The sequence below is a fragment of the Schistocerca americana genome, chromosome 11 (genome assembly GCF_021461395.2).
Source record: "Schistocerca americana isolate TAMUIC-IGC-003095 chromosome 11, iqSchAmer2.1, whole genome shotgun sequence".
Classification (NCBI taxonomy): domain Eukaryota; kingdom Metazoa; phylum Arthropoda; class Insecta; order Orthoptera; family Acrididae; genus Schistocerca; species Schistocerca americana.
The window spans coordinates 104,938,832-105,010,920 of record NC_060129.1 but is presented as its reverse complement, the minus strand read 5'-3'; positions in this window follow the sequence as shown (position 1 = coordinate 105,010,920).

Genomic DNA, 72,089 nt, shown 5'->3' with positions numbered 1-72,089 from the left:
CAGCAGAGGATAAATAGTTATGGATGAACTGGAGGAAACTGAGCTGAGTACTGTGTGATAAGAAGGTTAGCTGCAGCACGAAAGGAAAGTTTTAAAAGTCTGTGGTGAGGCCTGCGATGCTGTATAGTGCAAAAACTTGCCCAATTACAAAAGTCCAAGAGAAAAAGATGGAAGTGGCTGAAATGAGAATGATAAGGTGGATGAGTGGGGTGACACGAAAGGATAGACTAAGGAAAGCGTACACCAGAGGAACAGTGAAAGTGGAGCCCATAGGGAAGAAGATCCAAGAAAGTAGTTTGAGATGGTATTTACACGTGCAGGGAGCAGAGTTGGACCTAGAAATCGAAAAATCAAGGAGAAGAGGAAGACCCAAACTGAGGTGGAAAGACAAGGTAGCAGGAGACCTACGGGAGAAAAGATAGAGAAGAAGCACTGGATAGGAATTTATGGAAGAGAAGGATCCAGCAAAACACCGCCGACCCCACACGACGCGGGAAAAGGCTGATATGACGATTATGAGGATGACGATGATGTTCCTGTTATTTCTTTGGAATGATTTGGGCAAACAGTAGCAAGCGTAAGTCACAATAGACGGATCAGGCATCCTTGTTTGACAAACAGTTCACGAGCTTTTCAAATCGCTGCTTCTAACACTCTGACCTTGTATACAGGATGATGCTGGCTGTGTAAGTCCCACGAGATGTTCTGATTATGTTACTTCGTGATCTCCCTAAATTACTTCAGGCAAATGCCCAGATGATTCCTTCCTTGACCTCACGGCCAACTGTCCGCTCATCCTCGTTAAACTAGACTTATGGGTGTCCACATGCCTCTATATACATGTTTTCAGTTGTCAACCTGCTCACGGGCAGGCGTGTCGCGGGGGAGCTGCTGGGCTCCTGCTGCACATGTCCGACGTTAATGATCTGGCAGACATAGTTAACAGTCACTGCACAGACGGTGTAGTTGTCTGCAACAAAGTGAACATGGTCAGGGAAGGAGGGGACATGTTGGATTCTGCTCGCGACGACAACGTACAGGAGGTCGCGAAGTTAGGATTTATAAGTGGGCATCCGAGGCTGCCGTCGAATGACAGTACAGGAAAATAGCTAAAATAAAGAGAATATATTTCAGTGCACACTGTGCAAGGAGCGCGCCCAGAGACGGAAGTTACCAGGTTTAGGCCATTCTAGGAGGCCAAACTACTAATTGAAGATGGCAACGGAAGGGGAGGCGATTCACATTAACTGATGTTGGTGGCCGTTCGTGGAACGTCTCCCAAGAAAGACGTCTGTTCTGCTCGAGGTCTGGATCACGAGAGAGAGAAGCAACCGTGTTCTGCATTGCAGAGTGCTCCAGTGTCCACACACGTGACCTGTATCCCACACACGCTACTGGGTAAAACCGATGGCGTGAATCCACTAGCAGTCTCAGCACAGGGCTCAAGGCGTCTCTTGTCAGCGGCTTCAACTGGACAGAACTGCCACAGGCATGGAAGGCAGGCAACTTCTGTCACGTAGGCACAGCGTAAGTTGCTCTGGGAGAAAACTTTTAAAGATTTCATTGGGCCTTTGAAGTAAATTCTTTAAACCATTTCACTAAAATATTCCTTTACTGGCACATCCAAAAGTACTACCTCAAAGCAAAAGCACCGCATGTACCTAATCACATCTGGATAAGATCTTAACCTTCGAGCTGGAGAGTGTCGTTTATCACAAATTTCTTTCTGTATGCATCTTTAACTGTCTTACGCATTTTCGAGAACTACTTGAAACTTTTCACGTGTAAGCGCTATTCTCCCATGCCTTTTGCTAAAGAAAGCTGCGGTCTGACCTGCAACTTAAGGTAGTAGAGGTGCTTTTTTTTTCTCCCGTCCACATGTCACACGCCGTCCTGTTTTCTTGGTGGCAGCCTACCCAATTGTTTCAACCCACGGATCTTTGAATTTCTCTAGGAAAGTTGCTACGTTGACAGGAAGTGAAGCAACCTTATCTGTTTTAACTAGCTGAAGCCTCGCAAGGGAAAATGCTAAGTCTTTCAAGGAAAATGTTCCTTTTCTGGATTTACCTCATTTGAGTCGAAAATGATTTGAGCTCTTATTCCAGCTATATCGATTACAGAATAGGATACGACCAGTGGCCATCTTCTTGTGACCCATGCTATGGAATACGCTCTTCCCAGTTGATCGACTATGTAGACCCCTCCATTTGTCACATTGTAATACCTGCCTTATTGCAACAAGTTTATCAGTTGCTCTCCCTTCTTGTCTTGAGCTTTTGTCGTCAAAACGGATGCAACGTAAAAGGAACCGCAGTCTTCTATTGCTCATCACATCTCCCGTAATCTCCATACTTCTGCCATCTGCTCTCCACAGTTCGACAACATTAGTGTGGCTGGCTTGCGTTATCCCAGTAATGCCATTACTTCTTCTTCTGTAGTGTTCTTAGCATCCCTTTCTCTTGAATACTGTACACTTTCTTTCTTAGACTGAGTACAGAAGAGTGTGTACTTAATATTTTGTCAATCGTTTCCAGACTAAGTACTGTCCATTTCACTTATGACCTTTCTGGATACACTTTCTGACCCAGGAATTATTTTTACAATATTCTTTCTTTTTGTTTTTATGATTACATTAGCGCATAATTGATTCCATTTTCATTTTTCCCTTTCCTAATAAAAATACAAACAGTGGAGAGCGACTGTTCGCGGTCATCGTCCGAATTGTGTTCCCGTTCGGGATCCGAACCTCGGTCACGTCGTGTGGCCAACTGTTCCTCTTCTTCCTCAGCGTCATCGCCAATTTTCTTGCCTGATTCGATGTCGAACCCTGGATCCTCGTCGAGTGGCCACGCAGCCTCCTCGTTGTCGGCCAGCTTCGTTGTGGCCTGTACAGCGTGGCAGGGCCCGCTTGTGGACAAAAAGTAACGAGATGAGACTCCAAGGAACGCCACTTACACGACTGGGCGCGTTGTGTACCTTGTATTCTAAGACGGCACACGCGTTGTTTATTTTACGTTTCTGCTGCTCACTTGGACGTGTGACAACACAACTTACCACTGACCTAGCTGAAGCTATAATGAAGGTATACGTACGGCTGGCAATTTTATAACATCAATGCAATTTTTTTATTTATTATGCAGAGAATTGGACAAGATAATGCCATTTGCGGTTGGCGCGTTTTACGCATAGTCGCGCTCAATCGAGAGTTAAACTGCAGTGAAGACTGAAAACTTCCTTTACTTGTTTGTAAACGTAAAACTGTGCACTTAAAAAATAAGCAGATAATAGTTATCCTACACCTGCCATACCAGTGAGTAATATTTGGAATCAGTCGGTTTACAGAAACACGTAGATGTACGAAACACAGAAACCTGTACTAGCATTCGCAATTATTTCCTTAAAGCCTACCTGTAAATAAAAGTTATTTGAAAACGTCCTGCCTTCAACAAAACACAGTTTCTTCTTTTTCACCCATACATGTTTCGGCGAAGCTTTACCGTCATGAGATGTTCCCTTCATTTTTCTGCCGAACAAAGAATATATTCAAACTTCCTGGCAGATTAAAACTGTGTGCCGGACCGAGACTCGAACTCGGGACATTCGCCTTTCGCAGGCAAGCGCTCTACCAACTCAGCTACCCAAGCACGACTCACGCCCTGTCCTCACTGTTTTACTTCTGTCAGTGCCTCGTCTCCTAAACTTCACAGACGCTCTCCTGCGAACCTTGCAGAACTAGCACTCCTGGAAGAAAGGATATTGCGGAGACATGGCTTACCCACAGCCAGGGGGATGTTTCTACAACGAAATTTTCACTTTACAGCGGAGCGTGCGCTGATATGAAACTTCCTGGCAGATTAAAACAGTGTGCCGGACCGAGAGTTGATCTAGGGACTTTCGCCTTTCGCGGGCAAGTGCTCTACCAACTCAGCCACCCAAGCACGACTCACGCCCCGTCCTCACAGCTTTAAATCCGCCAATACCTCGTTGAGTCGTGTTTGGGTAGCTCAGTTGGTAGAGCGCTTGCTCGCGAAAGGCGAAGGTCCCGAGTTCGAGTCTCGGTCCGGCACACTGTTTTAATCTGCCAGGAAGTTTCGTATCAGCGCACGCTCCGCTGTAAAGTGAAAATTTCGCTCTAGAAACATTCCCCTGGCTGTGGCTAAGCCATGTCTCCGCAATATCCTTTCTTGCAGGAGTGCTAGTTTCTGCAAGGTTCGCAGGAGAGCTTCTGTGAAGTTTGGAAGGTAGGAGACGAGGTACTGGCGGAATGAAAGCTGTGAGGACTGGGCGTGAGTCGTGCTTGGGTAGCTCAGTTCGCGTGGCCAGCAGTCTGGCATTAGCTGTCGCCGCGGTCGCACATTCCTCAAGTTTGCTCCGTGAATGTTCAGTGTTTACTCCAGTGTTTTCGTGCTTCGTGACTGTTTATCGGCTTTTTGCACGTGAATTAAGTGTTATAAATTGAGCTATTGGTCTTCGTTCATGTCGTCTTTCTACTTAGTGCTGTTGGGATTTCGGTGTTGTCCGGAATTTCTTCGCTGCAGAACACCATGGCAAACTCCGTGAGAAAAAACACCGTGATTTTCACCTTCGACAAGTACACCCGTCCAGTACAGCCCTCTGCACTTGAAATACACGACTAGATTACCGAGGTATTTGGGCTTCATCCTGAATCTGTTCATACCATGCAGCCAGACTGATGAATACTGCATTTTTGTAATGTTTAACGATTCCGTGAGTGTAGACCGCTTTCAGGGGAAATCTGGTTATGAAACGGAATTTATACACCGTGATATACTAAAAGTACTGTATAACTCAGGAATTCCGAGTCTGTAATTAGAAATATTAGGGTTTTGAATATTCCCATAGAAGTAGACAACTCGAAAATTAAAGATGTCCTTTCAAAGTGTGGGGTTGTCAGGCAAATAGTCAACGAAAGGTGGGCTTCGCATTTCAAGCTGCAGTGCTTTAACGGCATTCGCTCTGTGGAGATGGAAGTGAAGACAAACATACCCTCCCACATCTTTGTTGACGGGCAGAAGGCGCATGTTATTTACTCAGGGCAAACACCTACATGTCATGTATGCAACGAGTCTGGTCACCTCCGCCAGTAATACAACAGAGGCGGCCGCTGTCGTGGGTCCTGTTACTACCTCTGAAAATGTTGGACTTGATGTTAATGACTTTCCGTCTTTAAAACCTGCATTAACTGCTGAAATTCCGTCCCGTGACAGCGAGACTCCCACTAAAAAGCGTCCTCTAGAGGACACTGAAAAAAATGTTGATGAGGACTCTTCCTGTGAAACACCCGTTGCCAGGAAGCCGAAGCCAAGTCCTGTTGGAAGTGGTAAAAGGAGATGAAATGCAGGTCGATGTGGCTCCCACTTCCGCACAAGGAATTATACCGCCACGAACAGATAGTGGCGCAGCTCATAGTGACCTTTCACAGAAATGTGACCCTGAGCCTCAGGTCACAGCTGCAATAACCGCATCGAGTGCTCAGCCCATACAGTGCGAACAGTACGAGGAAGTACCAAGTAAACAACCTGCTGGCTCCGAAGCGCAACACCGCGCCGAAGGAGGAAATAAACAAGCATCACCGCCTCGCCAGCCAGACAACGCAACCGACAACACCCCGGAGCCAAACAAATACTGACGACTCGCAAGCCACAGCCGTTGCGCAAGACGGCCACCGTCGGAGGCTGCGACCGAAACCAGGTCTTACTGTCACGTGTCATCAAGCGAAAACCACACCAGAGAAGAAAGATGTCAAGAAAAAGAATATTAAATATGAAGTCATCAGGGCCAACACTGACGAGGAGAAATAGAAAGACCACAGTGACTTATAGCAATGCATTGCCAGGATTTCAGGATAATTTTCTTTTCAAGCACTTTGTTTAAAAGCAGTAAAAATTTTTCTATGAAGTCAGTGCATGTAATGGGCACACAGCTTGTAAAGATCGTGACTTGTAGAGAAGCACGTTGCTGCTATAATCATACCGATCCTCATCCCAAATAGCTTCTTCAGGTATGTCTGTGATGCAAGTTTAAAGCATTACTACTATTAACATTAATAAAATACAGTCACCCTTCAAATTGGCAGATTCGGAAGAATTCTGGTACCAGTCTGGGACAGATATGGCGCTGCTACAAGAAGTTGCGATGACGGCATTTCGGATCCCAGGCTTTTTTGAAATTGTTAACGTTTCTACGGAAGCCATATCGGTACAGCCATTCTTATAGGGGAAGGCCTTCCGGTGACTGAAATCGAACGACTAGAATCAGGAAGAGCCGTAGGCATTAAAATTTTCGATATGACCGTGCTTAACCTTTACGCCCCATCAGGAAATTCCCATAAATTGGATGGTGCGATGTTTTTTCAAGATAAACTAATTGATTTATTGAGGAAAAATCCGTGCTCTCTTATATTAGGTGGACATATTAACTGTGTTTTAAACCAGAAAGATCAACAACCCAATTTCCACTTCTCGCCACAGTTAAAAAAGTTAGTAAGTGATCTACAACTCAAAGATGTATAGGAACTTCAGCACGCGACATCAGTCGAGTTCACGTATATAACCAGCCACTCCTGCAGCAGACTAGATAGAATTTACGTGTCACCAAATTTGCAAAAATTTTTATTAAACGTTGAAACTGTTCCCGTGTATTGTAGCGATCACAGTACACTTTTAACTTGCTTTAATTTAAGTGTACTGCCAACCCGTCGATTCAGAGGCCAATGGAATTTTAATATCTCTGGTCTAACGGACGAAGAACTGGAATAGGAAATAAGAATGGCGTGGACTATGTGCCTCCGCACAGCAGACAAACACCCAACAGTCACTGACTGGTGGACTAGGAGGGCTAAACCAAGGCTGCTGAAAGTTGTCGTGCAGTATAGTGTAGCGAGGCGCAGGGAGTTGAGGAATACAATGGAGTTTTATTACACAGTTTTAAGAGACTTATATCAAGAGGCATATGATGACGTAATTCGTCTGAATGATATCAAAAAATAAAAGCCAAGTTATTAAGCATTAAACAGCAACAGATGGAGGGACTAAAAATTAAATCGAAAGCCACATCAGTAGTAGCTGATGAAACTGCTTCTCTGTATCACTTGGTGCGGCATGCTAAAAACAGACGTCAAACTTTGGTTGATGAAGTCCAGACGCATACTGGTACAAGGTTCACATGCCAGAAAGAAATATTGGGCCAAGTCCACAGGTACTATGACAAGTTATGTGCCCCTACCACAGTGGACGATGCGGCTCTCGAGGACTTTCTCACTATTTTAGGTCCACAGTTGTCGGGAACAGAAAACGCTGACATCCTGTCACCTATTACTAAAGGTGAAGTGCATGAGGCAGTGCGTAACTCACGTCTCAAAAAATCTCCGGGACTTGGTGGCCTCCCTGTGGATTTTTATGCCCGCTACTGGTCTATAATTGGGGACAAGCTCACTTCCATGGCGAATGAAGTCCTGACTGGAAAAGCGGTCCCTGCAGAGTTTAAGGAAAGTAAAATAGTACTGATTCCTAAGAGTAAAGGCAAAACCAACTTAAACAATTATCGGCCTCTTTCGCGACTAAATTCTGATTACAAAATAATTTCGCGTATTATCAACATAAGACTCCGTGCCTTTTCCAACAAAATTTTGAGTCATCATTGATCTTGTTCTCCAACCAGAACGATATTCGAAAGTCTATCTGCATACAGAGACGTCATCGCAATTACGTCAGTGGCAAGTATAAAATGTGCTTCAATCTTTATAGATTTCAACAAAGCTTTTGACCGCGTTAGTCATAGATACCTCTTTGCGACGCTGTCAAGAATGGCTTTCCACACTCAGATTGTCAACATGCTAAGAAATATTGCAACAGGTATAAAAGCGAAAATAGCAATCAATGGCCAAACATCTAAACCCATACAGATAAGGCGAGGGGTTCCACAGGGCAGTCCCTTATCTATGTTTTTATTTTCCGTATCTTTAGAGCCCTTTCTCCGCACTGTCCACGCAAGATTAACGGGCATAACATTGAGTGGTGAGAAAACCGTCATACGAGTTTATGCTGATGACGTGGGTGTTGTAATAAGGAATAAGGAGGAGACAGTTACACTGGAAAGAGAAATCCAAAAGTATTGTCTAGCGTCGGGAGCGACAACCAATGAAAACAAAAGTAAAATATTGAATCTGCAGGGCCTAGAACACCTCCGACTGGCATGGGCAAAACGAGACAACAAACAAAACTTTGGGAATAACCTTAATGGCATGTCCGATGAGGATGGCTGCTTTTAACTGGACGGAAGCTAGGAGGAAAGTTCATGGTGCTGTAATGGAGAACATCCATCGAACTGTGGACCAGGTGCAAAAAGTCAGATTCATGAACTCCTGCATTTTGTCTAAAGCGTATTTCATTGCACAGGTATTTCCAGTCCCCAAACTAGTAGCGAAAGGGATCATGTCCACTGTTACCAATTATTTATGGCGAGGAGACATATTCAGTGTTGGTGCGACTACCGTTATACTGGATGTCAGAAACGGGGGCCTTGGTTTGGTGGGCATTCGAAATAAAGAGTCTGCTCTGTTCCTCAAACGGACTTTCCATGTACTCAGAGAACTTCCACAATGTATAACCGCAATGCTCTTTGAGGCTGTGACACCCCATAGTCTGCAAGCACCGATTGATGTGAGTAGAATTAATGCCCGTCTGCAGTATGGAATATATGAAACGAACATATGTGAAGTATTACATCTTACATCCAACCTGTGGCCACTGGTGACGCCTCAGGAGTTGACTGAATGACTTCGCCGCAGCTGGGTAGGGGCTTATAATCACAGCCGGCCGCGCCGTGCCACAAGTCTCGCGTGCAGCGTGTCTGGCCCACGGGCGGCGCGGGCCCGGCCTGCCTGCCGCTCGGCTCCGCTCGGTCCTTCTCGGAGGCGCCCGGAAGAGCGCGGCGCTTCATCCGGCGTCGCGGTGCGGCGTCTTCCGGCCGGCACAAGTCTCTCGAGTCCGGCAGACTCGCGCTGTCAGCGCTGTTTACCCTTCGCTGTGTGATCTCGGCACGGTGGAGGTTCACCGGGCCAGTGGCTGTTTGCACGAAGGAGGCAGTCGAGCCATCTACCGTCGCGATTCTTTAAAATGAGTGGCAGTGACAGAAGAGAGCGAAGAGGTTTCTCAATTCATATACGTTACAGGTAGTGCATATATACTGTGAAACGACATTAGATGTACATGTACATGGATGCTCTGCAGATCACACTTAAGTGCCTGGCGGAGGGTTCATCGAATGACCTTCACAACGATTCTCGATTATTCCAATATCGAACAGTGCGAGGAAAAAACCAATGCCCATACCTTTCCCTGATAGCTTCCGTTTCCTTTATTTTATTACGACGATAGTTTCTCCCTAAGTATGTCTGTGTTAGCAAAATATTTTCGCATTCGAAGGAGAAAGTTGGTGACTGAAATTTCGTGAGATGATTCTGCTACAATGAAAAACGCCCTTTTGATGTCCACCCCAAATTCTGTATCATGTCAGTAACACTGTTTCCCCTATTTCGGGGTAATACAGAAAGTGCAGCTCTTCTTTGAACTTTCTCAATGTACTCCATTAACCCTATCTGGTGAGGATCCCACACTGTGCAGCGGTACTCCAAAAGCAGGCATACAAGCGTAGCGTAGGCAGTCTCTTTAGTAGATCTGTTACATTATTTAAATATTCTGATAATTAGTCGCAGTCTTTGGGTAGTCTCCCCCTCAACATTATGTGTTCTTCCCAATTTAAGTGGCTCATAATTATAAATCATAGGGTTTTAGTTCAATTTGCGGGCTTTAGATTTAGTGACTTATCATGTAACCGAAGTTTAACAGATTCCGTTTAGCACTCATATGAAGGACTTCCACCCCCCCCCCCCCCCATGAACCATGGACCTTGCCGTTGGTGGGAAGGCTTGCGTGCCTCAGCGATACAGATGGCCGTACCGTAGGTGCAACCACAACGGAGGGGTATCTGTTGAGAGGCCAGACAAACGTGTGGTTCCTGAAGAGGGGCAGCAGCCTTTTCAGTAGTTGCAGGGGCTACAGTCTGGATGATTGACTGATCTGGCCTTGTAACATTAACCAAAACGACCTTGCTGTGCTGGTACTCCGAACGGCTGAAAGCAAGGGGAAACTACAGCCGTAATTTTTCCCGAGGACATGCAGCTTTACTGTATGAGTAAATGATGATGGCGTCCTATTGGGTAAAATATTCTGGAGGTAAAATAGTCCCCCATTCGGATCTCCGGGCGGGGACTACTCAAGAGGACGTCGTTATCAGGAGAAAGAAAACTGGCGTTCTAAGGATCGGAGCGTGGAATGTCAGATCCCTTAATCGGGCAGGTAGGTTAGAAAATTTAAAAAGGGAAATAGATAGGTTAAAGTTAGATATAGTGGGAATTAGTGAAGTTCGGTGGCAGGAGGAACAAGACTTTTGGTCAAGTGATTACAGGGTTATAAATACAAAATCAAATAGGGGTAATGCAGGAGTAGGTTTAATAATGAATAAAAAATAGGAGTGCGGGTAAGCTACTACAAACAGCATAGTGAACGCATTATTGTGGCCAAGATAGACACAAAGCCCATGCCTACTACAGTAGTACAAGTTTATATGCCAACTAGCTCTGCAGATGATGAAAAAATTAATGAAATGTATGATGAGATAAAAGAAATTATTCAGGTAGTGAAGGGAGACGAAAATTTAATAGTCATGGGTGACTGGAATTCGTCAGTAGGAAAAGGGAGAGAAGGAAACATAGTAGGTGAATATGGATTGGGGGGAAGAATTGAAAGAGGAAGCCGCCTTGTAGAATTTTGCACAGAGCATAACTTAATCATAGCTAACACTTGGTTCAACAATCATAAAAGAAGGTTGTATACCTGGAAGAATCCTGGAGATACTAAAAGGTATCAGAAAGATTATATAATGGTAAGACAGAGATTTAGGAACCAGGTTTTAAATTGTAAGACATTTCCATGGGCAGATGGGGATTCTGACCACAATCTATTGGTGATGAACTGCAGATTGAAACTGAAGTAACTGCAAAAAGGTGGGAATTTAAAGTGATGGGACCTGGATAAACTGAAAGAACCAGAGGTTGTACAGAGTTTGAGGGAGAGCATAAGGGAAGAATTGACACGAATGGGGGAAAGAAATACAGTAGGAGAAGAATGGGTAGCTCTGAGGGATGAAGTAGTGAAGGCAGCAGACGATCAAGTAGGTTAAAAGACGAGCGCTAATGGAAATCCTTAGGTAACAGAAGAAATATCGAATTTAATTGATGAAAGGAGAAAATATAAATATGCAGTAAATGAAGCAGGCAAAAAGGAATACAAACGTCTCAAACATGAGATCGACAGGAAGTGCAAAATGGCTAAGCACGGGTGGCTAGAGGACAAATGTAAGGATGTAGAGGCTTGTCTCACTAGGGGTAAGATAGATACTGCCTACAGGAAAATTAAAGAGACCTTTGGAGAGAAGAGAACCACTTGTATGAATATCAAGAGCTCAGATGGCAACCCAGTTCTAAGCAAAGAAGGGAAGGCAGAAAGGTGGAAGGAGTATATAGAGGGTCTATACAAGGGCGATGTTCTCGAGGACAACATTATGGAAATGGAAGAGGATGTAGATGAAGATGAAGTGGGAGATACGATACTGCGTGATGAGTTTGACACAGCACTGAAAAACCTGAGTCGAAACAAGGCCCCAGGAGTAGACAACATTCCATTAGGGCTACTGACAGCCTTGGGAGAGCCAGTCTTGACAAAACTCTACCATCTGGTGAGCAAGATGTATGAGACAGGCGAAATACCGCCACACTTCAAGAAGAATATAATAATTCCAATCCCAAAGAAAGCAGGTGTTGACAGATGTGAAAATTACCGAACTATCAGTTTAATAAGTCACAGCTGCAAAATACTAACGCGAATTCTTTACAGATGAATGGAAAAACTGGTAGAAGCGGACCTCGGGGAAGATCAGTTTGGATTCCGTAGAAATGTTGGAACACGTGAGGCAATACTATCCTTACGACTTATCTTAGAAGAAAGATTAAGAAAAGGCAAACCTACGTTTCTAGCATTTGTAGACTTAGGGAAAGCTTTTGACAATGTTAACTGGAATACTCTCTTTCAAATTCTGAAGGTGGCAGGGGAAAAACACAGGGAGCGAAAGGCTATTTACAATCTGTACAGAAAAGAGTCGAGGGGCATGAAAGGGAAGCAGTGGTTGGGAAAGGAGTGAGACAGGTTTGTAGCCTGTCCCCGATGTTATTCAATCTGTATATTGAGCAAGCAGTAAAGGAAACAAAAGATAAATTCGGAGTAGGTATTAAAATTCATGGAGAAGAAGTAAAAACTTTGAGGTTCGCTGATGACATTGTAATTCTGTCAGAGACAGCAAAGGACTTGGAAGAACAGTTGAACGGAATGGACAGTGTCTTGAAAGGAGGATATAAGATGAACATCAACAAAAGCAAAACAAGGATAATGGAATGTAGTCAAATTGAATCGGGTGATACTGAGGGAATTCGATTAGGAAATGAGACACTTAAAGTAGTAAAGGAGTTTTGCTATTTAGGGAGTAAAATAAGTGATGATGGTCGAAGTAGAGAGGATATAAAATGTAGACTGGCAATGGCAAGGAAAGCGTTTCTGAAGAAGAGAAATTTGTTAACATCGAGTATAGATTTAAGTGTCAGGAAGTCGTTTCTGAAAGTATTTGTATGGAGTGTAGCCATGTATGGAAGTGAAACATGGACGATAACTAGTTTGGACAAGAGGAGAATAGAAGCCTTCGAAATGTGGTGCTACAGAAGAATGCTGAAGATAAGGTGGGTAGAATACGTAACTAATGAGGAGGTATTGAATAGGATTGGGGAGAGGAGAAGTTTGTGGCACAATTTGAATAGAAGAAGGGATCGGTTGGTAGGACATGTTTTGAGGCATCAAGGGATCACAAATTTAGCATTGGAGGGCAGCGTGGAGGATAAAAATCGTAGAGGGAGACCAAGAGATGAATACACTAAGCAGATTCAGAAGGATGTAGGTTGCAGTAGGTACTGGGAGATGAAGAAGCTTGCACAGGATAGAGTAGCATGGAGAGCTGCATCAAACCAGTCTCAGGACTGAAGACCACAGCAGCAGCAGCATGGAGGACTTCATTATCTAGGATCAACTGCCACTTTCCAAAATATACAGATATATTTTCTAAATCGTTTTGCATTTATTGATCTCAGATTGTTCCTCAGATTGTTACGAAATCATTTATATAGATAAGGAACAGCAGTGGGCCTATAACACTACGTTGGGGAACGCCAGAAATCTGTTTCACTCGATGACTGTCAGTTATAAGGAACTGTGACCCCTCTGACAGGATACCACGAATCCAGTTAGCTAACTTAGATGATATTCCATAAGCACCCAATTTCAGTACAAGCCGCTTGTGTGGTACAGTGTCAAAGGCCTTTTCGAAATCCTTGTCGATAGTACTCAACACTTCGCGCTTCACAAGAATGATGTTTTCTGAATCCGTCTTTACTGTGTGTCAATAGACCGTTTTCTTCGAGGTAATTCATAGTCCTCACACGCAATATATGTTCCAAAATCCTACAGGATATCAACGTTAATAATATGGACCTGTAATTTACTGGATTACTCCTTCCACCGTTCTTGAATGTTGGTGTAACCTGTGCAGCTTTCCAATCTTTTCATACGGATCTTTCGTCCAGCGGACGGTTGTATAAGGTTGTTATGTATGGAGCTGTTGCATCAGCATACTCTGAAGGAAACGTAATTGGTATACAGTACTGACCGGAAGACTTGCTGTTATTAAGTGATTTAAGTTGCCTCACCAATCGGACGATACCTGCCTCTAGGTCACTCATGTGGATAACTGTTCTTGATTCGGATTCTGGAATATGCAGAAAGAGTTTAAAGATTTGATTGACAATGAAACAGGATAAAATCACGAATGTCGACAGACGAGATTCCTTGTTTTGTACATCAAAAAGCACTTTGTGCTAAATTTGCAGGCCTTTGGCACATGGCGAAATTGGAAGAAAGCATAGTATAAATGCTGAAGTCACACGCATCTTCCGTTTTCAGCTGCAACGGTTTTCAGTGAAACTGAACGATTCCTATGGAGACTTCATATCGTACTGCAAAGTACGTAGGTTATGTCGAGAGGCATACCTGGAACGACTTAAAACTTGCTAGCGTTTAATTTTTTGACGGAAAATGGAATGCGGGAACGAAAATGAAAACATGTGTAATCTAGCGCAGATTTCACATTTTAACTGGACTTGACTGTACACTGCCCACAGTAATGCACTGCAAGGTAACTTTTCCTCATTTGATGGGGATGCATTTAAAAAGAAAATCGCGTTTCTGGAACGGACACATTCTGACAAAGACAGTGAATTTCCCTAAGATCACTGGTGTTAAACAAAATACGAAGTTTGAAGAATACGTTGTGGCCTAGAAAGAATTACAAGGGTAGTTTTATAAAGTTTTTGAGGTTTTTAAAAGTTTGTTTACATTAGCGCTTCATTGCATATTAATACAGGTTATGTATCATCAGTGCTCTTGTGCCAAGTTATCCTCTTCCTTTGTGAAAATTTTTCTGTCAAAACATGTCTAGCAAATGTGATGCTTGCTGTAGAAATCTGCAGGCGGGGATGTGAAGACTGTGTAGATTATGGTTTATTGGGGCGAATGTAGCGGCGAGGAAACTGGGTAGATAAGACGCTCTCCATGGCAACGTACGTTATGTAGAAAGGACAGAAAAGTCGCTGAAAAGGAGGCAAAAATTTGTGCCCTTGAGGCTGAATTAGAAAATGAGGACTTGGAATTATGTAGGCTAAGGGAAGAAACAGGGACGGGAAAGGGAGAAGCAAAAAGAGAAACTGTTGAAAAAACTTCGAAATTCAGTTAGTAAATCAGTTTGGCTTGCTATCTGAAGTAGTGGAGGAAGGGCCTCATCCAGATGTAGTTGAATGTATTTTGAAGCAGAATATTACCTTCAAGAAAAAAAGACATGTAGGGATCATATCAGAAAAGGAAAAGAAAAATATTGCTTCTAGTTAACAGTCAAGGCCAGCAGCGTCAGGAGGAATTAGGTGCAGCGTACCAGCTCACAAGTTTTGTGAAAACAAATGCTAGGAAGATGGAATTACAGTTGGAGCAGCAGGAAACAGCCTGTAGTATGAATCCAAGGTGTACTATTGCGAGAGACTTGGATGAAATAGGAACATGAACTGGCCACACAAATGTGGTGTCTGTGGAGGTCTTTCAGTGCCATGTTCGGTCCTGCGTAAACACTGCTGTAAGGCGTGATGACACTCTGGCTTGCTATCGGAAGTAGTGGAGGAAAGGGATGTTCCAGATACCCCCAAAACCTGACACACGCGATGTTCCTGTTGACACTACTGGTAGGTGAGGATACACTACGCATGGCCTGCACCTAAATAGGAAGGGGAAAGATAAGTCAGCTTCTCTATTAGCAGACACTGTAAGGGGGAGCCTCAGTCACACGAGGCTGACCCCTGTGGTTAATGGCACCTGGTAGGCAGGTTTCTTATGTTAAGGTCAAAGTCCAAACAGGCAACACTCAAGAAAAATAGAATAACAGAAGCTTCATGTACAGTAAATAGGGATGAAGCTAAGGGTAGTATCAACTGACTTCATCAGAATATCAGGGGAATAAAAAATAAAGTAGATGATCTGTTAGCATATGAAGATGACCTATTACGCTGTCTGTCAGACAAAAACAGGAAGTTGTTAATCTGTGATGACTTCTATGTAACCTTTCTAACCAGTTCAGGTGGGAAAAGTGTAAGTGTTATTAATTGCATATAACATAGAATCAGCTATCAATTTCCCTACACATATAGCTCAAGACAGTAGTGCTCTAATAGATAATGTATTTGTACAGCAAGAGGGTGTAAAACTAACTCATGCTTTTCCATTGATAAATGGATTATCAGCCCATGATGTACAATTGATTAAATTAGAAAACACAGCAAGGTGTACAGTTCAGAAACCATGAAATAAAACTGTAAGGTTGCTCAACCCAGTGTTTATTGAGCACTTCAGAGAAAATTCAATAAATGTATATAATGAGCCAAATGCCCTTGTGCCTGGGCATGGCCCGTGAGCCAATGTCTTGGCCACCCCATTTCTACACTCCTCGTTTCTTTTGTAATTCCTACAAACAATAACACCTGTATTCGTACTGATAACTAATTTAAATACAACCTACTGGTGAATTTTGCTTAATGGGTATTAGACCACTGTCCATGGCATATTTCTGAGCCTAAGACTTCGTCTCCTAAATGTGGAGGCACCACCAGAGACACCACCAGAGGCAATAAACAATGACACAACACTAACTTGTGGAAAGAGACCTATCCGAGATTTCAATTCTGATGTATTCTAGAGCTTCCAGCAGATAAGGGCAACGCTACAATGCTCATGAAATAATGAACCTACTGCAGAAAAACTTGCGTTGTATTACAACCAGGAAGGTACAGTGAGATTAAAAGCAATCTCCCAACATCAGTACTTAGGGTAACGCATCAGCTAGTAAAAGCCTCTTTGATTTCTCTCACCAACTAGAAATGTCTTACTAAATCAGAACTGGTCCCACCAAGATTGTGTGGTATACCAAAAATTCACAAACCCCTCACTCCATTAAGACCAGTTGTTAGCGCTATGGACTGTTCGACAAGCGTGATTGCCAAATACCTGGACAGTCATCTACAGACCTCTGTAGCAAAAAAAGACGTATAAAAGGTTCAGTTCATTATACAAAAAATAGAATCCTTCATGTCCATCAGATATTAGCCCATTTCGACGTTCTATTACTGCTTACTGTAGTTGCTCTTAATAAAACGATGTCACATATGGAATTTACACTCTTAGACAAAAAAATGAACACTCCGTGAAGGAAATATCCGAAAGATACAGCAAGTAGTAGTTGTGCTGTACATGAGCAGACAAACAAGTGGATGACTTATTCAAGAGGGAAGCTTAACAAGTTAAGTAAGTGAATAACGCGTCCTTATGTAAGCAATTTTTCATCTTGACATTGATTGACAGAGTTGTTGGATGTCTTCCTGAGGGACATCATGCCATATTTTGTCCAAATGCTGCGTTAGATCGTCAAAATCCCGACCTGGTAGGACGTCCCTGCCTATATTGCTCCAATTATTATCAATTGGGAAGAAGTCTGGCAACCTTGCTGGCCAAGGTAGGGTTTGGCAAGTCTAAAAACAAATAGTAGAAACTCTCCTCATATGCGAGAGGGCATTATTTTGGAAAAAAAGTTAGCCAAGAATGGCTAACCTTGAAGGCAGCAAAACGGGGTGTAGAACACCATAGACGAACTGGTGTGCTGTAAGGGTACCACAGATTACAACCAAAGAAGTCATGCTTTGAAAACAAATGACACCCCACACCATCACTCGAGGTTGTCAGACCATATGGCGGATGACAGTAAGGTTGGTATACTACGACCATCTGGGGCATCTCCAGATGCGACTTCGGCCAGGAATCTCATTGACTGGAACAGTCTTCTATGATGAGCCTCGCTTCTAATTGAGCCCCAATGTCCAGCAAAGATGTGTCTCGAAACGCCTTGGAGACTGGGGGGGGGGGTTCCAACCTGACTGTCGCCCGCCATGAAGCCATCTGTCTTCTTTTATTATTATTATTATTGAGTCATCTGTCTTCTCATTCGTTTGATGTGGTCCACTACAAATTCCTCTCCTATGCCAACCTCTTCACCTCAGAGCAGCACTTGCGACCTACGTCCTCAATTATTTGCTGGATGTATTCTCCAATTTCGTACCATGGAAGTCATTCCCTGATGTCTTAGCAGATGTCCTATCATCGTGTCCCTTCCACATATTCCTTTCCTCTTCCATTCTGCGCAGAACCTCCTCATTCCTTACTTTGTAAGTTGACCTAATTTTCAGCATTCGTCTGCAGTACATCATCTCAAATGCTCTGATTTTCTCCTGTTCCGGTTTTCCCACAGTCCATGTTTCACTACCATTCAAAGTTCTGCTCCAAACGTACATTCTCAGAAAATTCTTCCTAAAATTAAGGCCTATCTTTGATACTAATAGACTTCTCCTGGTTAGGAATACCTTTTTCGCCGGTGCTAATCTGCTTTCGATGTCCTCCTTGCTCCATCTGTCATTTGTTATTTTGCTGCCTAGGTAGTAGAATTCCTTAATTTGATATACTTCGTGACAATTAATCCTGATGTTATGTTTATCTCTGTTCTCTTTTCTGCTACTTCCAATTCCTTTCGTCTTTCTTCGATTTATTCTCAACCCATATTTTGTACTCATTAGACTGTCCATTCCATTCAGCCCATCATGTAATTCTTCTTCACTTTCACTTTCACGATAGCAATGTCATCAGCGAATCGTATCATTCATGCCCTTTCAACTTGAATTTTAATCCCACTCTTGAACCTTTCTTGTATTTCCATCATTGCTTCATCGATGTACATACTGATAATACGGGCGAGACACTACATCCCTGCCTACATCCCTTTTAATCCGAGCACTTCATTCTTGGTCATGCACTCTTATTATTCCCTCTTGGCTTTTGTACATATTGTGTATTACCTGTCTCTCTCTACAGCTTACCCCGTTTGTCTCAGAATTTCTATCACTTTGCACCATTTTACATTGCTAAACATCTTTTCCAGGTCGACAAATCCTATAAACGTAACTTTATTGTTCTTTAGTCTTGCTTCTATCACGGACAGCAACGTCGGAATTGCCTCTCTGTTGCATTTACCTTTCCTAAGGCCAAATTGATAGTCATCTAACTCATCCTCAATTTTCTTTTCCACTCTCCAATATATTATTCTTGTCAGCAATTTGGATGCATGAGCTGGTAAGCAGACTGTTCGATAATTGTCGCACTTGTCAGCTCTTGCAGTCTTAGGAATTGTGTGGATGATATTTTTCCGAAAGCTAGATGGTATGTCGGCGGACTCATACATTTTACACACCAACATGAATAGTCGCTTTGTCGCCAGTTCCCCCCAATGATTTTAGACGTCCTGATGGAAGGTTATCTACTCCTTCTGCCTTATTTGATCTTAAGTCCTCCAAAGCTCTTTTAAATTCTGATTCTATTACTGGATCTCCTATCTCTTCTAAATCGACTCTTCTTTCTTCTTCTCTCACATCAGACAAATCTTCTCTCCTCATGGAGGCCTTCAATGTACTCATTCCATATATCCACTTCCTCCTCCTTTTTTGACGGTGAAATTCCAACTGCACTCTTAATATTATCACCCTTTGCTAACAATTTCACTCAAGTTTGCTTTGACTTTCTTATGCACTGACTCAGTCCTTCCGACAAGCATTTCTTTTTCGATTTCTTCACATTTTTCAGGCAGCCATTTCGTCTTAGCTTTCCTACATATCCTGTCTATTTCATCCCTCAGTGACTAGCATTTCTGTATTCCTGAATTTCCCTGAACATTTTTGAACTTCCTTCTTTCATCATGGGTAATAAAAGAAATACTTCAGTTATTTATTTTACATCTACATCTACATCTATACTCCGCGAGCCACCTTACGGTGTGTGGCGGAGGATACTTATTGTACCACTATCTGATCCTCCCTTCCCTGTTCCATTCACGAATTGTGCGTGGGAAGAACGACTGCTTGTAAGTCTCTGTATTTGCTCTAATTTATCGGATCTTTTCGTTGTGATCATTACGCGAGATATATGTGGGCGGTAGTAATATGTTGCCCATCTCTTCCCGGAATGTGCTCTCTCGTAATTTCGATAATAAACCTCTCCGTATTGCGTAACGCCTTTCTTGAAGTTTCCGCCACTGGAGCTTGTTCAGCATCTCCGTAACGCTCTCGCGCTGACTAAATGTCCCCATGACGAATCGCGCTGCTTTTCGCTGGATCATGTCTATCTCTTCTATTAATTCAACCTGGTAAGGGTCCCATACTGATGAGCAATACTCAAGAATCGGACGAACAAGCGTTTTGTAAGCTACTTCTTTCGTCGATGAGTCACATTTTCTTAGAATTCTTCCTATGAATCTCAACCTGGCGCCCGCTTTTCCCACTATTTGTTTTATGTGATCATTCCACTTCAGATCGCTCCGGATAGTAACTCCTAAGTATTTTACGGTCGTTACCGCTTCCAATGATTTACCACCTATGGCATAATCGTACTGGAATGGATTTCTGCCCCTATGTATGCGCATTATATTACATTTATCTACGTTTAGGGAAAGCTGCCAGCTGTCGCACCATGCATTAATCCTCTGCAGGTCCTCCTGGAGTACGTACGAGTCTTCTGATGTTGCTACTTTCTTATAGACAACCGTGTCATCTGCAAATAGCCTCACGGAGCTACCGATGTTGTCAACTAAGTCATTTATGTATATTGTAAACAATAAAGGTCCTATCACGCTTCCCTGCGGTACTCCCGAAATTACCTCTACATCTGCAGATTTTGAACCGTTAAGAATGACATGTTGTGTTCCTTCTTCTAGGAAATCCTGAATCCAATCACAAACCTGGTCCGATATTCCGTAAGCTCGTATTTTTTTCACTAAACGTAAGTGCGGAACCGTATCAAATGCCTTCCTGAAGTCCAGGAATACGGCATCAATCTGCTCGCCAGTGTCTACGGCACTGTGAATTTCTTGGGCAAATAGGGCGAGCTGAGTTTCACATGATCTCTGTTTGCGGAATCCATGTTGGTTATGATGAAGGAGATTTGTATTATCTAAGAACGTCATAATACGAGAACATTAATTCCCATGGTTTCTTTGCAGTTACTTTCTTTGTATCTATATTTTTCTTTCCAACTTCTATTATTGTCCTTTTCAGAGATATCCATTCCTCTTCAAGTGAACTGCCTACTGGATTATTCCTTTTTGCTGTATCCATAGCCTTGCAGATCTTCAAGAGTATCTCGTCATTCCTTAGTACTTCTGTATCTGACACATTTGCGTATCGATTCTTTCTGACTTATCTCTTAACCTTCAACGTACTGTTTATCATTACTACATTGTGATATGAGTCTATATCTGCTCCTGCGTATGCCTTACAATCCACGATATCATTTCAGAATCTCTGTCGGACCATGATGTAATGTAACTGTAGTTCCCCATATCACCCAGCCTTTTCCAATTATACATCCTCCTCTTGTGATTAAGAGTATTACGCTATTACTAGCCGAAATTTATATCAGGACTGAGTTAGTCTTTCTTCTCTCTCATTCCCTATCCCAACCCCATATTCTCCAGTAACCATTTCTTCCACGTTTTCCCCTACAACTGCATTCCAGTCGCCCATGAGTATTGGAGTTCCATCTCCCTTTACGTACTGTATTACCCTTTCAGTACCTTCATATACTTTTTCTGTCTCTTCATCTTAAGCTTCTGACGTCGGCATGTACTATCTGAACTATCGTTGTCGGGATTGGTTTGCTGTCGATTGTGATAAGCATAACTGTATCACTGAACTGTTCACTGTAACACACTCTCTGCTCTACCTTCCTAAAGAATCCTACTCCCGTTATACTGCTTTCTGCTACTGTTGATATTACCATAATAGCAGCCCAAAATACGACAGTCCCGCCCCGCAGCAGAGCCCATGGATAGAGACCTGAACCGGTGCCTGGTCACCTACACAGCCTTGTACGACGATCCCCAGTCGACATTCGAAACCTGTACTCGCCAGTGAACACAAGCCCACTCCACTGATCCGGGTTCCGTTACACGTGTCCCCTTAGGCAAATTCTTCGCACTCCAAGGTCCCAGGTAGTTTTTTATTGTTGTTCGTAGTGGTCGCCTAGTGACCAAATTCATCGTGTGAAACTGACTACTTACTGATTGTGTCGAAGAGCCTCCGAGTTGACACCAAACTGAGGGAGTACTTTTACAGATAGAGACTCCAGCAAAACACAAGCGGAACTGAGCCCACAGAGTTCTACCTCCATGATACAGAGGCACACAGGCAGTCATATGTGTCCCTGGATAGGACCAAAATTTCCTGCAGCTACTTCCTTAATTACCTTGGTGTCTCCCTCTTTCTGTCACTGTGATTTATGCAGCACTGCGCGGACCTGTGAAAGTCGTTTGGTTCTATTCTAAATCAACTGCACTACATTCCTGCAAAAAAACTGGGGAGCAAATGTAGACAAACAAAACAACGCTGCAATTTCTCTTGGTTATTGAGCTGTCGCATATTGTGCTAAAGCGTGGGAGAATGGCAGTTAAGACGTAAGGAGCCATGTTGACTATTAATGACATTGCTACAACAGCTCCCACTTAGCGGTTGCATGTTCTGTCAAATTTTGTCCCTGCTAATCTCACAATCAAGGATGCCAAGGTGCTAATTCCTAAGACAGAGTGCAATAAGTATTCAGTCCAAATGAGTAAGGTAGCACAGTATGGTCTTTCTTGTCACGAAAGACCAAGATTCAACATCATCCAAAAGGCACAAGAGAGACATGGCAACGTCTTGAAAACGTTGTATTATAGTGGAAGTGCTGCTCGTGATTATGGCGCCAAGGAGCAGACGGTGAGCCATGTTGTGGGGGAGCGCCCACTCCATGCCTTTGAAGGCGGTCTGCTGTGCTTGTCCAATCATACTTCTGGCTGCATGTTTGTATGTGAATTCTTGTACTTCATCAGAAACGATCAGTTCGCCAGAATATGTTATCAGACTCGCATACCAGCCGTAATGTACGCCATAATTCCTGACACCTCGATTCGTCTCTAATGGGTTGGCAACCTCTATCAATGGCAAACGTAAAAGCTGGAGAAGGGCAAGTTGAGTTTAGTTTTCACTATTCTATTCTACAAAGTAGAGTCAAGTTTCATAATATCATCTGTCACATAAGCTGACTCCATTTTATTTTGAAAGGTTGAACAACATGGAATGGAACATGACAACACTGCAAACGGATGATCTGAGGCATCATATCCTGTCCCAGTCCGTGCATGCTGTTCGGCGCATCACAAGAGCCACGTTCAGCAGGGTGAATTGTGAGTGGTGGCGTCATGTTAGGTTTGAGTGGATGGATGAACCTGGTGAGTATATTATTTGGAAGTTCGTTATTGTTAAATAAAGTGTAATGTGCTCATTTAGGTATTCTATAAAAACTAAAAGTAATGTGCTCATTTAGGTATTCTATAAAAACTCTCGTCGATGCTTATGAACACATGATGATGGAGTTGCACCACATTTGAAAATTCAGTCCTAATAACAGTGCATAGAAATAAAAGCATAAGAACTAAATAATAATCACACTGGAGAAAAGAAACTGTTATCTAATCACAACCGATTGCATCCAACAAGAGAAGATCACCAACCTGGTCTCATATATGAGACGCACACTTGCCAGGTGTGAGCCCCAGCTGTCTATGTCGCGCGGAGATTTGGGCCACGATTATGACTGTACGCAGTTAAGACCTTTTGAACACATAGCATTTCAACGCTCGTGTACCACTTGTTTCTGGAACGCTCCGCTGCATTCGCCCATTGTCGGAGCTCGAACTACTGTGCGGTACGGTGAGTAAGAGGTACGCGATTATAGTGCCGGTGAACCGACAAGCGACAGTGTGGCAACTCCAGCAGCAGTATACAGTGACGGTCAAATTGCCACGTTTAAACGTCAAAGCTCGCGACAGTTGTGACCGGTAAGCGTCTTTACATGTGGCTATTCGACTAACTCTTACACGAGGCAAAAGAAACTCTATGAGCGTTTCTTTGTGCTACTATTTGTACCTTGCGATTTAGTTGCGGCAGAAGACCCTTTAAATGGAGAGAAGAATAGTCGATTGACGTTAGACTATTCTTTATGAGAGGATGGGGGTGAAAATGATGACGATACCCTTTCACCACGATCATTTTCGTCAAACAACTTCATTGGCACAATGCGACGGAGACGTAAAATCACGAACTGACTGTTTAGGAAGCTTGCTTTGAAGAAGTAATATTGTCAGATTTCACCTTGCCTCTGTCCGTAACAGAGATCTGTGTGTGTGTGTGTGTGTGTGTGTGTGTGTGTGTGTGTGTGTGTGTGTGTGTGCGTGTGTTTTATAAAAAACTGCTGCAGAATATGTCCTAAAATATTGCTAAACAGTGTTGACCATATATGCACATGGCATTGAAATACTATCTGCTCATATTGCTTACCCGTTTTTCATGTTAAATAACATGTGTTCTACTTGAAGAACAAAGTTTCGAAACACATGGGGCAGACGTGACCGGCTCCACACACGTCTTCCCACACTTGCGACATGAAGCGGGTCTGAGGGCTCAGGACGTCACCTCGCTGCACAGTACTCTGCACTCGTGCATCAGGCAGCTGCAGTGGGGCGGAGCCAGTGGCAGGCAACCTGCACCAACAGAACTTTAAAAACTCTGCATTCAAGACGTGTGAAATGAGTTATATCTTAAGTATGGTCATTTATTTTAAGAGAGGGCGGGTGTTTGGTATCTAGGGTTGAGATCTTGCAAGTGTGCGTTTTTCTCCTTACAAAACAAGATCGAGTTAGTTACGTTTGGGTGGAAGGTTACAAGTAATAAACATGAAGGGTGAGGACAGATTTCATTCGATGTCAGATAAAGAGAGATCATTCTGATACATCAGTAGAGCACACCACCTTTATCCTCGACAAGGGCCTGAGTTGGCCGACAAAGAGTGTCCACGAGTCTCTCCAGTTGTATCGTGTTCAGCTGACGTCACTCAACTGGTCCCGTAGAGCCGCCAGATCGCAGCGACGTTGAGACCGCCGCTGTCGACACGCTGGAGCCAGACATTTCCTGTGAGGCTGAGACTGGATGGCTTAGCGGGCATGTCGGGATGCGGCAGGACGGCTGAGTGTTCGGTCGTCCAGCCGGGAGCGTGTCCACGCGGTCTGAGAACACGGCTGCTGTCTTGGGAGCGTCCCCAGGATACTCAGCATGAAGGTAGCGCACAGGTCCGGATTAAAAAATCACTATGCGTTGTGATGCGATATAGACTGCTCTCTCACTAAACTTCAGCACAGATCTCTGACACGTGACATTTTAAGACTCCCGTTCATTGTCGTTGCGATAAAGGTGACAATGCAGGAAGATACTGTAACTTTTACGAAATTTTTAGACCTTTAATGACATACGCTGCAGAGCGTACGGGGATCCACTACGCGATGCCAACCCCAGCAGAACAGACACTAAGAGTCGCAAGAAACGACAGAGTCCGTGTCCTTAGAAATAGTTTAAAGTGGGTTATAAAAAGTAGCGGAATTTGGCACATTGTGTACATTTATTTACTTCTTTATGCGTTTATTCCACCTGATAAAATTAAGGCATTCGTGCACTCTCTTACATATAACCTGACATCTCAATGAGTCAACATTACGACATGCGAAGTACACGGGCAGCAGACGGTAGTGATAATTATACTACTTCTGCTAATAACAACAACAACAACAATGGAGACGCATAAGAACACACGTTTCTCTTGATGGGACATGCACAACTGCTGATACACATCCCAGTGATAAAATCAACTGCTGATGTACAATTTTGCAACTGTAGCACGTATTATCACTGATGACAGAAATTAATGTATGGGGTTTTATAAATTCCACATGCTATGTTTTATATCAGAATGCACATACTACAAAAATTGTAGCTCTGCATCTTTAAGTTGACTTAGATGTAAAACAGTGTAACTGTTTCAAACTGTGGATGCATTACTTTTACATGTTTGTTCGCCTTTCTTTTAACAAATTACATAATGATAAAAATATCAAAACTTTACATACTGCAATTACATAACATTATTGCTTCAGTACAAACAGTCATGATTGCACACGAGGTTTGGCCTTGGAGCGGAGTGGAAGACAAGGGAGTCCCTTTCTCTCTCCCTCTGTCGCTCTTTGTTTTAACTCGCAACCGTCGGTAGCTATAGAAAACTTTCGTTCCCCACGGGAGGTATGCTTCGAAAAGGATCGAGGCACAGGAAAGTTCCAACTGAGGTTACGTCCTGGTGAAATTCTTGTTAATACTCGTACATCTGTATTTATGGGAAGAATTTTCCGATTATCTATGTCTAGAAGTCGAAATCTATCGTTTTGTGAATCCTGTTCGTAGATTGTGTGGCACGCGTAGGGCCAGATATAAGCTCAGATCTCAATTGAATTGCGATGAAGAGTGGATAGGAGTTTAAGAGAATTGTCTGGCAGAATAAATGCGGAAAGGAGTGGGACACTGAAGTAGAGGGCATTCAGGAAATGCCTCTGAATTTCTCTTGGGCTGTAGATACTACGTTGATGAATACCACACAGGCAGTTCATTTGGACAGGAATGGACATCTATGAAAAGGGCATCACAGAAGTTGGACAAACAAATAACTGGCAACCAATGCTGTACAATCGCAATAAAGTCATGAGATGTTCAATTGAATCATTTATTAGCACATGTTACGCGCTTCGGGTTTAACACCCATCTTCAGACATATGTTACAAACAAGTACAAAACATAAGCGAACAGCATACTCAACACGTCTCAACGTTACAGAAAGTGAGATGTAGTCATATGAGTTACATACCACAAACTTCAACTCCTTCCTACCCAACCAGGCGTACAGCCTTGACAACTCAAAGAAAGTGTCGAATAACATATGACTGCGGCTCGAGCAGTCTTGAAGCAGAGCGTATACTGACGCTGAACAAGTCAACCAGCAGCGAAGTGCCCTCGGTAGGAGGTGCTGTATGGTCATGTGCTCCATGTGTTTGCATGTAATTTAAGGATAATATACTCATCATATAAATCTAACAGGGTGTAATTACGACTGGCAGTCGGAATAGTACTTCTGTACACGTTAACACTAAAAGTTTTTTAAATTTTTTTTTTAAACTCCAAATTTTATTACATTGCCATACTATACCTATAGCCAGTAGTGACACTAAACACTACTCAAAACATATGTCAATATAAAATAAATAATAGGGAGAGGGGGGAGTTTCTTGGTGAATAAACGTTTCAACCTCTCAAATCTGTAAAAGAATACCACCAAATTAAATACACTCCTGGAAATGGAAAAAAGGACACATTGACACCGGTGTGTCAGACCCACCATACTTGCTCCGGACACTGCGAGAGGGCTGTACAGGCAATGATCACACGCACGGCACAGCGGACACACCAGGAACCGCGGTGTTGGCCGTCGAATGGCGCTAGCTGCGCAGCATTTGTGCACCGCCGCCGTCAGTGTCAGCCAGTTTGCCGTGGCATACGGAGCTCCATCGCAGTCTTTAACACTGGTAGCATGCCGCGACAGCGTGGACGTGAACCGTATGTGCAGTTGACGGATTTTGAGCGAGGGCGTATAGTGGGCATGCGGGAGGCCGCGTGGACGTACCGCCGAATTGCTCAACACGTGGGGCGTGAGGTCTCCACAGTACATCGATGTTGTCGCCAGTGGTCGGCGGAAGGTGCACGTGCCCGTCGACCTGGGACCGGACCGCAGCGACGCACGGATGCACGCCAAGACCGTAGGATCCTACGCAGTGCCGTAGGGGACCGCACCGCCACTTCCCAGCAAATTAGGGACACTGTTGCTCCTGGGGTATCGGCGAGGACCATTCGCAACCGTCTCCATGAAGCTGGGCTACGGTCCCGCACACCGTTAGGCCGTCTTCCGCTCACGCCCCAACATCGTGCAGCCCGCCTCCAGTGGTGTCGCGACAGGCGTGAATGGAGGGACGAATGGAGACGTGTCGTCTTCAGCGATGAGAGTCGCTTCTGCCTTGGTGCCAATGATGGTCGTATGCGTGTTTGGCGCCGTGCAGGTGAGCGCCACAATCAGGACTGCATACGACCGAGGCACACAGGGCCAACACCCGGCATCATGGTGTGGGGAGCGATCTCCTACACTGGCCGTACACCACTGGTGATCGTCGAGGGGACACTGAATAGTGCACGGTACATCCAAACCGTCATCGAACCCATCGTTCTACCATTCCTAGACCGGCAAGGAAACGTGCTGTTCCAACAGGACAATGCACGTCCGCATGTATCCCGTGCCACCCAACGTGCTCTAGAAGGTGTAAGTCAACTACCCTGGCCAGCAAGATCTCCGGATCTGTCCCCCATTTGAGCATGTTTGGGACTGGATGAAGCGTCGTCTCACGCGGTCTGCACGTCCAGCACGAACGCTGGTCCAACTGAGGCGCCAGGTGGAAATGGCATGGCAAGCCGTTCCACAGGACTACATCCAGCATCTCTACGATCGTCTCCATGGGAGAATAGCAGCCTGCATTGCTGCGAAAGGTGGATATAGACTGTACTAGTGCCGACATTGTGCATGATCTGTTGCCTGTGTCTATGTGCCTGTGGTTCTGTCAGTGTGATCATGTGATGTATCTGACCCCAGGAATGTGTCAATAAAGTTTCCCCTTCCTGGGACAATGAATTCACGGTGTTCTTATTTCAATTTCCAGGAGTGTATAACCAACGTTATCCATCATAAACTAAAACCCGGTTATCAGCTAGCGTACACAAACGTCTTAGGCGCCATCTGTTATAGCCAACGGCAACCACATCGGTGGAAGCCATCCGTCTATCGAGTTACAGCCAAGTGATACTCATGAGCCATGATTGCCCAGACAGAAGCCTTCAAACACCAACTTACACTCTTCTACCACATCGAAAAAGTTTAATGGTGAGAGGAAGAGCATTTTCATAAAATCCCAAAAGATATGTGGGCTATACCTCATACATTCCTTATATAAACTAGTGGCACGACAATTGCTCGAGTCCTACCTATGCTATCCGGATACCAGAGAGCTATAGAGTTTTAAAAAACAAATACAGAACATTAAAAGTGTTAAAACTTTAGTCTAAAATCAATAAAATAAACCATGGTGTCACCAAAGAGCACCCATAGGGCACGGTGGTGAACAAATCTGTAAATGCCAACCTATATGCCCATCTAACTTTCCCTGTATGACGTTAAACTAGCCAACCACTCGGCAAAAAACCTAGCTTATCATAACGGTACGTGGACAGAACACCACCAGCTCCTATAAAATACATAATCATACTTCTAATGAGGGGATAATAGATACCAAGTTCAAAATGGTATCTGTTCAAATAAGCCAGAAAACCAGTTGTTCCCACCGGAAGCCTGTTTATTAAATACTGGGTGTGCAGCGTGCTGTATACGCGTGTAGATTTCCAGATCTTCAAAGTTATCTAAAATCTTCCCTTTAGGTTACAAATGCTGAATTCTTAGGCTATCTTCTATCAGGGCCCGCTTTTGGCCAGTCTCCCTCATATGGCACCCCAGCCCACTATTATTACTATAGTTATGTTCTCTAAACCTTGTGGCAAAATCCCTACCCGTCTGGCTAATGTATGTCCCAGCACATCCCCCACGCTTAAATTCGTATATACCGGATTGCTTAAACTTACCTGATTTCCCTTCGCCCTTATGTAGTAATATTCCCCCCAACTTCTTCCTTGTATGGAAGCCTACGCGAACACCAGCCTCCCTGAATGATGTAGTTATTTTTTGGCAACATGGTCCAATATATTCCACTGACACAAACCTACTATTTAAGTTTTGGCGGCCTGACTGCCGCGTCTTGTTAAGAATTTTAGCTCCAAACTCTTGTATAAATTTTTTCTAGTACCCGTTAGCCCGTCATAATTACACCATGTTAGATTTATATTCTGAGTATATTATTACTGAATAACTTGTGAATGCAACGCCCCGACACTTTCTTTGCGTTGTCAAGACTGTACGCCTGGTAGGGTAGGAAGGAGTTCAAGTTTGAGGTATGTAACTCATATGACCAGATCTCATTTTATGTAACGTTGAGACGTGTTGAGTGTGCTGTTTACTTATGTTTTGGACTTGTTTGTAACATAAGTCTGAAGATGGGTGTAATCCCGAAACGCGTAACATGTTCTAATAAAAGATTCAATTGAACATCTCATGACTTTATTGCGATTGTACAGCATTGGTGGCCAATTATTCACATAAAAAATATCGCAGGCCTCAGAAGGAATTTTATGTCCTATATATAAAACAAAGATAGATATAAGGAGCTAACGGAAAAGAAACCTTGCCAAACAGAAAAAAACACTGTAACTGACCGGTAAATGTAGAAGGTGCAAAAACGTTCAGAGGAACATAGAAATACAGGAATATAAGTCACTTGGGGACGAAGTAACTAGGGGTGGATGTGAAACCAAAGCGAAATGGATGTTGGAAAAATGTGAAGAGAAAGAGTAACACATGGGCGTCCGAAAGATTTATTCATTGTACAGGTTACTCAAAAGAACATTTGATGTAATCTTTAAGAATTCCACTGTCAAATGCAGAGGAGAGTGCAGGTAGGTGTAGAGAGTAAACTGAAGGCATCTACGAGGGGAAAGACCCGTCTGATGACTTGACAGAAGAAGAAATGAGAATCACAGTGGAAGACACTGGAGATCCCACATAAGAGTCAGGGCTTAACACAGCTTTGAAAGGCAGAAGCTATAGGTAACATACCTTCGGAGTTTCCGAAATCATTGGCGAAAGTGTCAACCAAGAAATATTGAAGTTGGCGTCTACAATATACGAGAATGGCGCTATACCATTAGATACAACCCTGAAGATGTAAGCAGATACTTGCGAGGCCTATCGCACAATGAGCTTAACACCTCATGTATGGAATTTGTCGACAGGAATAATATATACAGAGGAATGGAAAAGATAATAGAGGATATGATAGATGACGATCATTTTGACTGTCAGAAGGCTAATAGCACAAGAGAGCGGCACGTCTGTCATTGTAACTGATGAGGGAAGCAAAACTTGGAAAATAATATTCATAGGCCCTGAAAGGAAAAGCACCCGGAAATGTAAAATTCTGCAAAATGTTCGAAATATTGAGAAAAATAAGAGTAAGTTGCAAAGAAAGACGGGTAATACGTACAAGAACCGAGAGGGAACAATAAGGTTGCATGACCAAGAACAAAATTCTGTCCCATATTTGGTAAGTTCCATTCTTCACAGATTCTGCTGAGATCCTCATCATTTCTTTTCTTATCAGTCCATCTAATTTTCGACATTCTTCTCCAGCACCACATATCAAACGCTTCAGTTCTCTTCTGTCCCGGTTTTCCCACTGTCCATGATTCACTTTCATAGAATACTGTGCTCCAAACTTACACTATGAGTTACTCGTCCTCCAACTAAAACCGACATTTAATTGGTTAGATAAAAAAAAAACTACTCACCAAGCGGCAGCAGAGCACACACATAAAAGACTGTTGTGATTGACAAGCTTTGTGGCCAGTGGCTCCTTCTTCAGGTAGGAGGGTTGAAAGGGAAGGAAGAAGGGTGAAGGAAAAGGACTGGAGAGGTCTAGGAAAAGGGGTAGATTTTGGGAAAGCCACCCAGAACCGCAGGTCAGGGGAGACTTACTGTACGAGATGAGAAGGGAAGACTAATTGTTGGGGACTGCATCGGACGAGATTTGAAAACCTAAGATGGTTCAAATGGCTCTGAGCAGTATGGGACTTAACATCTATGGTCACCAGTCCCCTAGAACTTAAAACTACTTAAACCTAACTAGCCTAAGGACAGCACACAACACCCAGTTATCACGAGGCAGAGAAAATGCCTGACCCCGCCGGGAATCGAACCCGGGAACCCGGACGCGGGAAGCGAGAACGCTACCGCACGACCACGAGCTGCGGACTGAAAACCTAAGAACTTAAAGGTGGAAAACGAGGTGATATGTACGACACAGATTACTGCTAAGACATTTATCACAAGTTATAAAGAGTGAGAAACTAAGTGCATTGTACATAACAGAGGTGGGATGGGGCGGTGAAAAATAGATGGGAAAGACAATGAAAGATGCAGGAAACTGAAACGGAGTGAAGCAAAGAGTAGTTACAGTGATAAAAAGCTGGGTGGAGAGAACCAAGCACATGATGTAGAGGTAGTTCCCACCTACGGAGTTCTGGGAAACTGGTGTCTGGGGGGAGAATCCAGATGGTGAAACAGGCGCCGAGGTCACGAATGTCATGCTGTAGAGCACGCTCTGCAACAGGATATTGTGAGTTGGCAGTGTATACCCTCAGCCTATACCCATTCATCCCAACTGATAATCTGATGGTAGTCATGCCTATGTAGAAGGCTGAACAGTCTTATAATAGCTGGTATATGACTTGTGTCATTTCGCAGCTGGCTCTCCCTTTGATAGAATATGTTTTGCCAGTTACAGGGCTATTATAGGTGGTGATAGGAGGACACACTCTTATTAACATGTGATCACTGTTTTAGCAGTAATCTCTGTCTTGCATGTCACGCTGTGTTCCACCTTTCAGCTTTCAGGTTTCCAAATCCCGTCCGATGCAGTCCCCAACAATCAGTCTTTCCTTCTCATCTTGTACGGTAAGACTCCCTGACCCGCTGTTCTGGGTGACTTTCCGAAAATCTCCCCCTTTTCCTAAACCTCTTCAGTTCTTTTCCTTCACCCTTCTTCTTTTCCCTTCAACCCTTCTGCCTGAAGAAGGAGCCACTGGTTCCGAAAGCTTGCCAATCACAACAGTCTTTCATGTGTGTTCTGCCACTGCTTCGTGAGTAGATGCTTTTATCTATCCTATTAAATAATTTTATCAATAATTGTTTGTTTTCGTTGTTGCGAAACTGACATTTGATGTTAGTTGACTTCGTTTGGCCAGGAACATCCTCTTTGAATGTTCTTCTCTACTTTGTATGTTCTCTTTAACTTGTCCATTATGAGTTACTTTATTCTCAAGGTAGCAGAATTCTTTTAGTTGGTCTAGATCCTCGTCTACAGTTCTGACCTTAAGTTGAACACTGATCCCATTTCTGCTAGACATCATTAATTTAGTCTTTCTTCGGTTGAGTCTTAATTCATAGAGTGTACACATTATATTGTTCGTTCTATTCAACACCTCCTACAATTACCTCTCCCTTCCACTGAGAACAGCAATGACATCAGCTATTCCTGTCATCCTTTCAGCACGAATTTTAATTCCATTTCTGAACCCCTCGTTTATGTCTGTCATTGCTTCTTCGATGTACAGATTGAATGGTAGGGGCGATTACATGTATGTCTTTCACCTTTCCTAATCTGAGCTGTTATTGGTCTTCCTACTTTTCCCTCTTGTTTGATGTACATATTGCACGTAACCCTTCTTTTGCTAGGGGTTACACCCATTTTTATGAGTGTTTCGGAAATCCTACATCATTTTAAATTATCGTACGATTTTTATCTAACTACAAATCCTACGGACGTTTCTAGATTTTCGTTAAGTCTCGCTTTAATCATCAATCGCCAACCCAGAAGTCCTTCTCTGATGCCTTTACCTTTCCTAAAACCAAACTGATCGTAATCTAGCACTTCCTCAATCTTCTTTTTCCTCTTATACACATATTCTTGTCAGCAACTTGAGTGTGAGAGCTATTTAGGTAATTGTGCGGATGTCCTCACACTTATGTGCCCTTGCAACATACAGAACTATATGAATGATATTTCCCAGAGATACTGATTGTTTATCTCGAGAACCAATTTGAATAATAATTTGGCTTCCAAATTTCTCAAGAATTTTCGAAATTCCTAAGAACTGTTCCATTTGCCTTCCACATGATTTGATCGCAAGTCTTCCTAACCCCTGTTTGTTTCTGTGGGCTGCAGAGCTAGGCATCTCGACGGCCGCTGCTTCCCGTGACGACTCACGACGCCATCTGAGGACAGAGCAGCGTCGACCTGACCGCCACAGGCAAAAGCGACTCCCGCCGCTGAACACCACAGAACGCCGCTCAGTGCCCCAGCTGACTCTGTCCCTACACTATGCTGCTTGTGGTGTGGTGTCAGTGGTAGCCACAGATCTCAACCCAGGTTACATCAGTCTGTCTGTGATGGCTGGTGAACTTCTCAGCACTCTGTTGTCTCCACCCCAACCCGTGGCTATACATTATGCAGTCGTTGCCCTAGGAACACAATAAACATCGTGTACATACATCATTCTCCATCTTTAGCAATGTCTTTTCTGTACTGAAAATAAGCTCGCATAAGGACGAAATGCGAAAAGTAATGCAGTATTTTTCTTAAAGACGTCGTTTCTGCCATTAACTGTAACATTATTTGTTTTGATGACTACAGTTTCGATCCTATGCCCTTTATACAGGTATACAGCAATAACCGAAAAGTGAAGGGCAGATTGCATGTATAGAACGCCACTATCATCCCATACATGAGGCAGTTATATTACAACAAATGCTAAAAACTGTACGTCACTTGCATTGGGCCACTGGAGATGTCAAAATTTACGAATCTTCTGACGTGTGTATATCTCACTGTTGTCTCTGTATGTTGAGCCTCCTAACTCCGAGTGTACATCAACTTTACATGAGCGTAAGGATCATAGTTATGGCATAAGGTAAATTTATTGTTACTGATGTTAACTTCACTAACATGAATCCCCTCAAATCACTGGTCCTGTTGTTTATATGACGACTGAGGCGGTTGGTGGGGAACATATTCACAAGTCGTTTCTTCTTTGCTCTTAGCAGTGATTATACATCCAACAGTAAACGTTTTATATCAGAGTATCTTAACATTGTGTTTACATTCGTTAACAGAATTTGCCATTCTGTTTATGATACAATCATTTGATGTAAAGAAATAAGATAAGACACTTCTTTATTATGATGGGGCGTGATAGTACATATTGTATCCATCGTCAAAGGCTTACAGTAGCTTGGCTGCTCATGAAACCATGGCAGTGATAATCATATATATATATATATATATATATATATATATATATATATATATATATATCGTTTTACATATGTATTCTTTGTACCATATTAACATCACAAAGGCATAAATCGCCTTCACAACAACTTTCGCACATGAATTGATCGAGTGGACAAATAAAAAGGAAAAGGAGTACAAAAATGAGATAAAAACATGTGATGGGATACTTGTCACAAATTACAGAACATTATGTGTATCACCATGTAATTGCAAAATGTACTGTTAATATGTAAGGTACTGTATCAGTACAAATGTAGTCATACATTTCCATGGTCCATAGAACGCTTAGGCCGAGAATGGCTTTTTCAGTTACACTTGCAAAACACCTTATTCAATTTTTTACTGAATTATGAAAATATATTACTTATGTTAAAATAAATACATCCTAAATATAAAAACGTGTATGAATGGACATAATTCTTCCTCATTTCCATGCAGATCATACAACTAACGGTAAACGCCGTAAAGACTACTCATATTATAAAACCAGCATAGGCAAATCGTTACGTTCTATGCTTATCAGTAAGTGAAATTCAAATAGCCAAACTATACATCCTCATTTATATTACCTTCCATTATTAGCACATAAAACTGACTGGAATTTATCTCGAGATCTCATATTTCTTAAATCTGTCTTATTGCTGGGCAAGTCGTGTGGGTGATTTTTAAAACAGTTGTATATTTCCCCTTCTTCAGATAGGTTGATACTTCTACCCTTAGGCAATGTATCAAGAATTCTTATGCCTGGATCTACGTTAGTTGATGGTACTCCTCTCTCTTTGCTTGATGTGCTCTTTAAATTTGTCGCTGGAATATGAGCTTTGTAAAGTCCGGTCAAGGTGTCCATGCTGTAACTCATACGATTACTGACATTGTATATTGATCTAGTTTCAAAAGGTAAATGCTACCTGCATACACTTTGTGGGGGCAGAAAGTGAAAGCTGTGCTTCTACAGAAATCTGATCCACTGGCTTGTTCACCAGTCCGTCGTCTCCCGTCTTGTGCAGAACTGCAGGCCGAGGCGGCTGTTTTCCGGGAACGCCTCTCCAGCTACTGGCGGGACTTGGCGCAGCTGCTCTCACTCGGTGCGACGCACGCCTCGCAGCTGTTGGTTCCACTCACATTCGAACGAATGGTAAGTGGAGTTTTTTCCTCCTCTTATAAACTGTATTATACGTACAGGGGGTGAGATAATGACACACACCACCTGGTCAGTTCTTGGAGAGTGTTTCCCAGTTTACCTGCTTCACACTGTAGCTATCTTTGGTTCTCCAGTTCTAATGCTAACCCTCTGCAAGAATTCAGAAACCACCTCTACTTCTGTGAGTTTTGTGGGGCTTTGATACGGGGAGGATAAGCTCGGAATGGTTAAAGGTAGGGAAGAAAATCGTCTGTATCATTCTTTTTTCGTACTTGCTCGCTACTTCCGTAACAGATTTAAGAAACTTTGCATCAGATTCTGCTTTACAAGCCTAAGCCTGTTAGGTCCATATTTAGTGGAGACTGCTCTAGAGTCCATTGTCTGGCATTTCTTGTCAGCGTCAGCATTTTCACTTGCTCAGAATCTCTGCCCCTAAAGGGAGGAGAAAGGTAGGGGTCGGATATTACATAGCCAGCGAATTGCAGTGCTTAATGAGGTAGCATAGAATAAAAGCTATTTGGTCTTAACCCATGGAATGGCCACTGTGCATTATGACTGTTTGGATTCTGACAGTAGTATACATATAAAGCAAAAGGACGCAGTATGATCTGTGTCTTTGTGTAACTTTCTGTGGCGTATGTAGCAACGTGCCACTCCCTAAAGTATCACCTGAGCCTCATTTTGGATCCTTTGACAAGAGAATTAGGCGATACCTGTTTTAGTGAACTGAAAGGGTTCTGGATAGATTAAATCTTTTTCCTATAAATATTACGGATGTTTGCTGGATGGTAATTTCAACGATTGATAGTAGCGGGTTCCGTATTTAAGAATGGTTTCTGCCGACATCGTATCATGTCCTATCATTGCATCTTGTTTTCGTTACCATCATCCAAGCATTTCACTGCAGCAAAGGCAATTTACCTGATACGTATCCAAAATTTTGTAGAGTTAGTACCTCACAGCTTGCGAGAATGTTTAAAGGACGACTTCTTTATTACATTTGCGGTGCAGATACGCTTCGTTGATCATACACTGCACCTGCTTAGGAAAAGTGTAATTGCGAAAAGTTATTCGGTGAAACCAATGTTGTACAGATAGTTTCGATTTAAAGACACACTTTGCTTTCTGAATGAAACTTAAGTCTTCAGACAGCTGCAGCAGTCTTGAGGTATTCGTATTCGAGATAATTCCAGTCGTAGTTCTTCACTGCAGCCCTGCAGAGTAGTACGGCAGGGCGTGCTGTGGCCCAGGTAGCGACGCACTTCACGATTTTCGCCCTGTGCCCCTAGTAACTGGGCTCTCACATAATACTGTGTACAAATATGTATGTATGTATGTATGTAAATTTAAAAAATATTTTGATCGAAAAGGTTTTCTTTTTCTGACATCTGTCATCAATATAAAACCGATAGACTTAAAGGAGGTATTTTATTCAAAAAATATGTAGAAGAAGTACAACTATATTGTGAAAACAACTGAAATTTTTTTAATTTCCATTTTTTCTCGTATTTGAGATATGCCTAACAGTTTTGCTATTTCGTAATTGGTTCTTATTTGTTACAACGTACACATCCTTTTATGAATAAAATAATTTTTTAATTTGCAATATATATGAAACACTCATTACTAACAGAGAGAGAGAGAGAGATTTTCGGTGTATACATACTTACTACAGCAACAGCAATGGCAGCACAAAAACAATACACACACACCATAAACATATGAAATACTTTCTTTACATGAACGCATATTGTACATGTTCCACACAAAATGCACTCTCTCTCTCTCGCTCGCGCGCGCGCGTACGCACTCATATGCATGCACGCATTCTGCAATGAAACATTCATAATCTCAAACATGCAGTCAGAACTGTGACAAACAGTTCATCAAACTATTCCACACACACTCAGTCACGTGGAACACCTTTCTACTAACAAATATACCCACCCAGACACATCAGTAAATAGTCTGGGTGCAGCAGATTTTCATACCTGTACCCACAAATGAACCACTTGTGATCGTGATAGGACACCCCTGCTTCCAGCCGGAATTGCAGTATATACCTCAGTATATAACCTCAATCGAAATTCTCCTGATAAGCATTTGTGGTGCAGCGCCAATGCCCTTGAGGAGGGTTGTAGTCCCTGAACGTGAAAATCTTTCAGGCTGTGCAAATCACCGTGTTTGTCATGCAGACTTGTGGGACAGTCCAGCTCTACCTCTAGGACATATCCCTCAACAGCATAGCGGCCAGATATTTGATCTCTTTCCTCAGTCTGGTGATTTCCCCTTTGGACATCCATCAGAACCCTCCAAATGGTAGACGTTGTTGCATGGTTTGCCTGTGGAGACAGTTAACATCCAGGTAAAGGATGATACTGAAATCCTCAGACAGCCTGCACTCCCCCTCGATCATTTTCAGGTTATTTGCCTTGGCATACCTATGCACGCGTTGGCAAAGTAACTCGTGAATCGCATTTTCCAGGAAGACAAGCATGTCAACGTTGGTCAAGAATGGCTTGTGTCTTTCTTAACATGGCATCCCACGAAATCTCATCCATCTGCTACAGAACTTCTCGAAGATGTTGGCGGTCAGATGTACATTGGTGTTCATCATTTTACATGTTCTGATAAATCAGAGATGCCGTCCTGCCATTCATTCACCAAGTGCCTGTTCTTTTCATTCATTATGGAAATGCCTCTGAGTTTACTAGAGAGCAGATATTCGTATGGAAAGACCTCTTCTCCATCACAAGCTGAAACTCTACACCATCGAGATAAGTGGCTCCCTTTGCTATGAATATCTTCAGGATGCGTTGGTTCAGCAAATTTCTAAAGAGACGTGAGCATGAAGCGTTGTGAATCCCGGAAGTGGAGCTTTATTCTTGGTGTGATCCTCTTTGAAGGGGCATATATCTGTCAACGGTGTCAGCAATGACACTGATCTTATCATCCTACAACCCAGACTCGTCAAAGTGCTGAACTAGAATGTGGGCATCATGCTCACTGAAATTGTGGAAAAGAAGGCTATGTGCTGTGGCAGTTAGTATTTGAAGTTACATGGGTTGTCAGCTGCACTCTGGGACTTCCCCGTTACATGGCAACAGACTCTACAGGGAGTTTCCTCACCTCTGTCCAGTCACAGTCCCCAGGTATAACGATCAGCTGCCTGCTTGTACAGTGCATCATTCTCCTTCACATTGGTCATGAGGACGTTTTCACTACAAATGTTATAAACATCCCGTACAAGACTTTCAAGCTCAGTGAGCAACCATCTCGCACGATTCCCTTGACATAAGATTTTAATTTTAGAGTTATACGTGCACGGAACTTGATGGGTAGCCACATGTCACAATCATCATTTTGTGGCAGTGATGCGGGAGGCAGAGGCACCACGTTCACACTGTACCACAGGAGCTAGAAGGCGCTCTAAATCGACGTAAACAAGGAAGGGACAGAAGTGTTGGTGAGAGGCAGTCTTAAACTTCTAGAACCGTTTGTCCTTGATAATCATTTTCACACATATTGTTTCCTGGCTCTAGCAGTCAATCAGGTGTCTTTCAAGATACATGCTCTTGGTAAACGAGACATCTACAGCAAAAATATCTTGCACCTTTTTTGTTTTCATTTCAGAGGAACGTAGGTGGGACATGCATTTGATCCGAACGCTGTGTTGCTTACCGCCTTCAGAGATTAGCAACAGGTCTACACTTTTTGGATGTTTCTATGCTAATATGGACAAGAAGAGGGGACCACCTAATTTACGCTTGACTTCTTTGTCGATGTGCCACACAGTGTGTTAATGTTTGTCTTCTTCTTATGGCTTTCCAACATCCGGCTATAAACGAGAAATTAGATCGTCAGTGGATATCTGTTGTTTGTTGTGTAACTGTATGCCCTGTATTTTTAGGGTAATTTCTATCGCTATCGAGAAGCAACCATGGAAATCAATTTAGAAATAAAAATCCGTATTAGTATAATAATAATAATAATAAATTCTGAGTACTTACACATAAAACTGTTGTTGTGTTCATTACTGGAATACACTTCCGGCAACTCATCATCAGCGGGCATGTTTGTCATTAAGAGCATATCCAGCATGGGTACTAGAGGAGGTGTATGACGTCGGCAGGGGAATGTGCCTAAGAGAATATGAACAAACGAAAACACAGGTGCTAAAGAACTAGTAGCTGGTAGTCGTGTCAGAACACTGATATTCGCATTGAGCAGAACTACAAACAAGAGCATCTCAAAAATAACAACAAAAAATTTAATACTGTAGAAAACTCACATATCTGCCTCTGAACAATCGAAGTCGTCCCCCAGAGATCATCATCATCGCCATCATCATTATCAGCTTTTGGGTTCAGATCCCACAGCGAATAACGCCAGCTCGTACCTAGAAAAGAAGAAGTAGAACCCATAAGAATCAATTACACTACTAGCCATTAAAATTGCTACACCACAAAGAAATACAGATGATAAACGGGTATTCATTGGACAAATATATTATTCTAGAACTGACAGTGATTACATTTTCACGCAATTTGGGTGCATAGATCCTGAGAAATGAGTACCCAGAACAACCACCTCTGGCCGTAATAACGGCCTTGATACGTCTGGGCATTGAGTCAAACAGAGCTTTGATGGCGTGTACAGGTACAGCTGGCCATGCAGCCTCAACACGATACCACAGTTCATCAAGAGTAGTGACTGGCGTATTGTGACGAGCCAGTTGCTCGGCCACCACTGAGCAGACGTTTTCAATTGGTGAGAGATCTGGAGAATGTGCTGGCCAGGGCAGCAGTCGAACATTTCTGTATCCAGAAAGGCCCGTACAGGACCTGCAACATGCGGTCGTGCATTATCCTGTTGAAATGTAGGATTTCGCAGGGATCGAATGAAGGGTAGAGCCACGGGTCGTAACACATCTTAAATGTAACGTCCACTGTTCAAAGTGCCGTCAATGCGAACAAGAGGTGACCGAGACATGTAGCCAATGGCACCCAATACCATCACGCTGGGTGATACGCCAGTGTGGCGATGACGAATACAGGCTTCGAATCTGCGTTCACCGTGATGTCGCCAAACATGGATGCGACCATCATGATGCTGTAAACAGAACCTGGATTCATCCGAAAAAAATTAAGTTTGGCCATTCGTGCACCCAGGTTCGTCGTTGAGTACACCATCCCAGGCGCTCCTTTCTGTGATGCAGCGTTAAGGGTAACCCGAGCCACGGTCTCCGAGCTGATAGTCCATGCTGCTGCAAATGACGTCGAACTGTTCGTGCAGATGATAGTTCTCTTGAAAATGTTCCCATCTGTTGACTCAGGGATCGAGACGTGGTTGCACGATGCGTTACAGTCATGCGGATAAGATTCCTGTCATCTCGACTGCTAGTCATATGAGGCCGTTGGGATCCAGCACGGCGTTCCTTATTACCCTCCTAAACCCACATATTCCATATTCTGCTAACAGTCATTGGATCTCGACCTATGCGAGCAGCTATGTCGTGATACGATAAACCACAATCGCGATAGGCAACAATCCGACCTTTATCAATGCCGGAAACGTGATGGTACGCATTTCTCCTCCTTACACGAGGCATCACAACAACGTTTCACCAGGCAACGCCGGTCAACTGCTGTTTGTGTTTGAGAAATCGGTTGGATACTTTCCTCATGTCAACACGTTGTAGGTGTAGCCACTGGCGCCAACATTGTGTGAATGCTCAGAAAAGCTAATCATTTGCATATCACAGCATCTTCTTCGTGTCGGTTAAATTTCGCGCCTGTAGCACATCATCCTCGTGGTGTAGCAATTTTAATGGCCAGTAGTGTATAAACAACAACACTATAGAAAATATGTATACTTGCTTTCATCCTCAGCCAAGGTGACCATGATGAATGACATCACACCGTCGTCGGTAAACAGTGACAACAGTGCGGCGTCATCATTGTTATCCAACGTGCGTGGCCATGACTGCAGTCACCATCGTCGTCACGGATACCGCACGAGCGCTTGACTCCGATATCAGGGCTGGCTGGCAGTCGGAGAGAGAGAGAGACTCGCGTCGCCCTCCGCAGGGCTGTTTACAAAACCCTTCAGCCACGCAGCGTGCGCTGATCAGCAATTCAAGTCGCAGTCCATCACGCTTCTTCTCTCACCACTAACATTACTTACACATAGCGCATTGCGACAGTGCCCAGCGTGTTGGTACACATTTGAACATGCCTCTCTCAACTTGCAACTGCTCTCATTACTTACCAAGCGTGGACGCAAGGCAGCACAAACGGGTTTATTTCTCGTAAGAAGAAGAACTTCCACATATTAAACGACTGGGATTGTGCTGTGACAGAAATGCACGAAATGGAATATGCTGGCTGCAAGTAGCTGCTGATCGGCTACGTTTTGAGTGACACATTGCAGAAACTTGGGAAATCATTTCGACAGTTCTCCAAAAAGAGTGTAGATGTCACCTGGTAAATAAACATAGCTGACAAAAGAACTGTAGAAAATGAGCTCGGGAATATCTAAACAAGTACAAAAATTTTATTAAGAAAATAATATTTGCACATATTTGCAACACAGGTAAATCCATTTTTCTCTCCAGCACCATACACTTGCTTAAGGTGTCGGACTGACATACAGTTGAATGATTCCAAATTCAAGATGGCAGTGTTCTTGAAAATATCCCACATTCACACCACCACCTCACGACCTTTGACTGCATGACGCTCTCTCTGTGATCACAGTGTCGGTGTGATGTCAGCATATCCTCACAGGTCATTTCTGTATCGTGGCGGCTACTGCGATAGTGGAATCGAGTCAATCACGCTACTATCTTCCAAGACATGTCACATTTTATTGTTCTGAGCAGCTGGGCAGAAGTGACAACTGTGTAGAAACTTGTCGAAACACAGACTGAGTCGATGCGTGTGACAACAGCTACATCTTTAATCATCTTTAAACATGAAGCGGCCGCACTCGTCGTGGAGGCCTCGCCCGTGAGCAACAATGTTGTACCAGGAGGCGGGCAGCTTGGACCCTGGCAAGCAGGTGTTCAGCTGTATGTACAGGTGTTTCGTACACCTACATCTTGGCATAACCTCAGAGAATGAAGTCGAGGGTTGTACTATCCAGCGATCGCCATGGCCATCAGAGAGGACCCGCCCCTTCCAGTCCTACAAAGAGTGTCAGTATCCTTCAGGTGCTTGCAAACATTAACATCAAAGTGGAATGATCTTGGATAATGCCCTAAAATACCTTGACTGAGAATCTTTGCTATTGGCCGATATGGGTGGCGTGGGTGTTGTCCTCATTCTAGATCTGCCTGTTTGGCTTTTGAAAACAACATCACGGATGAATGAGGCCTCATCCACAAACAATACAAACTGTATGAAATTGGACAGTACAGCGCTGTCAACGATACTGGATTGACACAAGCAGACATAGGGCTCAAAATCCGTTCGTCCCAGTGCTTGCACATTTCACCTTTAATTACTCATTGTGCACTGTACACAGCAACACACCTCACCATGAACACGACACAAGCTATCTGATGCGATGGGCAGCTGACAGCAGGGTCAGTGGTGTGCTTGCGGCACAGGTTAATGCGCCACTGCGATGCTTGAGTGCTACGAGCCTAGTTGTGTACAGTAGGTCCGTTTGGTGGTCAGGTGTGTACACTGTTTATCACCTGTTACTGTCCGAGTGCACAACGGACACCCGAGATCTTTGCCAGTGTGAAGAACTGCAGGCATCATTGCAATACATGCACTCGTTCAGACTGACAGTCGTTGCTTTGAAGAATTGCTATGAGCTACATTGTTGTTAGGTGGTGTATGCTGTGTATGTCCGTAACACAATAAATATGCACTTTCGAGTATTGGTTCCCTATCTCAATATAATCTATTGTGGAACCACTGTCACCTGTTTCAGTGTGACCCAAAAGGATTGGGGACCCCACGTACAGAGAACAAGAGCAGTTCCGTCCCACTTCCCTCAGACACTCCCGACGGCACCCATGTCTGTGGTGAGCACTCACCTTCCAGAACAACATACTGGGTGATGCTTGGGTAGATAGAAAAAAGGAAAACAGAATGGGCAAGTGCGAGAGGGACTCACGCACTAAGGGTTCTGTACAAACTCCCCATCCTGGGAATCGAGATTGCCAATGATTTTTGCCTGTTATCGACACTTTGTAACTTTACTGGCAAGATACTGGTCCCAGGAATACCAAGATCGAATTAGAAATTCTGTGTTATTTCCTCAGCCCAAACAAACAAGAACAAGCAAGCAGAGGACTTTAGTTTATGTATGTAGGGAGAGAAGATTTGATAACACATTTTTGTTTACGTACTAAATCATGAACACAACATACATTTTATGTTTGGATGCAGTAATGTTCGTATGTTATACTTTCAACACGTCATGAATACAATGTATGTCCAAATCGAAAACGACATTTTTATGTGATATAATTAAAAGTTAACAAGTTTCAGATTTTTTGCTTTACTTGTACCGGAAAACTTAGTTGTTGCCAAATCTCACGATTCCAAGTCAATGGAGGGCACCCTATAGGTTTCTGTGAGTGAGTTTTGATTATCAAAATATGAGACATAAACGGCCGCACCTGTTGACTGGAGTCAGTTATAAGTTTACAATTTTTACGCCGCCAAGGGTCCATATACCTTTGTATGTGATATAATTTGAACATGATACTGATCCAGAGAAAAAGATTCCCAACAGATGGACAGACAAATAGACAGACTGATAAAAAATAATACGAAAAGTATTTTCTAGAGTTATATAGTTACCAATTATGGATTTTAAGATTTTTTCCTTTATTTGCACTGTGAAATCTGGCTTCTTCCAAAATGTCATGATTCTAAATCAACAGGGAGGGCCTTACAGATTTTTGTGAGTGATTTTTCAAGTATGAAAATGTGTAATTAAATGGCCATATCTTTACTGCATTGACTTAAAAGCCTACAATTTGTACAACGCCAAAGGAGCATAGACCTTAATATGTGACATAAGTGTGAACTTTGTACCCGAAAATGGTCTAGAAAAAATGATCTTAACACTCGGACAGTCAATACATTCCTCCAAATCTGCAATATTCGAGACGTGTTCAGATACAGACGACATTGTGTTGGATGACGAGCAACAAACGCAAATTTTCGGCAAAAGCGATCAGCCAGGCAACAGACAAACGCTACAAAATTTTGAGTCAAACTGACATTTCGTGGGTGCACAATTAACTGAGATAATGTTTCAGATATGGAGCGGCTGATGTCTATCGTTGCGTTTGTAGAAGGTCATAACATGTGTTCAGGTTTCTCACAGCGTTGGTAACGAGTAGGATTTTGACCGATTTGTCAACAACCTGGCCATTCTATTTTCGAAAGTTTGAATAGAATCTCAGAGCTCCTGCCACGACATGTGGCTTTACACGTAGGAACTCGACGCTGCTGGCAGCTCCAGAACATTTGAGTTGGATACATCGTCACGGGAGTATACATTCATACATTCAGACGTCTGTAATGTCAACTACCAAGAAGTATCTGCACCTCTATTATCTTATGTCACAGTTTGAGATTTGTATTTGTTTAATAAAACCCCACTAGGCATCTGCTGTGCATTAATGTTTTTATGCCTGTACAAAACTGAATGTACTATTCTCATGCGCTGGCAGTAATTTCAGTGTCATGTAATAGTGCTACATGTAACTGTATATTAAGACAGGCTGCTGCTTGTGGATGTTACGAAAGTAATTTGAACTCTTTTCTGTGTGTCTCAGGGTAACCACGCAAGTGATCAGCAACTCCACGGTAGGATGAAGGACATGGAACGTGTGAAAGACATGCTGCGCACGAAATTAACCGGATGGGTACAGGACTTGCAATTAGCCAGCAAACAGGTGGAGCACTACGAGGTGAAAGAAGACAAGGACAGGCCAGGGAACTTGACAATCAGGTATAAACCAGTGTACACTCAAATGTCTGTCGTACTCACTATGGTTTATTGGAGTTTATCTCACTTTTATCCATTAAAGTATTCATTAAAGTTATAGAAAACACAGGGATCGTTTAATGCAGAATGGAGTAAAGAACTAGCACTAATAGGCCGTAGTGAAGGACATGGTTACAGAAACTCGTGATTTACAAAGGTTTTTGGCTCCGTTTAGCCTTCGATTTTTTGATTCGTATTGTGTGTTAAAATGTGCCACGTATTACGTAACAGACCAGCGGAGAAAACTGACACAATAAACGATGTTACTGCATTTACTAGAGAAAGTATTGATGGTTACAGATACTTCCGAAGTTTTCATAATTGGTGGAAACAATGATGTGGAACCTGACACGAAATGTGAGCGTGTCCTCGTCTTATTCGGGACAAAAAAAAAAAAACACTTCGGGAAAAATTACGGTAATACCGTGTAGTTGCGACTCTAGTCCAGATACTGGCATCCAGTCGGTGAGGAAAAGAGGCCACAAGTCATGTTCATCTCAATAGATGGAGGAAAAATCTAAGCAGCGATGAGGGAAGATGGGAAGACGTCAGCAGAGGGCAGGAAGCGGATAGCCATCGTTCTGATATTTTGCCCTGTGGCTGGTATGTTTAAATCAGTCCGTAGCATAGAGCGTAAATACTGGAGGTTGTGAGCGGGAGGAAAGCGGAATAGTCTCTCGAGTGGTTGACATATGGGGCCGTGGAATGGAGTAGTGTAGGAGATATGTTGGGACTATGGAGGGTGACCAGGTGGCTTCCTATGTGGGAATGGCTAAGCTCCCAGCAGGCACCCCAGTTCTTGTGGCGGTGTTGTTGGATTCTTTCAGGTGGCTTATTGTGGGATAGCTATGGAGGTGGAGAACATGGATTACGATGGACCATTAGACTCAGTCGTGATTGCTATCAATTGGATGAAAGACTTCTACAGTTGTATCTGAAGAGGTCGATAGGGGAGTCACTTTGGGATGAGTGTGTCTGGGAAATGGACTAGGTCTTCTGAAACGAAGGTGATCAACCGACATCCACAGTTAAGTTCGTCGTGGGAACTGATGTGGATATAAAGCCGTGGTCAGTGTGAGGAACGAAATCATGTGCTATAGGATGGCTCGGACAGAGACAGGCAGTAGCACAGACCACGGTCAGGGTGGTATAATACACACTCAGGATAATGCAGGATGATTGAACATGATTTGTAGCCAACTGGAGGTGTTTTTGAGGAACGGTATTGTTACTCCACAATGTTTATTGTGTGGGGATTTTGGGTTTGCTACTCCACATCTGTCATCAGAACTGTGAGTGGGTTACTGGTTCACTGTGTATAGACACATGCAGATAGTGTGACGGGATAAAACTATCGATATTGTGTCAGGCAGTGGGAATGAAGGTAACAGTGATTTCCAGACAGGGGTGCAGTACACAAAGGAAGCAGCTAATCGGATAGCAGAGTACTTGTGGAGTGCACATGGGGGGTTTCAGGCTACCCAGTAGTTTGAGGTACTCTCATGAACACTCGCCAGTTGGTGCACATGTAGGGAAATCAGATAGCTTTCAGAGTAAAGTCAGTTCGACTCTGAAACTTTTATCAGTCAGCTGTCGAAGTATTTGTAACATAGTTCCCAAATTTACTCTCCTCCATGAACGTTCTCAGCCTCAAATTATTCTTGAATTGAGAGCTGGCTAAGACTCAAAGTAAAAAAACTCTGAGATATTCAGCGAGTCTTGGAATGTTTATCGGAAAGACATATTCGACACCGTAGGAGGGGAAGTGTTTATTGCAGTTGACAAAAAATATTCTCTTTACTGAGGTTGAATTTGACTGCAATAGTGAAGTTACGTTGTCGCACATAACAGGACAAGGTGAAACCATATCAGTTGTTGGATGTTTTTACCACCCACCCGACTCCGCTGGGACAGATGTGGAGCCATTCAAAGAAGGTAAATAGTCAGCATTGCATAAATATCCAGATCACGCGACACTAGCTGGCGGTGACCTTAACCTACCGAGTATAGACTGGGACGTCTATGGATTCACTGCAGGTCGTGCACACAGACAGTCTTGTGAAGGACTTTTGAACACGTTTTCCGAAAACTGTGTTGAGCAGCTAGTTCGGCAGCCAGCACAAACAGGCAGGACCTTATCGATGGCGTCAGCATAAAGATGGGGATTAGTGATCATGATGTCATCATAGCGACTATGGTTACGAAAGTCAGTAAATCAGTCGAGAACGCTAGGAGAGTTGATATGCAGTTGTCAGCGTCTCACTTAGACAATAAAATACAATCATTTAATTCCAGAATTATGGCCATAGAGGAATTATGGCTAAAGTTTGAAGAGACTGTAAATCGTGATCCGGAAAAGTATGCGCCTACTAAGTGGATCGAGGGCGGAAAAGACTCATCGTGCTTTAATAACAAAATTCCTAAAATGCTGAGGAACAAAATGCTGTTACATTCTCGGTTCAAAAGAGAACGCGCAAATGAGGACAGCAAGATTTGTAGAGATTCGTGCGTCTGTGAAAAGATCTGTGCGCGAAGCATACAACTACCATCGGAGAACCGGAAAAAGCTTTGCTCCTCTGCAAAATCGTTAAGCGGATATAACGCTTCCATTCAGTCACACATTGACCAGTCTGCTTTGGCGCTAGGATATTCCAAAAGGAAGGCCGAATTTAAAAATTCCTCGTTTAAGAAATCGTTCACGCAGGAGAATGGTACAAACGTGCCGTCGTTTGACTATCGCACAGAGTCCCGTATGGAAATCATAGTAATGAGTACCGCTGGCGTAGAGAAACAGCTGAAAATAAATAAGTGGCAATGCCTAGATGGAATGCCAGTTTGGTTTTACAAAGAGTAGTGTACGGCATTGGCCCCTTACCTAGCTTGCATTTACCGCGAATCTTGCGATCAGCGCTAAGAACCAAGCGAATGGAAAAAAGTGCAAGTGACTCCAGTGTATAAGAAAGGTAAAAGAACGGACCCACAAAATTGCAGACCAATATCCCTAACACCTGTTTCCTGCAGAATCCTTGAACATATTCTCAGTTCGAACATAATCAACTTTCTTCAGACTCAGGAGCTTATGTGCACAAATCAACACGGTTTTGGCAAGCATCGATTCTGTGAAACTCACCTTTTCCTTTTCTCGCATGATGCACTGAGAGCTACGGATGAAGGGGAACAGGCAGATTCCATATTTCTAGATTTCTCGAAAGCATTTGACACGGTGTCCCACTGCGGGGTGCTAACGGAAGAACGAGCACATGGAATAAGTTTAGTGACTGCAGGTTGACACAAGATGACGTCAACAAAATTTCTAGTTGGTGTGATGAATGGCAGGTGGCTCTTGCTGTAGAAGAAAGCGGATAAGTAGCAAAAACGAACCCGTAATATCCAGATACGGCATTCGAAGTGTCCTGCCTAACACAGTCTCTTCGTTTAAATATCTGGGCGTAGTGCTGCGAAGCGAGATGAAATGGATTAAACATGTGAGGATTCTGGTAGGGAAGGGGAACGGTCGACATCGGTTTATTGGGAGAGTTTTGTGAAAGTGTGGTTCGTGTGTAAGGGGGACCCCGTATAGGACGCCAGAGCGACTTCTTGTTCAGCATTGCTCGAGTGTTTGGGATCTGCACCAGGTCGGATTGAAAGAAGGCATCGAAACAATTCAGGGGGAGCAGGTAGATTTCTTACCGGAGTTTCGATCAGCATGCAAGTGTTACGTATACGCTTCTGGAGCTCAGCAGGGAAGAAGACACTCATTTCGAAGAAAACAACTGAGAAAGTGTAGAGAACCTGGCTGCAGAACGATCCTAATGACGCTATCATATATTTCTGGTAGGGACCACGAAGGCAAGATACGAGGAATAACGGCTCCTAAGGAGGCATATAGACAGGCGTCTGTCCCTCGCTCTGTCAGCGAGCGGAACAGGAAAGGAAACGACTAGCTGTGGAACAGGGTACCCTCCGCCACGCACCGCACGGTGGCTTGTGGATCATGTATGTAGATGTAGATACAAAAGACGATAGTTGAGACGAGTTATTGGTTTCATGTCCGTAAATTTAGCGAAATCATTTTTGGCTGGGTTTCATTTGGAATCGTGAGGTTTTATCTATTCTGTTTCATTTGTTTGGTCTTATGACTGCATGCATGGGGGTTGTGGTGTAATAGGTGGCCCCAGTTGTGTGTAGATAAGGACATTGACAGGAGTTTATGACGGCGGTGACGAAGCTACAGTGGTGGTGGATGTGGTTGGAACTTCTGGCTCCGGCAGTGGTGCGGGCGATGGGGCGGGCCGTGGTTTGGGGCTGGCGACGGTGTTGGCGACAGAGGCAGCGACGCTGCTGGAGAGGGAGTCGACGGTGGCGCAGGTGGCGGCGACGGTGGTGGAGCATTTGACGGAGGCAGTGGCGAAGGAGCTGCCAGGCTACGGCTATCTGTGAGTGGTGAAGCAATGAAGACGACGACGAAGGGTGGGAGATGATCAGCGAAGAACCACTGGGAGAGTCCAGGTGAGAGCTGGGGTGCTGGCGAAGTATAGTGGGGCGTGTCAGTAAAACGGAGGATATACTTCGTACTGGAAATATTGAGAGGACATTTTGAGGTTCACATGAGTAAAGCGAGTCAGAGAATATACTCCAGCCGAGAACGTGCTCAACGTGAGTAAAAAGGTGAGGGATGTTGCTTAAGACAAAGAATGTTCTCCGATCACGTATGAATAAAACTAGAGGAGCTTCACACAATCAGAAAACATTGAAACGAGCTCTTCAGCATTCTTTGAGCTGAGTAAGTTCTGTTCAGGTTAAGTTTTACATACTTTTTGACAGTAATGGCAGAATTCATGCTGCTTCGAAGGCAATGAAAGATATATGTATCCCAACAAAATGCTGAACAGAGACACTGTAGAAGTTTATATGAGTTTCACAATAAGAACATTACTTGCCTGGTGAACTTCCCTCCAGAAAATCACCAAAGAAGAGGGGACGACCTTTCAAAAGAAGTTAAAAGTAAAACATTCTTGCTGCTTTTTAGTAGACCTAAGTTTTCAGACTAACGTACGAGAAAACTTCTGTGTAGGACTACACCAAACAACGGTGTCACTGACACTTCCAGATGTTCACCATGGTAACCAAAATTATCTCGTGTTAGAGAACTCTGACAGAGTTCCGGCTTGGAGTAGATAAAAAGTCGTGTAATCTTAAGATTTCGTTTGCACAATGTTCGCCTAACTTCTATAACTGAAAAGTTTTCCGCATGTTGTAAATTCGGTAACATCTCAAGAAAATGCATTTTCGTAAGCTGTACGTAGTTGTCTTAGTAATTTGTTGCCGCACATAAAATAAACAAAATGAAACGTAGTGCAACTCTGCGTGAACACACTGATGCCGGTTCCAGACATGTCGCCCGTTTGAGCGAGCTGAATGAACCGTGACACTGCGCGTGCTTTCTGTGCCGGACACGGCAGACCACACACACCGAAAACTCAGCAGGGAGCAGAGGTAGTGAGAAAAAGGAACCCTCTCGTCAGAGATTATGGCTTTGAATGTTTTGCTCGTAAGAGTTTTCTCAGAGGATGTCCTTTTAATCCGAGAATCTTCTCCAGAGAACGTCGTCTTGTTTATTCATACGACCCAGCGTGTTTACCTTCTGTTGGATGTCAGTACAAAGTCGAAAACCGGAGATGCAAGAGGGGAGGGGGTCACAGAGCTCCAGCGGCAGTGGTGGAACTTCGGTACCGCCCTCCTAGTCCACGCAGCGCACCATTTCGTGTCTCTTCTGTAGTTCACGTATCGCCATTTACAGTCGGTCATTTCTAAATTCCGTCAATCCACTTCGTTACTGGACTCGCATGGTACCTTCAGTAATGGCTCCAGCACTACAGGCCAAAGCCGTCGGTCGCACACTGACCCCTGCCTCTGCACGCAAATTGTCGACGATTGCCTTCCGTGGCAGCGGTCTGCCCCGCTTGTCGACACTCCAGCTCCATGTGGCGAGTATTTATTGCGTCCTCTGTTGATTTGCCACTTTGTGTTGCAACGCACTTGCTCCTAAACTGAATATGGCAGTCAGTGTTGTATCATTATAGCTGTGTAGTACATTCCCAACTGTCCAGAAGTTTCGAAATTTTCTTTAGAGCTTGTTTCAGTGGATATTGTTTGTTCACTTCCTTGCTGCATTTAAATCCGTTCTTTCGTTGCCTTATGGAATCAACGGCTCCATTATGTTAAAAACAGCCATTTCCCGAAATTCTTCCCCAACCAAATCTCCGTATAATGTTTATTCAGATCATTGTCAGTGCGCACGTACATCCTGCATCTGGGGCGTAGAAATGATGACTTTAATCACGGCACGGGTTCTGAGTTCCAGCTTGTCAGTGGAGTAGGTGTGGTACTGTAGCTCCAAGCAGAACAGCGTGCTGGTCTACGTGGCGTGGAAATGATTTGCGAGCCTTAGCACCATGGCACCACATGTCTTATGGGAGGGACTGCTTTCCGGTCAAACTGGGGACCCAGACATCACACGGAACTCATTATGATGCAGCTTCATGCTTCAATTGGCAACGACGTTGTCAAGTAACAGTGATAACCAAGGACCTTACTACAAGGAGTACAGGGAGTACTGATTGTTCTGCATTATATCTGGCAGTATGGAAACTTTCCATCGTTGATGGGCTATAGGGAATGTAGTCGTAGATTAATCAGGAAAACATTGTCTCATACCCGATTCTGAGGGCTCCATTCTCATCATAATATGTACCTGACACATATGCATCGAATCGATGTACCGAACACTGGCCTTAGGACAGAGTTTTACGGCCAACAATTTCTGTATGATAATTTCCACTGCCAAACTAGAGACTCCCACCAACCAATCACGAAGCGAGACGGAGCGAATGCTTCAGAGCCAAGTAAACAAACATTTTTATGCAATAGTGAAGCGTCATTTTGTCAAGTTTTACGTCAGCAGACATGTACTTCTGCACGTCAAGCTTAGCAGTGGGAGATGGTGGGATGCACACTGCCAGATGTAAGCAGAAACATTATAAAAATGCCACAACTGATAAGGGTATAATGACTAAAACGAAAGACCTATTGTGAAATAAAAACACATGTTTGGTATTTGCAAAGACGGATTTGAAATAGTTTAAGCCATCGTATCGCGCTGTCCTTAGCCGTTGGAATAGCTGAAAGGGACTGAATAAGTGGACCTGCTTGACGGTACACTCACGATTCTCCGTTGAACTCATCTTCCTGTGAGAGTTCTGCTTTCAGCTGTCATACAGTCTTTACGGAAAATTATCGCAGATGTCACATCACCTAAAGCAGATACGAAACTCCCTGGCCCGTCAGAGCCGTGTGTCGGATCCCCGACGTTTCAAGTGACTGCACTCTCCACTGCAGAGGAAGTAACTCCCGAGGCCTCTGGTCACTGCAGTGCCCATCCTTCCGGGAGCGCTGGTCCCGCCAGCCGTGCAGGGGAGCTTCTGTGACGGCTGGAAGGCAGCGGCTGAGGTACTGGCGGAAGTAAGGCTGTCACGGCGGCTCTAGGTTCGTGCCTGCCTAGCTCGATGTCTATCTTTTTAAGGGCGTCATATTCGCCATTGACATTAAAAATTATTTGTTTTACTATTGCAGTTTCGGCCTTTTGAGCCATTTTCAAGTGGTAATGTGTGCTTCAGCTCATGACAGACATGTGTACATGTCAGCGTCAAAAATCATCTATAACAAATTTGAACAAGTCATTCGTATCCTTAACATAAATATCACATGTTCACTCTCTTGCAATGAATACGAAATTCTTCTTTAAAGAAAAGAGGTATTCTGCGACAAGCGCTGCAGTTCTGCTGTTTGATGTGTCTGAAACCAGTTAAAACGGTATAGTAGCACAGAATGGAGTGGATGATCTGCAAGAAATAGTTACAATCGGTATCTCACTCAAGTGCTCTGAAATCTAAAGATGAAATCTCGATCTGCTAAAATGCTAAATAGACCAATGGGTTTGCGTTTATTTGCTGTCTTTCTATGCATCCTTTAAAGAATGAAAATGCTAAAAAGACCAATGGGTTTGCGTTTGTTTGCTGTGTTTCTATGCATCCTTTAAAGAATGAAAAGTTCCAGGTTTGTGTCCCAGTCTCGCACACAGAACTCATCTACCAGGAAGTATCTTATGCACTGCTGAGTGGAAATCCGTTCTGGATACTTTTAGCCGCACGGGATTAGCCGAGCGGTGTGAGGCGCTGCAGTCAGGCTGTGCGGCTGGTCCCGGCGGAGGTTCGAGTCCTCCCTCGGCCATGGGTGTGTGTGTGTGTGTGTCCTTAGGATAATGTAGGTTAAGTAGTGTGCAAGCTTAGGGACTGATGGCCTTAGCAGTTAAGTCCCATAAAATTTCACACACATTTTTGGATACTTGTACGTTCTTGCATAAACTATACATGCTAGGTTTTAACTTTTAACCTCGCACCCTGTGTGCTACAGGCGGCCGCTGTTGAGTGAACGCCTGCTGCGCTATCAGCCGTGGAACTTCTCCTTTGACGACGACTTCAGTGCGCTGTGCAAGGAGCGGCAGCCAGAGGCGTCGCAAATGTTCAGTCTCGCTGACGATCTGTACGCCTTCTATCGTGTCTACTGGTACACTACAGCTGAGTACATCGATTCAGTCTACGAAGATGACTTCAAGATTGTAGGTAAGTTTAGTACTGGGGCCCGGCCACTTCATGGGTATGCGCTGACAACTGTTCAGTTGTTCGGGGAATGAAATTCAAATATCCTTCTGAATATGTAGTTTTAGATCTTGCGTGATTTTGCATACCACGCAAGATAATCTCTGGTGCTCTTTCCAAAGTCAGTGTTTAGATTCCTCGGCAACTCTCCGTCTGGATCTATGACAAGTTTATGTGACACAAAGGTTAAAGTTGTACCCCCACCTGCTCGTGGCCCGTGAAGGTTTCGACGCCAGCGATGTACAGAGGCTGTGTCATGTTTTGGAGACGTTACTCAAGTGCCAGCTGGCTGCTAATGATTGTGCAACACACTCGCAACAAGTGGGTGTCTCACAAATAATGTTAGCAGCCTCAGCCTAACAGGCAACCACCTCACCTGGGGTGTCTGCCAGTGTCTGGTACACTGAACAACTCGTCTCCCTCCCGTAGGAGGCACGCAACACCTCTAAAACAGGGCCCATCCCACAGCACTTTGAACACCGTCTCTAAAGGCCAGTGCAGATAAGACCTTCATACGTGTGCGAAGCGTGCCTCATATAAAAAAGTGTTCCGTCTTATCTTCTATAAACGCTCTAAACTTCTGTACACGTAGTTTTTTTCAGACCTAGTCTAAGGCTTGTTTTAAAAATGGCGAATGGTTTCTGCAACTTAACGGCTTCAGACAAGCTAATGTTCTGTCAATACTGTAACTGGTGTAGTGTTCTACATTTCTCATCTGTGATCCTGGCATGATACTGTTCGTATTTACTAATTTTCTTTGACGAATAATATTTCCATTTGTAACTGAACAGTTCATTGTACGAAATACACTGTTAATATTATCCTTACAAGTGTTAATACTATGAACTTTAGTAGCACTGAGGAAACACTGTATTTTCAGCTATCGCACCTGTCTGCTAAACAACTCTATTTGTTCGAATCACTATATTCTTTAAATTTATTATTTTATTCTCGTTGCTGGACTTTATCTCTTACTCGATCATCTATCTATCGTGCACCAGACATGAAACGAGCTGTAATCGTCCATTTCTTTCTTTGTAACTGTCTGATAGCTTCTTGTTCGGTAGGGGGTAACTCCATTTAAATAAGAGGAAGGTGGGACAGTGAGCTTGTGCTCCCTCAGCGGAAAAATTGTTTATGCTTGCCGTTGTCACTCTTGACCGCTTCAGGCAATCGAACTTGCAGGGTTCTAATTGGTAGTAAACCGACTAATTAAGAAACTAAGGTGGTCGAAAAGGGTTACAACAGATAAAGAAGTAAGTTATCATAAGAATATGCGTATATTAGAACCAGGGACTGTAATACTGCGAAGAACGGCCTTTACAAAATTTCGGCTGCAGCCGATAATTTACTGCAGACACTCATAAGAATAATAGTGGCACATAAACGGAAATACGCATTGTTAGCAAGTTACTAAACAAGCAGACTCTTACCCCATCTGTTTCTAGACTCAGCTGCACTCGGCAGCAAGTCTATAAGTATGACTGAAACTGTAATGGACACCGTGAACAAACGTGTGAGCTGAAGTTGATGTTTCTATTCCTCGCGAGTAGCGACAAGATATTAAAGAATGAGCAGCGACAAGAGCTTACAGAGTTGTGGACAACTAGCTGTTTGTCTGGAAGCTAACTTTAAGCCCGACATTAAAGATATCTTCAGGGGAAAGTTGTCATGATAATCCCGAGAGATCGGAGAGGTCGTGGCAGTTCGGTCGAGATAGGGAGGGGGGAGGGGGGGAGGGAAAGAAGAAACTCGTGCGAATCTCTTCTGAGCACGTCGCGATGTTGGAGATGGCTTGCGACATCCAGCAGGCTGCTACAACGGCCCTGTCTGAAAGAGTTGCCATCGCCACTATTAAAACCGTGGTGCTTTACTGTCGGCTGTTTTACGCATCACTGTCCAGCAGAACTAGATGCTTGCCCACAACAGACCAACGTATCAGGAACTGAGCCCTGATTTGCTGTCGCTGCCATTGTGTAAAATCAACTAAATCGCAAATCCAAGGCAACAGATGTCCCTGGCCTATCCCAATTACAAACAAGACCAGTCCAAGTTGCAAATTTTTATTTTTTATTCATTCGATGAGTTGTTTCGGACCGAGACCAATTTTCAAATCACCATAACATAGTCGAAAATGGCATTTCCGAAGATGTCAAAAACGTGCAATGAACATTTACAGTGCATAGAGATAACTCATCGAATGAACAAAACCTTGGAACGTTTTTTCGTTCACTGATTACCAGACGTTGCTGACCCAAACTACTGCAGCATACTGGATGTTCGTAAAACCACCCATGTTAACTATGCCAAATGTACAATCCTTGCACAATTGCATCATCTACACAGCCTCAACTCGAATGATCTAATAAATATAAAGTAAACGCATTATTCACGACACTAAACTTACATTTCGCATCCCAACAACTACATGCATTGCATCCTCACCATCAAAGATATTGAGTTCAGATCCACAGTTTTCTACACCGTCAGTCGAGCTCACCGTCATCATCTCAACAGTTTCTTGTGTCGCATCCCTAACGTGAAAGACATCCAGTTTAGAACCACTGTTTTCCACAACATTCACTCTCTTTCAACGTCCACATATCGTCCAACAGATGACGATAACAGCCACAGCCACCTTCGATTTTAACATCCAAGTCACCTATTCCAAAAAGCAATCCAACTTTATCTTCAGCCACATCAAAACATCAGCTTAAAACCTAGACCTAACCTTGTTTCGCCACATAAATCATCAATACAAAGCAGCAGCATAGCATTCCATCCATATGTCTGTTCCCTCAGCTCCAACGAGATCATCATCACTCACATGTTATCTCAATGCTACAACTATACTTTAAAGAAAATTGTTACAGTCTCGTAACACACTCCCAGTCATTCTACACTCTACAAAGGACGCATAATTGCTACAACATACAATCAGATGGTACTGCCAATGGGTGCTTGTGAGATACCCTGATACCAGCACCTCATTCTGCAGTTCAGAAACCCTGGGATTGGTGATACACATGAACAAAAACACTGCCACGTTTTCCATAAACTGAACAATCTATTGAAAAAGGATTCATTCTCCTCTCATCCATAACAACCACATGTTACCAAACAACCTTAACAAGCCAGACTCAGTGCTTCATATCTTAAAGATATACTCACTGTATCTAATGACTGCTCGACAATTCGGTACATAGAATGTCACACAAATACGACCACCATATCTCTTGGTCCCAGTTTAAAATACCTGTCTATAACGCCACAAAACGAATTAAATATAGCATTTACAACACAAGACTAAAAAGCCACACATTTTGGTGCTATTCTGTCAGTCTGCGCAACAGATTAATCTGAGATGTACCCTTTACCCTTTGGCTTCTGCAAGATGCAATTTCCACCCCCACACTACTACAGAAGTCAGACGGACACTCCTAACGTTCTAAAGAGAAATGCCTGAAAAACTTTCAGCAATAAATACCTTCTGGAGTCGTCCACTGTAAGGAAATGACACAAAAATTCACAAAATTTCTTACGTAACTAGTGATACTTGGGTACTGGAGTAGTGCTAGTTAGTGCAAGAAAAACATGAAAGTAACGAAAATTATTATTTATTTTGCAAAAATTCTGAGAAATCACAATAGCACTTTTAGTTATGAATTGAACACGATATTTGCGGGTTCTTTTCAGAATGTGAAGTTACCTCTTAAGGATAGGATTCGCTAATGAAATTTCTATACAAAGTTTAAGATTGTTATTGACTTGGCAGAATGGCTGAGAGCCGCACCTACTCAACTTGAATAATTATCGGTTAGAATGTTGCTAGGTACAGTAGAGGCTGTCACGTGTGATAGCAGTGAAGGGTACTGTTGTGGAGGAAATGTGGGGGTCGCAAGAGCTGTAGCTGTGATGACTGCTGTCTGCGCCGCTCGCGGCCGACAAATAAGATAACTCTCGTTCTATCTGGATTGACCTTCGCCAATCAAACTCTCCCTACGCCTTGATGAAGTCAAGGACTCCTATTCGCCCCTAGTGTATTGGCGTGGTACACCGGTGTGATAACCAGTCCACCACGATGCCACTCAAAAATTCGCTCGCAGGCATTTAACTATTACTCAGTCCGTTCACACTGCACAATAAGTGTGGCGGCCAACACAGTTAACAACGCTTAATCGCAAGGACTCAATATACAGTTGCACTTCGATTCACTCTCGGCAGAGGTGCTCTCCCAGTGAAGTACTGAGGAGAGACTTGTTCCTCGCTCTTTGAGTACATGTACGAGCGCGCACGCTCTCGTTACGTGATCTCGCTCCAACAGCGACAACGGAACGGCCCCTCTGCACACCAGTCATGAAGGGGTATATCTTTCGATCTCTTCCATTACTCCTTCAGCTCAAGGCATCAGAAATATCGTCTGCCAGTCAGCATTGCTCTTCTAAAACGGGAGAATGACGTTTTGTTTAAGGCGACCAATCCGGAAATCTGTAGTATCGGTGTTTGGCGTTTGCTGTCTCCCTGTGAAACGACGTGCTATGTGTAAAGAATGCGTAGGCTAACCGCTCCCACACAACGTAGCGGAATTTGCTTTTAAGCCGAACACGGTGTCGTCCTTTCACTTGGGCTAACGCTGTCTGCTCTACAGGCGGTCACTGGCCGACGTAGATAGCTTGGGACCGGCCTCCTGGGGTGCAGTTGCCTCTCCCGAGCTAAAAGCTCCTGTGACCGTCGAGTCTGGAATGTATGTGTGTACGCCAGCCTCGAGTATTTCAACCACGGTGCGCACTTGCGATTTATTAGTTATTTACATATCGTTTACATGAATTCATACAATACTGACTTTATCTTTTCGAGTTTGGGCTCGAATGAAGCGTCTTGATGTGAAGAATATGATTGTGAGGGCGGAATATGTAAGCAATGAAGGAGACCACGACGTCTTACAATTTCAGGAAATTCTTATGAGAGGCTGCTCATGACTCCATAACTTTCGACCTTCTTAAAAAAAACAAAAAACACTCTTATTTCCTACTAGCTCTAGTCAAGTTGTGTGATATCATACTGTACGCAAGTTTATATCCCACGGCTCACCTATGATTTAAGGGTAGTGTCTTTGTATACTAATCAAAACGTCATGGAACCCAGGTTCGAACCTCGCTACTGTTTAAATTAAGAACAAAAATCGTCAGTAATGATGGATGGGCGGATAGAGCTTCAAGGCACTTTTTTCCCCTGCTCCTAAAACCCTGAAAAGTCAGTAGTGCTCAAAGGCATGAGAATGCAGAAGGTAATGGGAACCACTGGTGTCTGTCCACAGGACATGTGGCCTATAATTGAAAAGTTGTATGATGACTCCTCCATTAGCGAAATATTCCACAATAGTCGCACATTCGGATCTCTGGGAGTAAACTGGCAAGTGCCACGTGTCCCAATGAATTACGTTTACTGTATAGCTCCTTGTCTGGCACACCATGCTTCTTTTGTTACTGTAAATCTTACTCAACAGCATATCTCCATCTGCCTCGATAACTTCACCTCTTGGTGTAGCCTCTGCTACATCAAAATCACCTATGTTAAAAACCCAAGGAATTATTACAATAAATACCACCAATCATTTCTCTCTCCCTAACTTCCACCATGGCACACATAAACATGACTGTGTAGTGGTACTCTCTTCAAAGGTAAGCTGGATCGAATCCAGATGATGGAAGAAATTTGCATTGCTGGTATTTCCCCAGTAATGGGAGGGGGAATTGAAGCACCAAGTTTCTCATCACCAGACCTCGTGTCAGTGTTCTACAGTACATTACCTCTCCTCAGTGTATCATGATACACTGACGCCTGTGACACTGTTGAAGGTGACACATGTGGTGACGACGATACTCGCCTCCAGCAAATCGTCAGTCGACCACCGCAGAGATGCTGTACACCTAAGCAGCATCGCCACCGCCTATGAGAAAGAAGTAGTAAGCCACTCCTCCTGTAGCTTCGAGGCGCCACACACAACAAGTATTTCCAGCTCTGCCAGTGCCTGGTACGAGTTCTGCCAGAGTCCAGCCTGAGTTCTGTTCTGTCTACGAGGATATCAACAGTTCCATGACGACTGCATGGAAGCGACGAATTTCTGCCTTCAGAGTGCAGTGTCGGCGTAACGTCACTCAGTCAAGCCTAGGCCAAACATGCACGTACAGAGAGTCGAGGGCCAACAACAGACACATATTTGGCACAGTTGTAGTAAACGTTCAGTGCTCATCATGTGCAGACTTGCACTGTAATGCCGCTCAGTGTTTTCAGCAGCTCCTGTGTATTTGGAACCCAATTAATACCACACGTACTCACACAGCCACAGCCACGAGGAGCTAAAAATAAGTGTATTGCTTTCCAAACAATAAGGCGTTCTGATCATTGACTGTTTCATCTATCTACTTGCAAATTTATTAAAAGCATGACACAACAACATGTGTGTCAGATGTGGATGTTAAGCTCTTAAAGCATCCATTACAGTCACATACACTCATCAGATAACTCCGAGTCACAGTTCTCTCACTATGCAAGGACAGTGCCCAATTACGTGGAGGAAGATAAGCGCTTGCAGTAAGGCGGTGGACCAGCTGCTCCATTCCTCTCTGCTGACATGGGCAGACGACTCTCACTTTCTCATATCTTGGAATAATCACGCATCCTCAGCTTACAACAAACTCAAATTAAGAAGATAGGAAATTCGACAATGTGGGGATTCCATCATTCAGCCATCCTCTGTACTTGGGTAAAACCCACTGAACGAGGCGATGCTGTGGTAAGCTGATGGCTCCAAACTTGATTTTCGACCATATTTAGTTTCTCTTCGATGTCCCTACACAGCTTAAGGTGAATGACACGACGGTTCCTATGGATGAACCCAGCTGTCTTACTTCCCCGTTCTTCCCAATTCTGGGTTATGCTCTAATAGCTGTTTCACCAACAGGACGTTAACCCCTGATCTTGTTTCTTCCTTCGTCTTTCCAAAAGCCTTAGTGGCCCCAGTGTTACTTCCGCCAATATAGCTTGAATCTCAGCACTCTCAAAAATTTACCATTCCTTACAGTCTTAGAACACCTTGCACTCTGTATCATATTTGCCGTCTCAGACGCAACCTCTACCAGCTGATTACATTGCCTTCTCTTCTGAAGTTCCTCAGACTTTGTCACAAATTGTAAACGTTCCATAAACGTGGGGAACAAAAGCAATTTTCTCGCCTATTCTCTGGATACCTAGGCTTCTGGTGCGCCTATACCAACATGTCATATCCACCCTCCACTTGCCACCCTTCTGTATCCTATTCGAGCGGAACTTCAGCTGGCTGCTTCTTCCTGTTCCAGAATAGTATGTAGACACTTACTCCTCCAACCAGCTATAATCCTAGCGTATATGCCTCTTCAATATGTAGATGATCCCGCTTCCAGCCTCATGGCCACGGTAATCCCTCCCTCACACCTCCCTCTACCCACATCAACTTGTAAATCATACTTCCCCGCCCACTCCAACACCTTGAATACATACACCCTTTCTGGCCGGCACCTGCATCATACTGTATTACCCTCGTAGTAGTTATTGGGAACTGACTGCCAGTGACGTGCCAGAAGCACTAGCCTTATCTTCACCATAGCACCATCATCAGCTTCAATGTATATGTGTTTATGTAGAGACGTTATGCCTTTAACTTTTTAGAAACCTATCATTTTATTCATTCTCCCATAAAAGCTATACTGGCCTAACTTCGATAGGCTGAAGAGCAGCAAAGTGTCCGAAGCTTGCGCACCACACGATAATGTGGTGGGAGTGGAATGAATAACAAAGAAAATGGAGTGTTTACGACAAAGTCGTGCATTCGGCCTTTCACAGAATGTGCCTGCGTATAAGAATCTTTCAGAACTTATTCGTCTTACTGGGTATACATTTGCGCTCAACACGCCAATGAACTATATACATTGGATGATGTGTAGCATATCAGTATCATTCTCCTTTGATTTGTACTCCGAACAGGAATAGTGCTCGAGGAAAACGACCATCAGGACTTTTCAGAGTGCAGTAGGTAAAGCCGTCATCAAGCTGAAGCCTGGTTTGGTCACCACAGTGCTTCGCGAGCCATTGACCTACTGCAGGTTGTGGTCACTCGCCGTCTTCCTACTTTTGAACTAACTTACCCAGTTAATAATTGTGGAACAAAGTTAATTATTGGGTCTCCGAACAATTCTACAGTTCCAACATTTTCGATTTCCATAAATCAATGTCAGAGGTGAAAGAAGAGATAAGTGACAGAAGGAATCTCGGGAGCAATGCCTGAATCCCAAATCTCTGGAGTTGTAATCCCACATTCATCCACTCGGCAGCTGAGGCATATTTGTCCCAATTGCATTTATTGCTGCATTGTTATCATTACAAAAGGTACGAGTGAGAGGAAGTAATTACATTTATCTGCGTGTTTTTGAATTTATGCAAACAGAATATTAACAGTAAATCGTTCATTGTGGTAAGGGTACTTCCAAAATCGTCAGTCACTGTATTTTGTTGTGCTTTTTCTCGACAATCTCGTGCTAACGAAACAAACAGGTGACAAATATACTCCATCACTTTTTTTTACGCTGCGTGATGGGGTCACTAACTTCATGGTGGAAAGTGAAATATCACAAAGACAAGAAATCAGCCTGCATCCTATTTCTTTGTACAGGACGCCTATGGAGTTATGTCAAAAGAGTATATTCTATATGGACGTAGTTAGATATAAAAAAAATACGTATCCAACGGAACAGTGTATGGACGATCACACCTTCCTCAGATATCTATGTGTCTCGCTGTCCCCCTTGCTTTATTGCGGATCGTTCTAGTAATTCTGCTTAGAAAGACTTCCTCAACACTTGTGTCAATTTTCCATTAATCTATCAACGTTGAGTCACATGAGGCTTTATTATTCTTCATATTCAGTTATTTGCGTGGTAAGATCAAAAGTTTGTCATGACGATTTCAAAAGGTTGTTGAGGTGGTAATGTTGAGATTTCGTGGTAACCATTTTAATGTAGCTTTAAATGCTGCAGAACCAAATAGAATCCGAGAATAAATTGTTCATTAAGAAACCCACACATCTGAACAACAAAACGAGACTTAAGCTCCTTCCTTCTACAACCACACAAGATCCGTGATTGCCTTGTCATGGAGCTGAGATACTGAAAACTTCTGTTGTACAGAGAAATGGAAGTTCCCATTCATGTAAGCTTCAAAAGAATGTGGTCCTAACAGGTATTCTGATCACACAATGGCCCACATAATGTGAGGTAGGTTCCTTTCCAACTCTTGCTGATAATGGGTACTTTCCTTAGACAAGAAAACAATATTTTTCCTGAGCAAATAGTGGTATATGGCACATTTATAAGTAAACAACACTCTTGAGCGAGACATGGCACAAGTCGACACAACGAAGTACGGTAGGTTACAAATCGTTGCTCCACATCACTGTCCGATAATTCAGTAACAAACATGGGCCTAAATCCTTTCGTATTCATATTTTTTCAGTGTGGTTGTGCATTGTTGAAGAAGATGCTTGAAGTCCTACTGCTCTTTTGCGAATGATTTTCATTGGAGACTGCTAATCTAATTAAGAGTGGGTGACACACGTTTCCTGTCACTTTTTATTGCTTCCAATATGTGGTCTGAGACAGCCTGAAAATACAGGACATTTTTCTCAATCAGGCATGGCTTCTTTACGAGGGGACTGAGGCAAATGGTCTCATCATGCGTTACATAGTTTTTGCGGATGTTCATGCACCCACAAATCGGCCACTAAACTCTCCTTTACAAGATGGATTCGGAACTCAAAGACTGCAGTGCTGAAACAAAAATATAATTCTGATAACATTGTTTTTTGTCATCTTCGGTGCAAGACTATCAATAAAACCCATTTAATTCCTCATTTTTATTATGTAAAGAGCGATACAGAGACTTCTTGGACACCCTGTAGATGAAATAGATGTGCATAGTAACATGATATCTATCTTTGTTAATACTCTTACTGTGTGTTGACATGCCGCCTTACATAGTTCTGGGTAACTAAACCTGGATAATGTGGGTAAACAACGCCCAGGCTCGTGATCCAGAGAACACTTTGGATTCAGCTGCCTGCAGTGTACGGGCACCACCTACTTGCTGTCGTTTTCTTGCAGACGAGGAGTGGCAGCTGGAGGACAGAAGCCACGATACGCTCTCCGTGGACACTGACTGCGTGCAGCTGTTGGTTAACGCCCTGGACCACCCCACGTGTCCGCTGGAAGACCTGCCACTGGAAGCCATCAAGCAGCGCGGGCAGTGCCGCGAGCAGCTGTGGGACGACGTGGTGCAGAGGTCGCCCCACATACCCGTCACCAGCTACCTGGCCTACACGCAAAGGATAAACGTCAACCTCTGTCTGCTGGCGTGGATGGCTGTCAACTCGTACGGCATTTGTCAGGACGTCCCGTTTAGTACGATACAGTCCGTGCACGATGCTCGCTGCTATTTCGATAGTCCTGACGATCAATCATGTCTGCAGTCGAACGCTACAGACGCCATCTGCTCTGTTTCCAGAGCTATTCTGTTGCTAAAGTGTCGCGACTATTCCTCCATCAGGACTTCCCATAATTGTACGTTCACTAGTTCCGCATTTCCATTATTGAATAGTAGTAGCAGTGTACTGTATCAAAAGCTAACAGAAGAAACACTGAACTACAGAAACAGTTTAAACAACGCCACCTTGAAATACAAGGATTTCAAAATTGACAGCTTGAAGCCTTTAGAAATCTCATTTATACTGATAAATATCATTTTCCGTTTTTCGACTGCCGGAGTATACATGTACCTTCCCCAGTTACGTAACTTCCCTGGAAAGATATTCTTGTCCTTTCAGATCACGTGCATAACCCAGATCCTGTGTTCTGAGGTCGTGTATCGTATGGCAGGCGTCCCTGACTTACCTACAGCAGTGCTGATAGACAGCGCCCTCACACTTCTCAGCTGTATCTGGCTGAACTCATTCTGCTACCAGATGTATTCTTGTGTTCGCCATCTCAGGCTTCCTGACCAGCTACTACCTGCTGAAGCAAGCCAGTTATTCCGTCGTGAGGTGCTTTGTGTGTTTATACCGTGGAGTATAGTATGTGTGGCAGCTGTTGCTTTGGAAAAGACGAGTAAATATCACCTGATCTACAGTCGTATAGTAGTCCTTGCAGGGATTTCAGTGTCTGTGGCATTCAATTTGATTTGTCTCGGACTGATTGGATACATGTACCTATGTAATCGGTGCTCCATGCGGCAACTCGAAATTGTTGATAACAAGAAATTTGCCTCAAAGAAGCAATATCTTTTTATGTCAGTTAAAGCCATTATATTAAGTGGAATAGGAATTATTATTAGAATTGGGTTCCACCAGGCTCAGGGAATAGCGCAGTTTGTGTACTATATGCATCTAGTTTCGATGGTGCAAGGACCAGTGCTCTTCGTCTGTTTCGTTTGCAATGGAACGACGCTCCCCATACTGAAGAACACGATACTTCTTTGGTGGAACCCAACCGACATCCCTGCAGGTCTAGAACTGTGTTCAGCAGCCGAGAGGAATCTGGCCAGGAGAAATAATGAACAGTCTCCCTTTTCAGAATCCTCGTTGTAGCCTCCTTCAGTATTTTTCGCAAATAACTGTCTCCACACTACACTGCATTAAACCCAGCAATAAAAATGGACTCTACCTGGTATGACAATATTAAACGTCATTAAATCTGATATCGTACAGCCAGTACTTCTCTTTCCTAACGTCTCCTTCATTTATAACTGTGTGCTTATTTGTGAGTGGTAGCCTCTGTCTACCTATTCTAATGCACTGAGACTACTTACTAAAATTGTTGGGAAATTCTTTGTGTATACAATAGGCTGCGTCAATCACACGGCCTGTTATATACAAGGAAAACGCAGCACGTTGTCGGAGGAATTCCCGTTCGTCAGGGTCATCTACCGTGGCGATGGTGCATTTCTGGACACATGTTCGTAGGATGTTTTTTCTCCGTGTTCCGTCGAGGATCTGTCTTTGCAGTTCGTCGATTTTATTAATGTATAATGTATGATATTAGTATATATCATATTATGTCTGAAACAAAGAAATTTTTCATATGTGTGTGAAAGATGTACTTTTACATGATTTGTAATTCAAGTACCATGACAAGAGACATTCAGATACTTATAAAATCAAAAGAGAGGGGCCAAAGACTGAAGTGGTGTGTGCATGAAAGTGTAAATGGGTTTGTTGAGCTTATTAGTGGTTCGATCACATAGAGTGGCTCAAACAGGTATAGTACTAAAGTAACACATGACTTGTTGTGTGAAATGTGGCTTGAAGTGAACGCAAAGTGTCGAATGGCAGAGTTATATGAGATTAGCATTATTGGGTTTGTGAGACAAGATGGTGATTTGTTAAGCTAGAGGTTTGTAAGGGTACTATGGCAGATGTTAAAAGTTAATGTTCCATGTCCCACTCTTGAGCAAGGAAGAACATTACTTAAAGGCGTATTTACAGAAACAGTGCTGTGGAAGGATAAACTTGTGCCAGTACTGTGAGTCCTGGAAAACGTGTGCCATAGTAGCTTCACTAGAAGCACACAGTACGCCGAAATTGTTGTGATTCGTAATCTATAGACGATCTCCCATTTGTTCAAATAAAACCTGAGTGAGCAAAGTAAAGGAGTGTCTGTGTGAATTTAGTATCCAACCCAACGGAAAATCCTGTGATAAATAGTACTACGTGGAGTGATATTCGTGAATTGTGAAAGTACAGCCATCATCGCGCACTTAGCAGGCACCCGCAGTGTTAACCGCGATTTCCGTACTGGACGCAGTGGAACCAGAGGCCGCAGCGCCACGAGGGAGGCCGGTGCCGGGTGCAGCCCGCCTGGCCGCAGGGGGGCGCCGGCAGCTCAACACATTCTGTAAAACCGTTTGACGAAGATTTGCAGGCCGTGCGCCTCGATTCTGTCAGCGCAGCGCCAAGCCAACCCTGGCCCGCCTTGCGTGACGTCACAAGAGCGCGCCGCGGCCTTCTCTTTAGGTGGTGGCGGCCAGAGCCGACACGGGGCGCACTGGGGGTGCTTAGCGGCCCACCCAGACAAGCGTCCTGCACCACCGGGACACGCGTAAATTCAGCCCGACACAGTGGTCGCCAGCCGAGCCTCGACCTGCTGGAAAGTATCGAACCTCATCGCTCGAAAGCCAGTAGTTAACGGCCCTCATGCTACCTACTTACCCCCAGGCAGGATCCCGAGTTCCGACCGCAGTACTGGGAACATGCACAGCCAAGTCCAGGAAATTACTTTCGACTGGCTGTACGAAATACACAGTTCAAACTCAACAGGAAGACGGTCACTCGAAAAACGTTACTCCCAGATTTGGATAACAAACTGAGATTATCGCTATCCAATTACCCCAGCCAAGTCAGTCACTTTGAGTCGGAGCACCACTGCCACTTAGCTAACATCACCGAGTTTTCCCTGAGCTACAATTCGCCGTAAACGCCCACACTAATCACTATGCAACATTCGCAGATAACGACAGGAAAGTTCTTAAGCAGTAACGGATGCGCTCAAACGAGAAGGCGTTTGGAAACTCGAGAACACTGTGCATCGCGACACAGAACTCCGCTCCAGAGAGCCCGCGACCCGCCACGTCGGCCACACGGGTGCCGACGGCCAGCTTTCGATTCCCCAAACTCCGAGCCTCTCCACGAAATCCTTCTACACGTGGGCCTTTCAGCCAATCAGGAGCAGCAGAGGACTGGAAGCCCCATCACTGGCCACTCCCTGCTGCTGCTTACAGCCGCTGCTGTCACGTTCTGGTCTTCAAAAAGGCGAACCAGCGAGCAGATATGGGTGGTCAGGGAATCACCTGTTACAACCCTTTCACTCGTGGGGTATCAAGCATTAACTTCTGCAACCGATATACCTATTAAGGGCTTTCCTCTGATATGTCTGGAGACAAGCATTCTCGCAGCCGAAACTGCTTGAACTGTTGTTACATGTACGTAGTTGTTCGACAGCACACGTGTTACTCAGACGATATCCCCTGCAAAGTGCATCATGCGTAACTCGCGCCACTGTCGTCAAATGCAGCATTGTCAGAGCGACTCAGACTTCGGATCAGCAGTCTGCACAACCGCCACACTTTGAGACAGGGACGACCAACTCGCATCTGCCGAGGCTAAAGGCACAGAACTCAACGCTGACTGCGAGCGTTCTCAAGCAGGGCGTGGGAACTATGGATCGTCCTGTTTCCCATATGCAACAACAGTTTTCAGCACACCAGACTGAAGTAGAGAACTCTGTCTCCACCAGATCTCCAGAAACGCAACGCTACGCCGAAAACCCAGACAAGAAACCCGAAGCAAACAGGCAAAGCCGCCACAAACACGATACTCCAATTACAAAATGTTTACACTCATCCAAATTCATCTCACGAAGAACAAGGTTTACAACTGGTTGGGTGCAGATGGAATTAAAGCACATCTAACACAACTTATGGCACTTTAGCAAACCCTACAATAAAATATAAACTAAGAAGGTGGCAAAGAAACCGCCAAATCGTTGTAACCTGCACTAAAACAGTTGCCTGGGCCACCAAGTCGTTCACAAAAAAATCCGAAAAAATTTGCCAACATCACAACACACCCATCAGATATCGAAACCTGAGAGAACAGTTTGAGTTACTTACCGATCTGAAGCAACAGTAACAGTAATCACACCGCACGCCAAACACTAAGCAAAAGAGAAACCACACAGACTCACGCTCGCCTTTGTGATAACCAATTATGACCGTGATACAACAAACGAAAAAACTGAAGGGGACGTAAAGGTACCGGGAAACTAAATCAAAATTCCCCGCTATTCCTTCCAGTCATGTATAGTTACAAAGAACCAACTAACAAGCTGGTTGTTCACCATTTCAGAATGCACTGTGTACCTCACAAGGTTGGACTATTTAAACACTACCTCCTCAATAACAGCAACGTCCATATTGCAAAACTTTCCAATAAGCCACGAAAAGCTGCGATATAAATTGAAATGTGAAGAACGGAGTCGAGCACATCCAATTTTTAATTGCAAAATAGACCCGAAACAGGAAGCACCAAAATGCAGGAGCTGCAACACTGATAACGTTAATAGTGATGAGAGTTGCAAAGAAAGACCAAAACAGCCTATCTCAGCAAACAAAACTGAAAACATTAAGCGCATTGATGAAACTATCACGGTCTTCGTCCAAGAATGTCACGAAAACAATCAAACGGAAAACATACTCTGAGTCTTCACTACAGCCCTTCCCAACATGATATTTGGAAGAAGGGAAATAATAACAGCAGCTTCTAAAAAGCTCCTACTACGTTCTTTGGCGAACACGGATCCACGTCTGTATCGCCATATTGATAGACAAGGAGGCCTATGCCCAACCTAGCCTGAGACACCAGGAAACAAGAATTAACCTTCACATTCAAGGCTAAGAAAGATATTGCCACTATCTGCATTGTCAACACACTGGGTTTCTGCTCTAAAAACAAACTCCCTAAAGGCATGGTAAGAGAATAAGAAGTTGGTATTATAGTCGCAGCACATACCTCATGAGCAGGTAGAGAAATCAATCTAGACAACTGTATCTGTCACGCAAACCAGACCGTAGTAGAAGCTGAGATAGATGCTTCAGAGTCTTTCATATAAAACACCACAACGATGTATCCTGCCGAGGTACTGCCAACTGATCTCGTTAATTATATACTCTCATTGTGCCCAGCTAAAGGAACAGGAGACTTAGGGCTAGATCTGTGATATTTGCTGAAAAATTGAACAAGAAAGATATTAAACTTGTTGTAGCCATTTTGAATCACGCAAGACTCAGAAATGACTCGCCGCCTTTTATCAATCACTATGGCACTTTTATCTTAGAACACATACTATGTACAACATAGCTACCCAGATTCTAAAGCTATACTGAATTTGGCGACGGCATAGCTAACGAATACCTCACATTTATTATGCTGTGAACCAGAAAAATTAGGAAAAACGATCATAAACTTACGAAATCGGATAGTAGAAAAATTCATATTGATACGTTTTAACTCAAAACCTAACGAATCAACTATTCAAACCAATCCTTATAACATATTGTAATCACCAAATACAAGTGGAAGCAATACAACCTGGTATACCTAAAACTACCCTAAGAAGAAAATAACAAAGAGAAAGACTCCTGACGTACATAAGAAACAAAATTAAACAGTAGGGAAATTCTATAAAACATACGGCACTAACCAAATGGATATGCTACGATTGGCTTGAACGTTTTCAATGACCTAATAAGAAGAGAAACCCACCAAATGATGCGCGAGGTAGTCACAAGAATTAGGTCCCACAATAGCAGTAGTTTTTGGAAAAAAGTTCCAACAGTCATAGCACACCATTTGCTAACAGCCATCCTTAATAGATGAGAACGTCATTCATTACTGACGACCTCAGAAAAGTTCCTCAAAGTGCTACAAAAACATTCACGGTCATCCACGGTATCCAAAATTCTATGAAACCGACGAAGAAATAATACTCGAAAATCCGAATGCAACCGCTTAACATCCACTACTTTATAAGATTGACGAATATGAAATGGAAAGAAAGCAGCTCAGAGACTGGAGGCACTGGAACATAACAAAATAAATCACTCAATTCACAAGACACCTGCCTCAAACACATCAGACGTTTCTTCATCGTGGCCATTAAACTGAAAATAGTCTCTCTAAAATAGAAGCAAGCTAAAATCAAGATGATTTCCCAACCCGAAAGACCAAAAAACAACACCAAATCATAGGTTACCGTGCTCTCAGTGACAGGGAAAGCTTTCGAGACAGACCAAAGTTATTCAAGGAATAGAGCAACATAATCGCACAAGAACAAGCCGGATTCAGCGGCAACCACAGCACAGGTGACCCGGTCCCAGGACTGAGCAGCAGAGCGACGCAGGCTGAACGTAACACGGCAGGCGCAACGCCAGCAAGCTTTCTCGTGGACGGCGAACGCGCCTTCCATTGGTTGTGGCATGCTGGGCTGCTCTTTGAAACGTTACTTTTGAACTTCCCACCCCAAAGTGTGCAGCTTACTAAAAACGTTGCTGGAAACAAGTAAGTACAAGCGCTGCTTGGTGATCACCATTCGACAAATATTATGCCAGCCGCAGCAACGCCACGTGGCACCATCACGTCTCCACTGCTACACACAAACAACACGGCTGACATCGCTAAA